Here is a 72,089-nt window from a genome sequence, read left to right on the forward strand (position 1 = left end):
TTTCTAATATCACAGTGCTGGATTCACAGCTACACTGCTAAGTACTGCTGTATAATGACCTCCATACAGTGGCTGCTTTCTATTACAGTGCTGGATTCACAGCTACACTGCTGTATAATGACCTCCATACAGTAGCTGCTTTCTAATATTACAGTGCTGGATTCACAGCTACACTACTGTATAATGACCTCCATACAGCTGCTGCTAATATTAGTGCTGGATTCACAGCTACACTGCTGTAGAATGACCTCCATTCCGCTGCTGCTTTCTAATATTAGTGCTGGATTCACACCTACACTGTATAATGACCTCCATACAGCTGTGGCTTTCTAATATCACAGTGCTGGACTCACAGCTACACTGCTCAGTACTGTTTAACGTTCTCCATGCTGCTGCCGATTATGTGCTAATAGAGACGGGAATATCTGGTGTATTTGTGTGCTCTGTATAGGAGATATCACAGTTGCAGCATTAGTAGTACATGCAGCATTAGATTTTTTTTTCCTTTTTCCCTCCTGAGGTTAGGAAAACTGCAGGCTGATGCAAATTTGGTTATGACAAACATGTAGGTTCCATTGTGAACCTAAAAATTTATAATTGGCACACTCCAGAATTGTGATGTGAAAGGGGAGGTATTTAATGTACATACAGTAGTCACAAACGTTTCGGTCTGCGAGGACCTTCATCAGTGTGCTACAAGGACAAAATAAATATACAGTGTGCATAAACATAAATCCAAATACATGTGCATATACATCAGAGACAAAATGGTCATCAATATTACTGAAGGCAATCGTATAAGAATACCTGCAACATATAGAGCTACATAAACATTGTAGGACCTTGTAGGGCTATGAGACTCATAAGGACAGGAATGCAATGTGCGCTTGATGGAAGTGTGTAGAGAGATATATAGTTACAGGGGTATATCAGGTCCATAAAGGGCCACATACCTAAATATATAGCTGAGGTGATGTAAACCATATAGTGGGCTCTAATAAAGTTAACTTGCATCTAGAGAAGAAACAGGGAATGATGCAATGAATTATCTGTACGATATACAATAAGTTAAGAGGGCCAGATATTGTACATACCGAATGGAGAGTGTTGAAGAGAACACTAAACGATGTGGCAGTCTGTGGATGTAAGGAAATATGATAGCTATAAGCAACGGTGCTTGTATCCCATGTACATCGTATGAAGTGCCCTGTGTAAAACATGCCCAGCCGTGGAAGGAATAGCGCGCAATGGACGTAGTGCAGCTACGCGGTGTCCACCGCAAGTAGACTGTGCATGGAGTGTCTGATGTATATAATTTTTGTTTCTATATTTTGTTCCTTATATTTTGTTTCTTTTGGATTTATGTTTATGCACACTGTATATTTATTTTGCCCCTGTTGCTCACTGATGAAGGTCCTTGCAGACCGAAACGTTTGTGACTACTGTATGTACATTAAATACCCCCCCCCTTTTGCATCACAATTCTGGAGTGTGCCAATTATAAATTACTTCACGTATTAAGGTTTGGGAACCTATATTTGTGCACCTCCCTTTCAGGTTGTGCTGAAACATTTTCTATACCATTGTGACCCTAGTCACTTGTAAGATCTATGGGCATACAATGATCTTTAGCCGTGGGACCTTGGTCACGGCAAAAGTTGCCCTGTAGCTCCGGCCATAGCGTACCTCACTAGCTCAGAGACAATTGAAAATTAGAGGTGGAACCTGTAGTACAGAAGTTGTAGAAGGGCCAGAGATGGTTAGTTCTTCATCTACACACAAACGTAGTTTACTCTGCAGTTTCCAACACTGGTGCTAAAGTAGGCAAAAGGATGATACAATGAGCGCACCATGGTCCCATAGTCCAGTATGTGTCCCACCTTATGGTCCTGGACACGAGGCCTAGAGATAATTTAGGACGTTTGAAAACCAAAGCACAAAGTCCTCTCCCCTAACCTGAATACTAGAACTATATTTTAATGGATGAAGGAGGTGCCGAGTGAGAAGGACCAGGCCCGGTAACAAGCCGCTGATAACGGTGGCATGTAATCTCAGAGGCTATTTCAGGAACATTTCTCTTGACAACAACGTTGCTGTTCCGGGATTCTAGTAGCTGAATTGTGACATCTTTAAAGATAGGCTCATCATTGAAATGGAAATTAATAGCGGAATGAACGGGTCTGGATAATTCACCTCCTCTACATGCTCTTTTCAGATTAACCAATGCTAATATCACTTATCTTCCTTTCCAGGAGCCTCTTCACCCGTCACTCTTATATCTTTCATGTTCCTTCAGTCATCAATTATTTTTGCATTAAGCTTAGCAGAGTGAAAATCAAATTATTCCACCTTAGTGTCTGAAATAAAAGTCAAAAAGAAGCCACAAGATACAAATAGAATGCCGCATCGACTATCATAGACCCGCAATATGCCGCAGCGGCCATCCTCGACCCGCAATATGCCGCAGCGGCCATCCTCCACCCGCAATATGCCGCAGCGGCCATCCTCCACCCGCAATATGCCGCAGCGGCCATCCTCCACCCGCAATATGCCGCAGCGGCCATCCTCGACCCGCAATATGCCGCAGCGGCCATCCTCGACCCGCAATATGCCGCAGCGGCCATCCTCGACCCGCAATATGCCGCAGCGGCCATCCTCGACCCGCAATATGCCGCAGCGGCCATCCTCGACCCGCAATATGCCGCAGCGGCCATCCTCGACCCGCAATATGCCGCAGCGGCCATCCTCGACCCGCAATATGCCGCAGCGGCCATCCTCCACCCGCAATATGCCGCAGCGGCCATCCTCCACCCGCAATATGCCGCAGCGGCCATCCTCCACCCGCAATATGCCGCAGCGGCCATCCTCCACCCGCAATATGCCGCAGCGGCCATCCTCCACCAGCACATGTGTATTCAATTTTGTGCTGAAAAGTCTAGAAATTTAAAGTGTAATATTACTGGGTGAGGCAGCATGATCGAATATAGAGAGCGTCCGTATAACATGATAAAATGTTCTATTTAGGAATTGTCCCGTGTGGGATACTGGTGATCCACCATAAATCCTTGTACTTAAATGTAATTTTGTGGCGGCCGGAAGTTGGGTGATGTAACATCCATAAAATGTTTTGTTTTTCATCTGTGCAGATACCATGTGTTTTTGAGGTTACAGATTTTTGTCATTTCTGCACCCAAAAAAATAGGATACTTGCATTTATTTTTTAAATACACAGAACAAAAACACTCACAAATAACTCATGGAAACTTTGCCTTTGTCTACCACTGTGTTAGAGGGAATCTGTCAGCAGGTTTTTGCTATGTAATCTGAGAGCAGCATGATGCACAGGCTGAGACACTGATTCCAGCGATGTGTCACTTACTAGGTTGTGCGCTGCAGTAAAATCAAAGTTTGATTAGCAGGATCACTACAGGACTAGGTGTCTCGTGCCTCCTAGTCCAACCACGCCCCAAGCTCTGATTAGTGACACACATTGCTGCCACTGGAGTGGGTGGGATTATATACCGCTCAGCATTTGAGCTCTGCTAGATCTTCAGCAGAAAAAACTGTGATTGGATCACAACTGCCAGTGAGGTGCAGCTTCAGCCAATTGCAGGACTGGATTGAGCAGCTGTTTTGGTAGGTTTTGGTCTGACATCCATTTTGCTGCTCCTTAGAAGCCAGACTCGGTACCTGTGAATCTTTGTGCTAATCTCTACATATAAAAAAAAAATGTGGATATTTTTTTTGTTCTTTTTTTAAACTTTGGCAGTACATTCAAAAATTGTTAATGCACATCGGAATCTGGCTATGAGACCTACGGTAATTATTCCACATTTAGGGCATTTTTTTTGTGGGTCATTTGAGAAGGGGGCACAAGTTCATAAAAAAAAAAAAAGTTGGTGTAAAATTAGACAAAAGGGCGTAAAGATGCACTGAGTCTATCATCCAGCCTGAGCCAGATATGAGCAGTTTTTGGAAGAAAAAACACATTTTTCTAATCCTGGAGAACAACTTTAATCCCTCTAGTGTGATAAACAAGCCCTCCTCTACTGCTACAACACAGTACCAGCAGTCATTTTGTGGTCACCTTTTATTTATTTCCATATACATCTTTCCATTCCTGATCTCTATTGTACATATGACTTATTCCCTTATGAAGCTGCAGCGTCGCCGCTCGTTATATATTAACACAACTCTTTATGTAACGAAGACTTGATACGACCATTTTATGGAGCAGCCGGCGACAATGTGCCACATCCTTGGATCTCTATGGCCAAATATTAGGAAATCTTCGGCTGTGAGTGGAGGAACAAACTTTGCATACATTTTTTTCCCTAACGAGTTATTCGCCTGGATGTTCTTGGAGTCTTCTGTGCTCAACACATCATTAACCTATTAATTACCATTTGAAGACGTTGACCGGTCTGTAGATTTTCTTAACCAAATATACATCAAATAAGCAGCAAATTGGACAGAATTCAGAGGTTTGCTGGAACCATACTGGTTAGTTCTTTTTTGGCTGCGATGCAATGTAGATTGCTATGAGGCAATAGATGGCCCCTCCGACTGTCAATGCCATAGTGGTTCTGTACAGCAGTTTGTCAGGAAATCCTCGCTTTAAGTGGACAGGAATCCCATCTGGTTTCTTATAGGATAGAATAAAAATATATAATTAAACAAACTTCAGGATAACAACAAAAAACAAAAAAAGAAACAGATGCAAAACCTCAGGCAACATAGCTGGCTGGAGTAAGAAGAACATCTTGCATTGTTCCCATACATTTTTTGGGGGTCTATCACCTTTTTAGGGACCATCATAGTAATTTTAAATAGTTATCGGGCTGCTCTCAGGGCAGGCGGCGGCCGCTAGATTGTGCAGATGCACAGCCTCCACTTTATTCCATAAGTTTTGGACAACTGGTTCTGGGTCCTTTGCTCCAATAGTGCGGTGGTCACACATGCACCCAGTATAGCACCTGGCTATCTCCATCAGCGCAAAAATTTCTGTCAATCCACTGACCTAGTAGCCATCCACCTATCTGTGGAAATGTTATATCTTACAACTAGAATATCCCCTTTAGGGCTCATACTCACTTGCGTGAAATACGGCCGAGTCTCGCAGGTTAAAACCCGGCTCTGCCGCCGGCACTCCAGAGCGGAGCGTGCGGCCGCACAGCAATACATGGAGCTGCACGCTCCGCTCCCAAGTGCCGGCAGCAGAGCCGGGTTTTAACATGCGAGACTCGGCCGTATTTCACGCAAGTGAGTTTGAGCCCTAAAGGTTGTGTACAACTGTTCCATCCACCAATGACCCAAAAGGTAGGTAAAACATTTCCCCATTTCTACCATTATTCCCTGCCCATTTGTGGACATAATTTCTTAATCTAAATATACCTTCTTAAGTACTTACCTGGAACAATTTTTGCAGCTCTGGTACTCTGTTTTTACCGCGATATTCAGAACCCGCTTCACTTGGAAATTTTGTTGGAGAGGCAAAAATGGGAGCAGGAGCCTCTGGGTATGTGAATGGTCTTAGCCCCTGTAAGGACAACAAAAAGGGAAAAAAAATAGAATTTTAATGAAGAAAAATATAAAAATGTTTAAAAAGGACGCAGTTATTTTGACTCCAAGAATAAAGGAGCTATATAGCTGAAATCAGAGTTTTCTCTGGTCCTGGCCATCACCCTCCTGTAGATCACTTTGATGGCACAACCATTGTATCCCAAGATCTCAGAGGGATAAATGTAATTACTAGCTCCCAGTTAAATGGTCGCTGTCATCTTTCATCTTCAGGAGTACACCGCTCCCCTGCCTCCCGATTTCATGTTCGCTGGGAAGGGGAGGAGGGAGAGGACGTTCCTGATCAACTGACATCTCAGCCCAGCAGTGTCGCCATGCCACAGGCCTGAAGTGTGCTCTCCTGATGGCGATATACACTACTCACAGAAAGTTAGGGATATTGGGCAACATTTCAGGATGACCCTAACATGCACTCTAACCTTTTCAAGTGAACTTACTGTGACGTCTCTAAACTTCTGAACGCACATGTCCAACTCTTCAATGTTTCAGTACTTTTTGCACAACTTGCCGTTTTCTAACAAGGAGCTTAATGGCGAAATTCAGAACAGGTGTTTGATCCATGAATTGTCCAATAAATTTCAGGGTTCAATTAGAATTGATATTAAACAGTTGTCCTCATCATGTTGTTCACATACTGACATCATGAGACCAAGACGACACCTAACAATTGATGAACAGTACGTCACCATTGCGAGGCTTCAAGAAAGATGTTCTCAGACAGAAGAGGCCACTGAACTTACAGTGTCAGAGTCATCAGCAGGGTGCAACAGAGATACAAACAGACTGGAAGAGTCACAGAGAGGCAGAGAAGTGGACGTCCTCTGCCACATCCCACACTGATGGCCGCTTCATTGTGAATAATGCCCTTCTGGACCGGATGACGAATGCCACACAGCTCCAGGGACATTAAAAGGAGGCGAGAAGCTCCCAGGTGTGGCCTGCATGCTACAAGGGTTCCTGACCACACCACCGGGCACAGGCGTCATTGTCGCTGGACGAGGAACCAGTGGGCGTCAGTGCTGTTCCCTGATGAAAGTCGGTTCACGCTGAGCAGAAAGGTTGATGGCTTTGGTTTCAATAAATTGTTTGAGATGAGGAAATCACCATTGCTGCTTCTACTTAAATGCCCAAAACAGTCTCCTACCTCCCGGCATCTGCGGCTCTTCTTTTGATTAGCATTCCTGGCAGGATGCCTCATGTTCACCATGTGGCAAATGATGACGTCACACCAGGCCGGCTAGTCAACAGAGGAGCCCAGGATGCCATAAAGTAAGAAGGGGCTGTCAGTGCTCCCGCCTGGTGGCAACAAATACAGATGGATCCTTTGCGCCAGATCCTATGAATCGATTTTCACCACCTCTATCACTTTCCTATGGAGCTAGAGACTGATATCGCCTTTTATGAGCGTGAGGCGCCACAAAAATATTTTAATAAAATATCCAGTAACAAAAACATTTTTTGTTGCCATGAAGGTCAGAATGATTTACAACAGCCAGGGATATGTTGGGTTTCATTCGTTTATCAGCCTATATTCCAGTGTCCGGCAGAAGGAATGGAGGAGAAAATAATGACTGTGGACCATAAGGAATAAATAAAAGGTTACCACGTAGAACTGTCTCTGTTCTCACACCCGCCTGTCACGTGTACTTATCAGTTGCCAGGACAGCAGGCGAGGTGGCCTATTTCTGGCCGAACACCTCTGGCTCCTGCGGGAAAAATCAGGGTCATTTGCTGTACACTTAACACACGAAGGTGTCTAATGATATGAAAAAGCTTCTCAAAGTCTCGCTGACCTTGAAAGCTGTTCCCCCACCGAAGAATGGAGAAGTGAGACTGACGGCTGCAGAATAGAGGTTTCCAGCTCCCGCAGAGCTCATCGCTGAACATGCTTTGTATCAGGAGCCACAAGAAGATTTCATCCTCCACATCAGACCTTATATTTGTACACTACAGCATCCAAATACTAAAAAAGGTAAATCCACGACAAAATGCATCTCTGCTCAGAAAACGGGTCATCACAGAACAGTACAACATGGTCCGGAAACATGGCCACGTGAATCAGGCCTAAGGCTACGTTCACATTTGCGGTCGGCGCTGCAGCGTCGGTCGCCGCATGCGTCATGCGCCCCTATATTTAACATGGGGGCGCATGGACATGCGTCGCACTTGCGTTTTGCTGCGTCCAAAATCAATGAAAAAAAGGACGCATGCGGCGCAAAACGCAGCGTTGTGCATGCGTTTTGCTGCGTTTTTGTTTGCGTTGCGGCGCCGACGCTGCGGCGCACAACGCAAATGTGAACGTAGCCTTAGACACCATTTACATGGATGTAGACTCAGTCAATGTACCACTGTTTGGACAGAACGTTTGTCCCCTGAATAGTGAGCTCTTTGTTACACACTTTGCAGGTTTTACTCTGCAGTGTGAACATGAGAATTCGCAAAGTTTAACAACGTGGACACTCTGCACACGAGTCAGCAACTATCAGGCCTGTGTTGAGTAAAGCTTATTGGATTAGTGATTAGGGAACGTGCTCAGATAAGGTGTTATTTGAGCATGCTTGGGTGTTCACTGGGTGACTTCAGTATGCTCAATTCATATATTTGAGTCCCCGAGCCTGCATGTGTTGCGGCTATCAAACATGCTCATATTTTTTGAGCACGCAGAAGATATTCATTTAACACCTGAGAATGCTCTGATAACACCTTATCCGAGCAAGTTCGCTCATCACTATTTGGATCCATTTTTTCCAATGAACGAATATCTCGGGATCTTTTACCCATTTGTCTCTAAATCACCACCCAAAAGGCAAAAAAAAAAAAAAAGTGGCAAAACCTCAGTACACCGTGAGTGGCTTATGAATCACTAAACGTTTTTCTTGAAAAAATCAAAACCAAAAGCGCTAATAGAAAGCGACCCAAGAAATTCTGTTTAAAGGGAACCTGTCACCCCCAAAATCGAAGGTGAGCTAAGCCCACCGGCATCAGGGGCTTATCTACAGCATTCTGTAATGCTGTAGATAAGCCCCCAATGTATCCTGAAAGATGAGAAAAAGAGGTTAGATTATACTCACCTGGGCGGGGGTTCGGTGGGCGTCGCAGTCCAGTCCAGGGCCTCCCATCTTCTTACGATGACGTCCTCTTCTTGTCTTCACGCTGCGGCTCCGGCGCAGGTGTACTTTGTCTGCCCTGTTGAGCGCAGAGCAAAGTACTGCAGTGCGCAGGTGCTGGGCCTCTCTGACCTTTCCCGGCGCCTGCGCACTGCAGTACTTTGCTCTGCCCTCAACAGGGCAGAGCAAAGTACGCCTGCACCAGAGCCGCAGCGTGAAGACAAGTAAAGGACGTCATTCTATGAAGATGGGAGGCCCCGGACCGCGACGCCCATCGGACCAGAACCGCAGCGGGACAGCCCCTGGGTGAGTATAATCTAACCTCTTTTTCTCATCTTTCAGGATACATCGGGGGCTTATCTACAGCATTACAGAATGCTGTAGATAAGCCCCTGATGCCGGTGGGCTTAGCTCACCTTCGATTTTGGGGGTGACAGGTTCCCTTTAAGAAGGACTTTTCTAGGCCCATTTGCTTCTTGACTCCGAGGATTTCTCCTTTCTTACAATAACATTGTAGAATTATTACATCTTTAAAGAGTTTTCCGGTTTCCACAGTTTTCCGAGACCCCTGTCCCCCCCAGGAGTGCTTTCCTCACCCTTTCATTAAGCACCGAGTCTCCTCCATTGCTCCAAGTGCCTGTTATTGTCTGCAGTGGAGTCATCATGTTGACACCACTGCAACCAGTAACTGTGGCTCTTGGCGCCTGTGGCTAGACTGCACGAGCCACTGAGCTCACGGATTGGCTGCAGTGCTGTTGACATGATATTAGCAGTTCAGTCACTAAGACTGAGCAGCGGTGGAGACTCAGCGCGGGAATCGGGGACGAGGAGTAAATCAGTTTTTTTAAACCCAACTACACCACAACCACCAACTTTTTGATTCATACAACTTTCGGAAGATGGAAAACCCTATCAATGGCAAGAAAGCACAAACCAGTTAGACAACTTCTTGAGCTAAAATGTCATAAACAGGCAAAAAGTTTCAGACATCTGTAGAGCTAAAGTTAAAAAGAAATGCCAACCTATTGCCTACCTACATTCTCCTCGTCCCCGCTAACAGACTGGAGTCGGAAACTAAAAAAACAACCCACCGCTCCTCCAATTTAAAGTCACTTTTGTCCAAGGGATGTGCCTGGTACTAGTGAGAAGTATACATCTTCCGCCAGCTTCTGACATATGATAGAGACTTGTCTAAAGTTGTGATTAATAGGGGGAGTTGGGTGCCAGGACTTTGACCAAGTGCTCTTTTGCTTTCCTTTATCTTTCCTCCGAATCAGATGACACAGACAAGACATTGCCTGCAATGTACGTGGGTCTTCGTAGCTAGATCCTCGCCAGTCACAACTTCTGAAACATCTCATGTCAGAAGATGAGCTAAATGATAGTAACGATAGTCAAATTCAAAAAGCCCAACACTTATAAATATTAGGTACCGTATATACTCGAGTACAAGCTGAGATTTTCAGCCCATTTTTTTAGGCTGAAAATGCCCCTCTCTGTTTATACTCAAGTCATTGTCGGCGGGGTGTGGGTCTGTCTCGAGTCATTGTCGGTGGGTCACGTGGTACCGCTCATTAAAGTACCGTATTTTCCGGCGCATAAGACGACTTTTTAACCCCTAAAAAGTCGGGGGTCGTCTTATACGCCGGGTACGGGTGCGCAGAGCGATCCTGGATGGTTCCCAGGGTCTGAAGGGGAGGAGACTCTCCTTCAGGCCCTGGGATCCATATTCATGTAAAAAATAAAGAATAAAAATAAAAAATATGGATATACTCACCCCTCCGACGGACCCTGGACCTCAGCGGTGCAAGCGTCTGCCTCCGTTCCTAAGAATGCAGTGAGTGGAGGACCTTCGATGACATCGCGGTCACATGAGCGGTCGCGTGACCGCGACGTCATCGCAGGTCCTTCTTTTACTGCATTCTTAGGAACGGACGCAGACGCTTGCACCGCTGAGGTCCAGGGTCCGTCGGAGGGGTGAGTATATCCATATTTTTTATTTTTATTCTTTATTTTTTACATGAATATGGATCCCAGGGCCTGAAGGAGAGTCTCCTCTCCTCCAGACCCTGGGAACCACACGCCGTATAAGATGACTGGGCGTATAAGATGACCCCGTCTTATACGGCGGGTATATCCCAAATTCCATATTTTATATGGAAAAGTTGGGGGTTGTCTTATACGCCCAGTCGTCTTATAAACCAGAAAATACGGTAATGAATATGGATGCATATTCATTACTTTAATGAGCGGTACGTGACCGCCGAACATAGGAAGAAGCTGCCAGCTCCCGGAGACCATCTGTCAGTGAGAAGCTGCCAGGGACCGCGCTGGGAGCAGGTGAGTATAACGGGGAGGGTGAGTGAGCATTGCGCTATATTCACCTGACCCCGTTCCACCGCCGGGCGCCGCTCCGTCTTCCGCGTCCTCTGCCTGTTCAGGTCAGAAAGGCTATGACGTGTTTAGTATGCGCCCTCTGCCTAAACAGTCAGAGAGCTGGAAGACAGAGCGGCGCGCAGCGGTGGAACGCGGACAGGTGAATATCGCAAGTGTCAGGGGCCTGAGCGACGAGAGGGGAGTATGTGTTTTTTTGTTTATTTTAATCGCAGCATATGGGGCACAATCTATGGAGCCTCTTATGGGGCACAATCTATGGAGCATCTTATGGGGCTTAATCTATGGAGCATCTTATGGGGCCCATCATGAACTGCATGGAGCATTATATGGGGCTCCTGATTCAATATGGATATTCAAAAACACTTAACCTACTGATGTCTCAATGAATTTTACTTTTATTGGTATCTATTTTTATTTTTGAAATTTACCAGTAGCTGCTGCAGTTCCCACCATAGGCTTATACTCGAGTCATTAAGTTTCCCAGTTTTTTGCGGCAAAATTAGGGGTCTCGGCTTGTACTCTGGTCGGCTTATATGGTAAGTGGACACTTGATCACTGGATCCCCATGATGCCAAAAGAGAAACCCAGATCTCATCACTTGTAAGACCAGGTTAGGCCGGTTTCACATTTGTGGTTGTGTCTGCAGCGTTTCTGATGCATACATCCGCATGCGTCTTGATTTCATACCTTTTACATTGTGGACGCAGGTTCATGCGTTTGCATGCGTTCGCTTACGCATGCGTCTTTTCGCATTGTGCGGCATGGCGCAGCTAACGCACCATGTTGCAATTTTTGAGGCAGCAAATTTCCGTCAAATATGAGCAGGCATGCGCATGCAGATGAGTGCGTGAAAAAAGCGCATTACAGTCTATGGGAACGTATGCGTACATGTCTTTGCGTACGCATGTGTTCGATGCGCTTGCGTACTTTGGACTGCGCATGTCCAGGAACTGATTTAGACACGCCCTCCTGGAAATATCGAATGCATGCGCACAAAAAAGTGCAAACGCTGGCAAAAAACACAGCTTTTTTCCCGTCATGCGTAAGCTGATGCGGGTAAAAAAACCGCTGCGTTAGCATGTGTTTGCGGACAAGACTCTGTGGACTCAACTGCCAATGTGACACTAGCCTTAGCAAGAGGTGAGAATAAAGCAGAGGTTGCTCTTACTGCCTGAACTCCACAGGAGGTCTGAGTGTGGTCACCAATTCATAGCAGTAGAAAAAAAATGCTTTTGGGTGAGGGAGGATGGGACCTTATTTCTCTAGTAAGCGAGGATCTCAGTGGTGGCATATGTTACGGCCATACCAATAATCTACAAGTAATCTACAAGTTTGGAATTCTTGCAAATGGGTTAGGCCTCATTTTACCTGAAGCAGCCATAGGACAAAAAGTAGATCTGGTCATACTGTTCTCAGTAGGGCACAGGTCCAATTTATTTATTTTTTATAATTTACAAGTATTTTTTGAGTTGACTTAAGACTTCCCTATGTTACGGTCAAAGTACGGGCTGCGACTTCAGGACTAGCCACAAGTCTCCTAATCTGAACACAATCGCCTCATGTATTCAGACCATGATACATGGATGGCTGGATTCGGCCCGAGAGCACTAAAAACTTCAATCGCTTTTTTTTTAATGACTAAAGGAGGGATCATATACAGTACATCAGATACCTGTGTGGGGAGTCACCTTGATTACACACAAAGCATCCATTATTGAGGAATACAGTAAGCATTATGGGGGCATAATATTAAAAAAAAAGTAATAAGAAACCCTCTGCAAGCAGATTGGATCCCTTATTACCCCCTGCATCACTACTGATAGTGTGTGCTGGCTTTGAATTACACTACCTCCTGTCTGTATCCTCATGATCGCTCTGAATTATTTCTAAATCACAGCTTTTGTTTCCTCCCTCTATGCATCTACTTAGACCTAATAGTGCCATACTCACTGTCTCTTGTTGATACCAGAATATTTGTCTAATGTATTTCCTATATTTATTATATTCAATCAATTGCACAATCTGCACCTCAAAAACAATCTACAGAATCTAGTTCTTTTCCCAACTAACAAAAACTCCTAATGTCACTTTAATTCTCGTCTGAACGGATTCAACTCGCTATTAATCAGTTTTTGTCTTAGAAAACTTTCCCTTTGCTGCCTATCCTGAATGCCATAGCCATACTTCTATCCAGCCCTTACACGCCTGCCTCCACTATGTGCCAGTCATTGCACAAAACTTCTTAAAAACTTATCACACGCATTCAAAAAGCCAAAGTGCAGCACCAACCTAAACCTTCTACCTCATTTCTAACGTTCAACCTGCGCTCTCAGTTCTGCTAACGATCCAAGCCTAACATCCTCCATAAAGTGAACCTCTCACTCTCGTCTCCAAGACTTCTTTCATGCGCCAGTTCTCTGGAATGCACTACCATAGGCAATCGGGTTAATTCCCAATGGCCACAGTCTTAAGTGAGCACTGAAAAAACAGAAATCTTAGTAGAGAGGCTTAATCACCTCACTAACTTTTCTCAGTTCCCCTTCCTATGTTTTGTCGTCCCTTTTTTTATCTGCTCCCATACTTTCAATGCATTCAGTAGCACCCTGTATCTATACAGGCAGAAATGATGGCTGATGATCGGTTCAAGCACCTTTATTATAAAGTTGACTGGTCCATATAATCTAAGGACGTTTTGTACCCCCCAATTTCCATGTAGACTCTAAGCTCTTGTCTTGTGAGCAGGGCACTTATTTCACCAGTTTGTGTTGTTGTTGATCATCTTCTGTCCATTACTGACCTGATCCTGCAACCTATTTACAGCCTCAGTGGTCGAGACTGTAGACAGCAGGGTCGGCACCAACATACAGCGAACCTAGATAAGTGTCAGGGCTCAAAATGCCCAAGAGGACCTCTCTGCCCAGGTTTCAGTTTCTCATATCGGCAGTATGTGTAGGGAGGGTGTGTGCACAGCTCAGGAGCAGAGTTATACAGTCGGCACTCCAGTCTAAGGGCTTTTCCACATGTGTTGTGGTTTTTTCCAACAGAAAAAAAATGTAGGGTTTTACAGTATCCACAAAGTAAATAAGATTTCTGTTTCTTTTCTCCAAATTCGCAGCTTGTCAGTTCTTTTAGTGTTTTTTGCATGTCAACCATTCAAATGTATGGGGAAAAAAAAACATGTAAACAAGCGTTTACTTCATGCAGCGTTTTTGCTGAAAATACTAAAGTGTGCATACAGCCTAACATTCGTAATCAGGGCTAGCTCTGATAAGGGCTGTGGAATTAGTGTTCATTTTGGTGGCGTCAGTATAAAACGGATTGACTCATAAAATATATAACACATTGGGTACAGTAGTAAAGTGCAGGGTGTGCTGTAAATGTTTTCATAGTAATTTGGGAAAGTTATTAACTGTCCTATAAAAGTCTGTTCTGTTCCTGATCTAAGGATCTCAGCTTTTAGCAGAGATGAATCTGTGCTGCACTTTATGCTCAGTAGCGACCAGTGCTGTGGAGTCAGAATTCAGGGAAATTGAGGAGTCAGAGTCTGAGTAGGTGTTTTGGATTACTGACTCCATAGCCTGGCTCTGATTGCAGCAGTGGCTGTCTATGCTCCACAGGAGATCGGTCACTTTAAAGTAACACAGCAGCATTGCAGTATTGTCCACTGAATAAATGATCACAGATTCAAAACCCCGAACAGTGCTGAAAGCCATAAAAGATGGCGATCGGTGAGTTTATTACCGCACTTGTACTACATTTACACAATTTCAAGCCATAAAAATAAAAACTTTCATGGGAATGAACCTGTCACCAGAAAAATCCGCTACTAACCTGCAGATATGGGATTATTCCGCATGCTAATAGCCTTACTAACCTGCCTGGCGCCTACACGAAGCCGAACATTGTGGGGAGAAAATTAAGTTTATTCTCCCCGGCAGCATTTGGTTTCAGTCACGAGCGCCGCACCGACTAAGTTGCTGATCGGAGTAAAGGGAGCGGTGGTTGTAACCGCGCCCCCGGCCCAGAGAATACAGAGCAGTGACAGAAACAGCGCCACCCCGTGACTGAACCCGGAACACTGCCGGGAGGAATAAAGTTCATTTTCTACCTGCAGCGCTCGGCTAAGTGCAAGCGCCAGGCAGGTTAGTAAGGCTATTACACTGCAACTTAACCCCATATCTGCAGGTTAAGTGTTTTTTTCTAGTGACAGGTTCCCTTTAAATGCATGCATTTAGGGGTAAAAAATTTTTTTTTGCAATTTGCACATCCCCTGACAACAGGGACAGACACGTCACCACGGGATCCACTAGATCTGCCCCCAGGGATGGGCTCAGTGCAGGATCTGTCACATAGAAGCTCGTTTCAATAAACTTTATTTATAAACCTCCAGAAGACACTTGCTGAATAACTAAACTGCCCGCCGTCATCTTGTGCAAGAGCGAACACGTTACTGACACCCCGCGGTATTTGCTGACAATCCCCGAGCAGCGTCCGGCAGTACCCGGTGAAGGTCAGGGCCATCTTCCCGCCTCCTCCCTGCTTCCCCTCACGCCCCGGCCTCTCCGCCTCCTCCTCACCTGAGGATTGTAGGCCTCCGTTGGAACAGACCCCACCAGCTTCTGGGTGAAGCCGTTAAACTTATAATACATGTTGGCGACCTCAGTCTGTCTCCGGACGCTGTTCTTTTCCGCCAGGAAGGACCTGACAGGGTGAATCGTCGCCGTTTGATGACGTAAGAGTCTCCCATGACACTGCCTGTTTTCATTTACAAACATAGCCATCTATTTACTTGTCATTTCAACACAAAAATATTTTATTAATCATTTATATTTCGTTTTCGCCTATTATTAGTAAATAATACGCTATTATTTGCGCTAATAAAATATTATCATGTTACAGGCAGGGCGCGGGCAGCCCTCCCGTGTCACCTTGTGTGAAGCCGCAGACAGCCGGGCACCTCCTGTGGCGTCACGTGACCTGCTCACTGGCTGCGCTCTGTAATAGGGGGGTTTGATCATGGAGGATTAATGCATTTATTCATTTGTTTTAATCGTTTTAATCTATTTTTTAATCATTATTTATTTATCTATCTATCCTTAACCCCATCATGACCAGACAACTTTTATTATTATTATTATTATTATTATTATTATTATTATTATTTTCTCTGCTTTTGTTTCATTCATTCTCTCCCTATTTTACAAGAGCCAGCATTTTGATATTATTTTTTTTTATTATATATATATATATTTATTTATTTTTTTAATTTTGCACATTTTTGACAAAGCCGTATGAGGGCTCTTTTTTTGTGCGACAAGAGTGGCACCATTTATTTTTATTTTATTCGCTTCGGCCCTTATTCACACGTCCATGTTTCACGTCCGTGATCTAACGGTGGATTTCATGGATAGAACACGTGCCCGTTATAGTCTATGGTGCTGTTCACATGTCCTTTTTTCCTTGTATCACAGTTCAAAAAAGGGCCAATGCAAGTCTATGGACCCGTGAAAAACAACTGATGGCATCCAAGTACCATCCATGTGCCATTCGTGGTTCACATTTCAAAGTACACAAGAAGGTTTATAATCTATTTATTTGTGAAAAACACTGATGGTTAAAACGGCACATGGAGCGTACACTGATGACACTCGGATCCAAAACACTAATGACATCGGTACCGTTATTTCACAGATGTGTTAAAAGATGGACGTGTGAATGAGGCCTATATAGAGCCATGAATTTCAGCAGCTCTTTTACAGACATCATCGCTGTCCCCTTGGGGCTCACAATCTACATTCCCTATCAGTATGTCTTTGGAGTGTGGGAGGAAACCGGAGAACCAGGAGGAAACCCACTCAAACATGAGGAGAACATACAAACTCCTTGTAGATGTTGTCCAAGGTGGGAATTTAATCCAGGACTAAAGCAACAGTGCTAACCACTGAGCCACCGTGCTTTTGTGAACCAGGCAGGGGGTGTTCCAAATGGGGAACTAATTGTGATTTAACAAAAAAAACAAAAAACAAACCCACCATTGTTTTTTTGAGTTTCATTTTCATAGAGTACATTATGCAATAAAAATCAGTACGATTACGGCGATACCGAGCTTGTACTTTGTTTTGATTTTTACTGTTTTTGCAGAATTAAAACATTTTTCTTAAAAAAAAACGATTTGTTTCACCATTTTCTGAACACCAGATCTTTTATATTTTTCCTCAGCCGGTGCTGTGTGAGGGCTTGAGATTTGAGGAGCGAGCTGCTGCATTTTTATCACTATTTTGGGACACGTCACTTCTTGTCTACTTTGTATTCATTTATTTTTTGCACCGTAAAGTAATAAAAAGTTGCAATTCTGGCATTGATTTTGCTTTTACATAGGCTGTTATGGATACACAGAAACCACTTGTGAGTCCTTTTTAATGTATGTACTTTTCTTTTTTATAATACATTTTTACATTTTAATATTTTTTTTTCTATTTTTAAACACTTTATTTTTATCTGACCTTACAGTACTCCGGCATTGCACTGTATTATTATCAACAGCAGAAAGTCTTGGACAAAGCTCAGCAGTTAGGACGACCCATCAACACCTGTCAGTCGAGTCACATTGTTGGCAAATCTATGGGGTTGACAATCCCTTTGTCTAACCACTTAGAGACCAAACTTGAAGCCCTATTTATGTCATTAATGTTCTTTATTATTATTATTTAGTTATATAGCACCATTAATTTAATGGTGCTGTACATGAGAAGGGGTTATTTTTAGCTCATTACATAATTCTTTAAAATGTTACACATCAGCCTTCAACTGCGCCAAAATATAATCTGCCAAAAACGTCACTTCACCACATGGACTGGTGTGAGATGCGCCAAAAAAAATTGCGACATTTGAAACAGTTGTATTTCGTCAACCAAACTATAAAGAACACAAATGGGCGCACGTTCAGCCTGATCTGCCTGATTCTCCCCTCTTCAGAAAAAAGCGTATAGCCGCCACTAAGGACCAGGGTGCTCACTCAGAAAAAACAGTTGCTAATAATAATGTTGAAAAAGAAGAAAAAGGAGCACTCACCGTCCGTGCAAAAGTCCGTTTATTGATGTGGCATTACAATAAAATAGCGGAGCATGGCAGGGAGAAGTTGTGGAATGAGACGACGGCCGTTTCGCGCTCCTGCGCTTCTACGGAGACCCGCAGGAGCGCGAAACGGCCGCCGTCTCATTCCACAACTTCTCCCTGCCATGCTCCGCTATTTTATTGTAATGCCACATCAATAAACGGACTTTTGCACGGACGGTGAGTGCTCCTTTTTCTTCTTTTTCAACATTGTTGTATTTCGTCAATCTGTCTAAATGCATCTGGACCCAAAAAGTTGTCGAAGACAAATCGAAAAAGACCCAGGGAGCGTGAGGCCCTGCTCTGTCTGTTATACTCCATACATAAAAGTAGCTGAGGTTTACTTTTCTTAACATGGAACAGCCTTTTGTATGAAATTACTGATATGTTTTCATTTGGGGCAGATTTGTTTTTGCAGAGTGCTCCTCTAAAGAAGTGTAAATCCAGAAGAATCCTGCATGGAAGACTTTTCTTCTTTATCAGCTGTAAGAAGCAGATTTTCCACGTGAGGACTGATCACGTCTTGTGAATTGTTGCACTATGGAAGAAGACACAATGGCACAGTGACTGGCACTCACCTGGTGATCTGAATCTTAATAGCACTTAGTCCAGGTGAGCAGTCGTAGTGCAGTAAGGACAGATTTTAAAGATGCAGCAAGGAGGTCCAGATGGAAAAAAGAAGCTGTTGTAGCAGAATGGCAACAGGAGTAACAGTAAAATCCACAAGGAGGAATCAGCAATGAAGAACTGGAACAGCAGAGCTCAATTGCAAAACACATTGTCAAAGTGGACTTAGCGATAGAGCAGAGCTGAGTTTGTTACTGAGTTCGGCTATGTTCACATTTGCGTTGCGTCGGGCGCAGGTTCGGCGACGCATAGCGGCGCATGCGTCATGCGCCCCTATATTTAACATGGGGGCGCATGGACATGCATTTTCTTGCGTTTTGTGATGCATGGGTCATTTTTGGCGCAAGCGTCAGGGCGCACAGGATGCTGCTTGATGCATTTTTTGTGCGCCGAAAATCATGCCAAAATTGGACGCATGCGTCACAAAAAGGTGCGTTTTGCATGCGTTGTGCGTTGCGTCGCCCAACGCAAATGTGAACGTAGCCTTCATTAAAGATCTGGAAATGGTATAGGAGATTTGACTTGGTGATATAGCAGAGCAGAGTTTGCCACAATAAAGAGCTAGCTTTGGTAAGGAGTTAAATCAGAGATATAGCAGAGCTGACTTTGCCACAGAGTCTTACGCAGTATCGTAGAGTTACCCTGCAAAGTAGCAGACATGGGTTTATCATAAAGTCCAAAGCAGAACTGCCCAGCCCAGCCATATGGCACAGTTGCATAACGATGTAGCAGAGCTGGGTTTCTCTGGAGGTTAATACAGAGTTGGTACAGGAAATCAATCCAATGTAGAACCATGGATGCCACCTTTATAAATACTGAGACAGCATGCCGCCTCCTGAGTCTTGCTTGATGGCAAGAGAGAGATGTCACTGAAGTGCATTGGGTTTCCATTGTAACCTGATGTGCAGAGGGCCCTGGTGGAAGCAGAGGATGAAGCTCTGGCACTGGATTCAGGAGAAGTCACAGTGCTTTCATGGCACGTTACAATTTTTCAACTATATTTGCATAGAGTAGTCCATGCTTCCATGGCCGTAGAAGTAGGACAACCCTTAGGCTATGTGCACTCTGCGTCTTTTTCTGGCAGATTCCTCCTGAAATCTATCTGTAAAGGTGCTGCGAAAAAAAAAAAATGAACATAATACACAGCAATGCCAAAACGACATTGCTGTGCTCATGCTCTGTCTTCTGTCATGCATTTTCATCGCTTTAGGGTTTGGGAGCCACAATATGATTAAAAGAAGTGACATGCTTATTCTTCTGATGGCTTCTTCTAGAAAGCCGCCATGAATCCATACTTTCAAATACAGATTAAAAGATGCTAGAGGCCGAGCCATTGCAAGAACGACGGCAAAACCGCTTCAGAAAAATGACCACCAGCGTATTCCTGAAGCTTCTTCGCCTGGGAAAACTCAGCAGGTGCGCTGACGTCTTAAATAAGCCACGTGTACACTCTGTTTCTTTGGAAAATAGAACTTTATGAGCACCAACTGTCATCTTCCATCGTAGTAATGGGGAAATCTGTATTCTCTGAAGAGTTGTGAATTTTCAGATTGAATGATCGGTACTATTGATTTATGAAAAGAAAAAACTCCTAAAACGACAGTTGCTCTTAAAGAATATGGCCAGAATGCTTAATATATAGTAAAACTAAAAATTTGTCTGGATAATGGGGGCAATCATTTTCAAGAGGTGGTCTTTTATAGAGGTATCACTATATATGTGGAAGGGGATCATGCGCTTGGGTAGCTGCTTAGAACATGAAGCCACAGGGTTTTTATCTTAGAAACAGAATAATGTTTATTTCCAGAACTAAAGCAAAACCATAAACCTAAAATCCTAAGCCTCGTCCAGGCAATAAACAATGCAGACCCTGGCTACTCAGACACAGCTGAGCTAGTCCCAGTTCGGTCACACAAAACAGCTATTGTCCATAACAAACAGTAATACTTACAGTTTGGTGCACACGGCCTCTGCATTGTTTTCTCAGAGAGAAATGTCTCTCTCCAGCTCCAACACAAATCCGCTCTGCTCAGCTTCCCCCCAGCTGAATGACCAATGCCAACATGGTCTGGTTCTAGTCATAGCTATCCATGTGCACCTAATCATGGCCTGCATTGCTAGGATTTAACCCCAGCCAACCTACTATTTCTGGAGCCTTCACCTTCGGGACTTACATCACAAAGGCTAGCCACCTCAGTGACACACATCTCCCTTCCAAGACTTTATCTAACGCTTTCCTACAATGGTGAGAACACAAACTGCTTATATATGCCCATGTCACCAATGCCTTTATTTTTGTAGCTGTGCGACTTTCTGATGGACTCTAGGGCAACTTTTGAGACCACCGTAATTTGCCAACTTGTCCATAACTGCTGAGCTGGAACATCTAGAGCCTAGATTCTAGGCTCTGCAGCTAGACTATTCCGAGACAAATAAAATACAATTACTGGGGTAGTCCTAATTTATAGAATTGATAGCTAGAGGTCCTTAAAAAAGAAAGATAATTTCAAATGGGAGTCGTCACCCCCGGCAGAGGGGTGATTTTGCCAGAGGAAACCACATCTCTGCAGATTGGACAAATATAGTAATACATGGCGGACATTTATTACAGAGTTCCTCTCTTTTCTAATAAAAAATGGATCCCTAAGCAAACGAGCCCTCCATATTGTATCCGATTGCCGCATTATGTTGCATGCACATGGATTGTTTCCATAGCACAGGGTCTTTATGTAACGGAGATGTGCAATGATTACCATGAGAATACTATCTAGTTGCAGAGAATACAGAATCTAAATAACCAATGGCTTTCTTTTTTCATTGCCAGCAATCAGTGATTATCTTTTCTGAATGACGAGTACATGCGGCAGTAGATAACCTTGTACATAACAACCCAATGACTAATATTCTACCTTTGATATCAGCCAGATTCCCGCAGTAAGAGGCAGATGTTCCCACTCATACAAGTCTTATTCATTGTACAATGTTTCAATCAAACACAACTCACCTTTTTTTTCTCTTCTAGGACAGTTTTCACATTATGACAAACCCAAATAAAAAATTAAATCATTCTCTCGTACCCGTACGTTTTTTTGAAAGTAGACACCTCGCACTTTACAGTCGTTGATGCTTACATGAAATATTGCATCGAAGTATAATGTGCTGCAAAAAAAAGGCATTAAAACGAATGTGGATAAAAGTGTGATCCAAGTAGAGCCTGAAATGCACAAAACCTGCTAACAATACAAGACCTTCATTATACCTTTGTTTTCGTGGAGCAGATACCATCACATAATACATTCACCAGAATAGAAGACACCTAAAATACCTGCAATGATGGAATACATTCGGGTCCCAATGGTCTGATTAGGTACTGCTGGTAATTAGATATGCATCTGCTTATATTCTAACACTTTAGTAAAAATTTACATACCTTGGTCCTATAAATGTGACAGCCCGAGAGTACATGTACTCCCTGATGGGTAAGGGGGGGTGATGACATAAAGAAAAGTTCCTGTTTTTACCCAGTATTAATTGAAAACTGTATATTGTGAAATGACAGTAGCAGGCTGTTACTGAGAGAGTAAGGCCATGTGCACACGTTCAGGATTTTTAGCGTTTTTTTCGCGTTTTTTCGCTATAAAAACGTGATAAAAACGCGAAAAAAACGCTTACATATGCCTCCTATTATTTACAAGGTATTCCACATTTTTTGTGCAAATGTTGCGATTTTTTCCGCGAAAAAATCGCATAGCGGAAAAAAAAGCAACATGTTCATTAAAAATGCGGAATTGCAGGGATTCCGCACACCTAGGAGTGCATTGATCTGCTTACTTCCCGCACGGGGCTGTGCACACCATGCGGGAAGTAAGCAGATTATGTGCGGTTGGTACCCAGGGTGGAGGAGAGGAGACTCTCCTCCACGGACTGGGCACCATATAATTGGTAAAAAAAAAAGAATTAAAATAAAAAATAGTCCTATACTCACCCTCGATGTCCCGCGCAGTGTTCCCGCCTCACCGCTGCACGCTGCCGTTCGGTTCCTGTAGCTGATGTGCGGCGAAGGACCTTGCCGATGACGTCACTGTCCTGTGATTGGTCGTGAGCGGTCATGTGACCGCTCACGTGACCGTGACGTCACGGAAGGTCCTGCGCGCACACACCAGCTATAGGAAGACGAACGGACGCCGCTGAGGAGATGTCTGGGTGAGTATAAGCATTTTTTTTATTTTTTTTATTATTTTTAAACATTCTATCTTTTACTATAGATGCTGCATAAGCTGCATCTATAGTAAAAAGTTGGTCACACTTGTCAAACAGTATGTTTGACAAGTGTGACCAACTTGTCAGTCAGTTTTCCAAGCGATGCTACAGATCGCTTGGAAAACTTTAGCATTCTGCAAGCTAATTACGCTTGCAGAATGCTAAAAAAACGCGAAAAAAACGGAAAAAAAACGCAAAAAAAAAAATGCGGATTTCTTGCAGAAAATTTCCGGTTTTCTTCAGGAAATTTCTGCAAGAAATCCGCAACGTGTGCACATGGCCTAAAGAGAGCACGTGTAAAATATATTTCTAAGGGTGATATTTTCAGTGTCTCCCCACTTAAACATGGCAAGTGGACAGAGCAGGAGACAGGTAAGCTCTGCCAGATATTAAAGCAAAACATTCTCCTTCAGTTGTACTACACCAGATCATACCTCTCTACTTCATATATGTTTTAGCTGCTGCTTCCCTTTACCTCTACCGCCCGTTCACATATTCTACTAAGTCTCCATACATGATCAGCCCCTCTCTCCTCCCCTCTCCCATGTACAACACTAAGGTCTCACTGACTTTTCTCAATCATTCCAAACCGTCCAATACCCCTGTGAGGAGCTGGCCACTTAACAAAAGCTAGAGGAAAAATGGATGTAGAGCGGAGTCCACAGCTCTAAGTGATTTTATTAGATATTTTCTTTCTGTATTTTATTAGTGATTTACTAGCTAGTCAGTTCTTTCCCGGGAATCAATGTTTCCAGTCAGCGACGGAAAGTAGAGGAAGGTGTGCAGGCTGGATCTTATGTATACCTATGGCCAGATAGGAGATTGCCAAAGATAAATGTAAAGCAATCATCCTATCAATCTCATCTGTATCTCAAGGTCTCAATCCATTGTGCTGCCAGTAACTAGGCTCATTGTGTGGATGGGGATTGTAGACCCAGGGAAGCCATAACCACAGGGAGTCTCAGATGCTACCCCAGGTGATGGGCTTATGGAATATGCTTCATTCTGTGAGCTAAAGGAAAATGTTTAAAGGAGGAGGGACAAAAAGATGCAACACATTTATTGAGGAGTTATTGGAGTGACTTTGAAGGGAGAGGATCCAAGCTGGTATGGATGGATGGTCTATGGAGTTTGGGAGATTGGTTGCTGGCTGGGCTGGAACCCCCTGATGTGGTTGAGGGATCTGTTTATTGTTGGTCCTGGATACATGGACATTGGTTGTGTTATTTGTCGTCTGGAGGAGCCTGGACTATTACTACAGACTATACTGGCAGGAGATATGAAATCTATGGGCTAACCAAAAGTTGGGAAACAGTGAGTATCACCTGGTACGGGGCAGTCGGACTATCTGCCCCGAGGAGGGTATCTTGTGGACTGAGGACATTATCTTTTGGCCATCTACCTGGAGTTGTTGTAAAACCATGGATGTATGGAATAAAAAATAGTTGCAATGTTAACCTGCTTAGGAGATTATTATAACCCATAACCTCAGATCTTCACAACCACTATACAGCCCACTAAATGCTCACACAAATCATTGGACCACCTGCCCTTTCTCTTTTTCTCCTTCTCCTAGTTGCTGGCAACGTCTCTCCTAACCCCAGACCTCCTTCCACTATTATACAATATAACTCTCATCCTGCTGCATATAGAAACCCTGCTAAATAATCAACATTCATTGCTCATCTTCTCCTGCCTTTTTTAATTGTGCTGTTTGGAACTTAGCGTGCAACAAACTCCCCTACATCCAAGATTTCTTCCTTTTTTACTCCCTTAACCTTCCGGCTCTTACTGAAACCTGGATCCAGCAGTCTGACACCACCGCCACTGCTGCTCTCTTGTATGGTGGGCTACAATTCTCACATACCCCTATACCTGAGAATAAACAAGGTGGAGTTGTTGGTCTTCTCCTTTCATCACAATGTGCTTTCCAGGACACCCCCCTGATTCCCTCACTTATGTTTCCTTCCTTTGAAGTGCACAATGTCAGACTCTTCAAACCACTTTCCCTGCGAGTGGCGGTTGTGTGTTTTCCTCAAGCTCCTCCTCTCGATTTCTGGATCACTTTGCCACCTCGCTTCCATATTTCCTATCCTGTCATATTACCACTGTCATCATGCTTCATGGGGGATTTTAATATCCCCACTGATGAGCCGCTCTCCCCATCTGCTTCTCATCTTTTGTCTCTAACTTCCTTCTTTGGCCTTTCACAGTTTTCCAACTCTCCTACACACAAAGACGGGAATAATCTGGACCTGGGCTTCTCCCGCTCTGCTCACTGCTTGACTTTACTAACTGTCCTCTCCTACTCTCTGACCACAACCTTCTTTCCTTCTCTGTCAAAAACTGTCTCCACACCCAGGATGCTCCCACTTACGGAAATCTACACGCCATCAATATCCAGTAGCTTATAAACAACATACTGTCATTCTAGTTCCCATCTTCTCCCTCCCTGGTCCAGACCTATCATTGTCACATTATAACAATACATTGCAGATTCCCGAAGATGAAGCAGCACCTGATAAACGCAGAGCGACCTAGCACAGACTACAGCAGCCCTGGCAGACGCTGGACACACGTTTTCTCCAGCGCGGCTCAAGGTGTGCTGAGCGTCTTTGGAGAAAATCACTTTCAGCAGAAGACTTCATCCACTATAAGTTCATGCTCAAAACTTACAACTCTGCGCTCCATCTGGCTAAACAAGTCTACTTCACCACCCTTATCACATCACTAGCCAGCAATCAAAAACAACTATTTGAAGCCTTTCACTCCCACCTGAGCCCTAAAATGCATGCCCCTGTCACCAAAGTAAGTGCTGATCTGGCCACTTATGTCCTACAAAAAATCATCCATCAAGACCTTTTGCACAATCCCCTCAGAGCTTTGATTTACCACCGACACCTCAAGTTCACTTTCCATCTTTGATCCTGTTACAGAACAAAAAAGTGACCAGGCTTCTCGCTTCTTCTAGAGAGATCTATGTTAGCTCTCTGACCGAGCACTCTGCCCATCTACATGTGATGGTTATAATTACAGCAAGATCCTACCTACCTATAAATGCAGACTTTGCTGAGAGTGGTGTCCATCTTCACCCAGGAATTCAGACTTCAGCCTGAGTGGGCTGACCCCCACTAGTACAAGAACTGCTACCATTTTGTTTTGTTTTGCCGTCTAGCCCAGAGGACAGTGTTTATTTTTGTGCTTAAATCCTCGGTTTATGCTGTACAATATAAACCAAGTGCACCCTTAAAGGCACAGTGCTCCATTGACTACCTCCGTGTACAGCCGAGTGAGACAATCTACCACAGGTGGTATTAGAAGTGCGGGCAGCATTTCCAGTGAACACGATTGACGGCCACAAGCCAACGGACAATCAGAGGCAAGATGGAGGACCTGCTCAAACATCTACTACAAGCACAGCAGCAACAGCAGCTACAACATCAGCAGCAATAGATGGTGCAACAAGAGACAAGTAAGCTGCTTATACAGCAGATGCAGCACCAGCATCACCAGCAGCAGATTGACTTGCTTACAGAGGCAGTTCATGGAAGGTCGGCAGCCCCTCCCTCAATTCCAGGTGACGACATGTACGTCCGGAAGATGGTAAGACGAGCCATGCAAAAAATAACCCCGGGTGATGATGTGGAGGCATTTTTGACTGTGTTCGAGTGGGTAGCGTAACGTGAGAAGCTACAGCCAGAGCAGTGGGCGGAGGTGCTGGCCCCATATTTGAATGGTGAGCCCCAGAAGGCCTATTTTGATTTGGCATTACAAGATGCGCAGGAGTATGCCAAGTTAAAGACTGAAATTTTGGCATGCACAGGAGTGACTATGTCGGTCAGAGCACAGCGGGTTCACCACTGGGCTTATTATGGAGACAAACCGCCTCAGTTCCAAATGTTTGACTTACTGCATCTGGTACAAAAATGGCTGCAGCTGGAATCCTCCACTCCAGCCCAGAAGGTCGAGCGCGTTGTCATGGACAGGTTCGTGCACCTTCTTCCTAGGCCGGTGCAGACCTGGGTTGCCCAGGGAGATCCTCAAAATGTAGAAGAACTGGTGGGCCTAGTGGAACAGTTTCAGGTGGTTGAGAGGTCCCTCAGAAAGCCAGGGGGTGGTGCATCCTCATTTTGGGGTACTCAGCAAGAACCTGAGCCCCAAAAGAGGGGTAGTAAAGCCACCAATAGGGGGAGTCCTAGATCCCAAGGGGTCACTGAGGGGTTGTCAAAGGCTATGGGTAAAGACTTGCTTTGCTGGAGATGTCATGGTCCAGGACATATAGCCAGCCGTTGTCCCTTGTCCTCTGAAGAGATGGACTGTAGCCTAGGGATGCGCTACTCCTACTATGCCTACCCCACCTGCAGTGTGGACTGTCAGGCCAGTGAGGAGCCGCAGGCATGTCCCGTGTCAATATATAGAGTGCTGGTGACAGGATTCTTAGACCCAGGGAGTTTTGTGACTGACCATGGTAAGGGCCACACTTACCTATCAGTTAATCCCGAGGAAACACATGGGTGTACGCTGTATCCATGGGGAGGCCAAGGACTATTCTATCGCCAGAGTGTCGGATATAAAAAGCCGGGATACGGAGTCCCATGAGATCGAGGTGGTCGAAGGTTTGCTGCACCCCTTGATAATCGGGAGGAACCTCAGCCTTTTCTGGGACTTGTGGGGAAAGGCGGAGGTATCAAAGGACAAAAACAGGAACCAGCCCAACCCTGTCGAAACCCCATCACAGTCGGAGATGGATGAGTTTGCCTTGTGTGTCCTGGCTGGTGACGAGGATAAGATGGTTAGCAGTGAGACTGAAATTCCTGAACTGGGGGTTTCTGATGGGAATTTTGGGACTACTCAAATGCAGGACTTGACTTTGAAAAAGGTACAGGAAAATGTGACTGTGATAAATGGGACTGTCCAAAAACCAGGGTCTGACACCAGGTTCCCGTACTTTGCGGTCAGTGGGGAGTTGCTATATCGGGTCACTAAACAGAGAGGGGAAGTATCAGAGCAGCTATTAGTCCCAAGACCCTATAGACATAGGGTACTAGATCTGGCCTATGCTCATGTCTTGGGGGGGCACCTAGATGTAGATAAGACCAAAAAACGAGTCCTTCAGAGGTTTTACTGACCTGGGTGTCACAGGGACATTGTTAATTTCTGCCGCTCCTGCCATACCTGTCAGCTAAATACCACAGGACTCCACTTCCATAGACACCCCTAGTTCCATTACCCATAATCGAAGTCCCGTTTGACCGGTTTGCCATGTACCTTGTCAGGCCCTTTGTTAAGTCCGCCAGTTGTCATCAATACGTCCTTGTGGTAATGGACTACGCTACGCAGTACCCAGAAGCGGTACCCCTGAGAAACTCTTCCGACTATAGCACGAGAGCTAGTCCAAATTTTATCCCAGATGGGCCTGGCAAAGGAGATCCTGACAGACCAGGGGACACCGTTTATGTCCAAAGTAATGAGGGAGTTGTGCAAGGCACTCCAGATTACCCAACTTAGGATGTCGGTGTACCATCCGCAGACAGACGGCCTGGTGGAGAGGTTCAATAAGACCCTGAAGTCCATGCTGAAGAAGGTTGTGGAGAAGGATGGCCGAGATTTGGATTGCCTCCTGCCATATCTACTGTTTGCCATCAGGGAAGTCCACCAGGCCTCTACGGGTTTGTCACCATTTGAGCTGTTATACAGACGACACCCCCAGGGACTTCTAGATGTTGCAAAAGAGACTTGGGAACCAGAAGTTACACCGCACTGGATTGTCATCCAGCATGTGGTCCAAAGCAGGACTGGATCGCAAGGGTGATGCCAATTGTGAAGTAAAGCCTCCTTCAAGCACAAGAAGCCCAGGCGAGGGTCTACAACCAAGCCGCAAGGCTAAGACAGTTTAGCCAAGGAGGAGGTCACAGTGGCAGAGACACTATCGCCGGCCCAGAAACAACAGTGCTGTGAACTGTTTCAGCGGAACTGAGACCTGTTTTCGGAGTTACCAGGATGCATGCAGGTGGTAGAGCATGAAATCCTGATGGAAACACATGTGAGGGTGAACCAAAGGCCATATCGGATTCTTGAAGATTGACGTGAGGTGATCTCCCTGGAGGTGAAGAGTGGGTGTCATCGAGGAGTCAAAGAGCGGCTGGTCCAGTCCTATTGTCCTGGTGCTGAAGCCAAATGGAGAGTGGCGCTTCTGTAATGATTACAGAAAGCTCAATGAAGTTTCCAAGTTCGACGCGTAACCGATGCCCCGGGTCGATAAGCTTATTGAGAAGCTAGGGTCAGCCAGGTTCATCACCATCTAACGAAGGGGTACTGGAAAATTCTCCTGTCTCCGAGTGCCAAGGAGAAGATGGCCTTTTCTACACCTGAATGGTGCTCTCAATATACCCGGATGCCGTTTGGACTACAAGGAGCCCCAGACACCTTCTCAGCCACCTTCCAGAGAGCTATGGACCGGATACTAGTCTCTTACTAGAAGTATGTTGCCGCTTATTTGGACGACATTGTGATTTTCATTCTGGATTGGGGAAGTCACCTGCAGGCAGTCAAAGCCGTACTCGATGCACTAAGGAAACCGTGGTTTACCATAAACCCAAAGAAGTGCACCCTCGGGAAAGAGGAGGCGAAGTACTTGGGCTATATCATTAGAAAAGGCGAGATAAAGCTGCAAGTAGACAAAGTAAAGGCAATCCAGAAGTGGCCACAGCCGGTCTCCAAAAAGCAGGTCAGGGCGTTCCTCGGAATTTTGGGATATTATCGGCGATTTATCCCGAACTTCGCCGTGATAGCTGCCCCCCCTGACTGATCTTCTTAAGGGCACAAAGTTGACAATGGTCAAATGGTCATCTGAAGCGGAGATGACATGCCAGGAGTTGAAGCCAGTCCTGTACAGACAGCCAGACTTCACTAAGGAGTTTGTGCTCCAGACGGACGCCTCCGAAGTCGATTTAGGAGCTGTGCTGTCCCAGGAAATAGATGATGATGAACACCCAGCCCTATACCTGAGTAGGAAACTCTCCTGTGAGAAGAACTATACCATCTTGGAGGAAAGAATGCTTAGCCATCAAGTGATACAGGAAAGATATATATCTTGGTACCGTGTTAGCAAAGCAAAGGTATCAACCACTGAGGACTCTCAATTCTAAATAGTTTTTTAGCCATCAAGTGAGCATTCGACACCCTGAGATACTACCTTTAAGGCAGAAGGTTCAGGCTAATATCTGATCATGCACCCCTGAGATGGATGAGGGAAGAGAAAGAAAAGAATGCCCTGGTAACAGGGTGGTTTATGGCGTTCCAGGACTTCACTTTCCATGTGGAGCACAGGCAAGGGAGGTTGCATGGGAACGCAGATGGCCTGTCCAGAGTTCCCTGCTTAGCCAATGAAGGTGCCAAAACCCCCGCCTTTGGGCGGGGGGGAATATGTGACAGAGTCACTGGTGAAGTGATGGAGGGGAGATACATGTCACTGCGCATGATGGTGTTAGTGATGTAAAACCAGAGTAGTTTGCTCCAGCACACCACATGTTGAAAGTATAGGAGAGTTATGTTATGGACTGGTTTTAGTGGACCTCCATAGAGTGGGTGGGAGGAGGTCCACCATATCTCCACATGCAGAGTCCTGTGTGATATCAAGATTATGTGATCAGTCACATGATGCAGAGTCATATGATCTGACCTTAAATAGCTGAACTCCAGGGTTAGTCTGTGCTGTCGAGGGCCTGGAGAGGAAGACTTCAGGAGAGTGTTTAGGCACATAGTGCTTGTGCAAGGACATTGTTAACCCTGGAGGAGTAAGATGCACACTGGTACACTTTCCTTCTACTATTTTTGCTGCAGATTTGCCATCTTAAAATTCAGATAGGATATCTGCAAAAAGTGGACGTTCCCTTAAACACCTTTACCTGCTTATAAATAAATTAAAAAAAGACTCGAGCGCTACAAATAATCACATAATACTTTATTACCAGCCCAATTACATTAATAAAGCTTAATGCGCACATTAGGAAAAGTACTGGCATAACGAAACAATATCCCCTGCGACAAATAAAGGTGAGCGTTGCTCGTCACTTGACTTCCACTAAATAATGCAACATTTCTCCTCGGCACATATCCATATTTATGAAATCATCATTTTTAAGCCTGACAGCTAAAATCGCTCAATTAAAATAACATTTATTCCGCACTACCATCCATGAAGCAGGAATTAATCAGATGAGAAGTCGGAGCTTTTCACGTTCGTTGGACTACATATTCAGCAATAGAATTTCTTCACTTTGATTTCTTTTTGGTTTCCCGCTATTAGGAATGACTGGAGTCACAGCGGTCTTCCTGGACGAATCGTCAACTCAACAATAACAACTTTGTTGTTTGAGGAACAGACTTCTCCAGAGAGATGAAAGCCTCCATCATCTGCCAGGGTCTGGGATAGACTGACAAGTGGCATTTTCAGTAAAGGTTATCACTTGTAGCTCATTAGGCAGCCATTGTTGAGCTGCACAGAAGCCCTTTAACCATGCGTGGCACTAACACAGAGGTCAGTCACTCGCTGATGTCTTTCTTGTTCCCATATAGAACTATCCATCGAAACATCAATAGTGAAAATTAATTTCCCTGCTAGTATTTTCATTAGTGAGCATCAAATATTGAGAAACTAAGTCAATATATTCATTTATTTACTGTAAAATGTGGATCGCCACATTCATGTATAATCTGCTAGGTTTTCCTTCAATGACTGTCCCAGCACTATCACCTCCTCTTCTTTATGGAGCATACAGTCACCCATCTTTACAGAGATATTGCCATTCTTCTGATCCTACGGCACGTCAATAGTACATATCATATCATAACTTTATGATTGGTGTGAAGGGTAAAATTAAGGGGTTATTCCCATCATAGCAAGTTATCACCTATCTACCGGATTGGGGCGTTTAAGAGATCTGTCATGCTGCTGCAGTGCAGTATAGCGCAACCTCCACAGGGGGAGCTAGAGAGGGAAGTGAGACTGCACACACAGAGCAGCAGCACAGACACCACCAAATGGGGAGAGAGTGGTCAGACAAGCTGGGTCAAAAAACCGTTAGAAGCAGAAGTACCAATAGTAGCAGCAGTATATGTGGTCAAGAACAAGCCAGGGGGCTCAGCAATAGTCAGAAGTAGGGTTGAGCGAAACGGATCGGTCATTTTCATAAGTCGCCGACTTTTGGAAAAGTCGGCGTCTCATGAAACCCGACCCGATCCCAGCGTGGGGTCGGCCATGCGGTACGCGATCTTGGCGCCAAAGTCGCGTTTTGAATGACGCCTTCCCCGCCATTTTTTCAGCCAATTAATTGTGGGTAGCGTGATGACATAGGTTCCGGCCCAGTTTCTGCGGCGTCATAGAGCCATATTACCGTTTGGGCTGCAGTGATTTCCGGAGTCAAATACAATATATGCACGGAGGAGAGAGAGAGAGAGAGAGAGAGAGAGAGAGAGAGAGAGAGAGAGAGAGAGGGGGAGGGAGGGAGAGAGAGAGAGAGAGAGAGAGAGAGGGAGGGAGGGAGGGAGGGAGAGAGAGAGAGAGAGAGAGAGAGAGAGAGAGAGATATGAATGCACATTGACTTGTATTGGGTTTCGTGTTCCGGGACCGGAACCCCACTTTACAGTAGAATCGGCCGATTTCACACGATCCGACTTTTGAGAAGGTCTGGTTTCACAAAACCCAACTCGATCCTAAAAAAGCAAAAGTCGCTCAACCCTAGTCAGAAGTGTATAAGACAAAGACAGAAGGCAGAAGCGAGTCCGAATACAAGCCAAGTAAAAAACCAGAGAATCAAGCCAACAAATAGGGAAACACTGGGAAAAGGACAGACAGAGGGAGCCAATAGACACGGGGCAAGTCAGGGATCACAGCAGGACAGATCAAGAGCTACCAGAGTCAGGTTCACACGCCGAAGGCAGAACTATAGGTGACACTGCCAGCAGGATGCATCGGCGCTAAATAACAAACCTGAACCCAGAATGAGGCAGAGCAAAGTTAACCCTTGAAATGATCCGCCCGGAAAAAGGGCAGACAGGATTAAACCCTGGAATGGATCATGACAAGATCCTCATCCATTAAAGAGGTGTTCTGAAATCCATATTCATTTTCAGCCTAAATCCCTATATATTTAACACTATAATATAATCTATTTTCTAATAAACATTAGATAAAAATTCCCTATCCTTCCCTAACTACACTAATTGCTTTTCTTTTTTTTTCCTACTTCCTTTTTGATGATGCTTTGTTCGAGAATCTCAGTGCATGCTGGGATACTCAAGCACAGCGTCACCAGGGGGAAGACGCTGTGGTCACTGCCACAGCCTCTTCCCCTTCTCTGAAACCAAGTGTCATCAATGACCTTCATGTAAGGGGCTGGGCAGTCCCTGTGTGATTTACACTGTGTGATGTACACAATGACAGTGCGCTCTCTGTCCGGCCAAGATTTGCAGTAACGAGCCGGCAACAGAGCGCACTGTCAGCACGCAGAGACCAGTGATGTCACTTGCAGGGGTGGTGCTGATTTCTTCAGAAATGGTATTTATGACATAAATGCTATCCCATTCCACATTACTGAGAACATGCATTGAATTCATTAGGTAGTGTGTGCCTCATAATGAATGTACTCCAATGAGCCCTTCAATGCCAGTTTTGATGAATCGATCCCTTTGTGTGTACTGGAATTGATGCGGATTTTCTCATGAAATATGAATAAATCTGTGAAGTAAAAAATCTACAACAAAAAAAACGCTACAGTTGTCCATTTCTTAAGGGAGTTTATTTATTTTTCACCTTCAGCTTTTTCCATGGGGAAATCGAGAACCAAATCTGTAGCAAGAAATCAAGAACAAAATCTGCTGTGAATTTTCCTGTGGATTCTGGCAGAATTCCATAACTTATCCGAACTGTTTTTGCACTACATACTTTGCTTTGTGTCCTGGATTAATTGCCATGTCTGCTCCGTGCATGAACAACATCAGAACCCTGGGTGTTAAGAGGAAGCTCCATCACTGTCAGATCAATGAATTATCTCCTTCTCAATCTGCAGTTTGTATAGAACAGATGTGAAACCGTAAAGCAAGGTAAGCTCGTTCTATGGTTACATTCATAGTTCCAAGAATCTGCAGTTTTTCCTTGTTCTCCAGCTCCATTCTTAAGTGAAAATCTCTGAAGCAAGGCGGAAAGCATCTGTACCCATTACTTCTACATGAATCTGCAGCATGCCACCGGCTGCCAAGAAGTGAAAAATGAATTGCTAAGAGCGTCATGATTTAGTTTATACTACGAGATAAGATGTGAGCCGAGTATTTTACTTTTGACTGTTTTTTAATGTAAAGCTAATTTAAAGGGCTTTTCCACTTTCAATTTTTCATGACCTATAAAATAATAATCACACCTGTTTGTTATTCGCTCTTCTGGATCCAGTGCCGCTTCTTTGCCATCGCTTTGGCCTTTGTTGATAAACTGAAGCAGTGACACTGGGTTTACTGCGCACATCACCACTGCAGCCAATCACTGAGCTTAGCAGTTTAGAGGTCTACATTGGTATCACCGGCGTTGACCCTAGTGATTGGCCGCAGTGTTCCCATGTATTGTAGATATGACTTCACCAATGCATCCTATTAACAATGAGTCGAGCAGTGATGGAGAGGCAGCACTGGACCTGGGGAGGGTGAATAGCAGATTTGCAGTTCTACTATTTTATAGGTCTGCAAACCTATGGCCAAACCCTTTAAAGAGTAGTTGTTAATATAAAAAAAAAACATGACAGCCAGCCCTTCAAAGTTTAGATGAAGGTAGAAATAGTGCATGGGAACCTATATATTTTATGTTTTTTTTCTCTTCTACAATGTTGAAAATTTTGGAAAATGCACAATTTTGTAACCGACCCTTGCACTTGTGATGTCAGAGCCGTACTGATGCCGCCGTTTGCTGTTCCATCTCACAGCAAAATTTTCACATAGGATGAGACACAGAAACTGCAGCATAATATAATCCTCCTCATCATCATGTAATAATTATAGGGGATAACTCAGGAGACTCTTTGCATGGAACAAGACAACTATAGGACACAGTTTTATAAGTGGTAAAGTCTATATTATCACACGGTGATTCAAACAGGTGCAGAGAGAAACTCAAGTCCACAACACTTGGAGTAAATATTAAACGCAGCTTAGCAGTCTATAGGAAACTTCAGAGGAAAATGCAATCAAGCAGAAAGTCTATGAAGCACAGCTATTCTTGAGGATACTTGACACGAATAAATCCTTGTCTTAGTCCAAACACAGATAGATATGCTTATAAGGCAGTTCAAATAATATCTTAGCACAACCAGGGAGGCCTGGTTAATAGTCTCAGGTTTTTGCAGAGCAGCAACAGCTTACATGTCCAGCAAATGCAGATTGAAGTAAACACGAGCAGCAGATGAAGGAGGATTACTGGAAACTGGTGTATGCAGCAGGAACTCAGAGCAGAGTGGCAGGATCACCACACAGGTTCACAGGAGCAGGTATATAGCCAGGGAGTCATCAGAGTCAGGAGCTGGATGCAAGGCAGAATACTCTAGCACAGACTGAAGGCTGGGGTGGAGTTTTATAGCAGGAAGACACAGTGCACATGAGACCAAAGACGCCATCTTGGAAAAGAGCAGTAATGCACAAAAGGTAATAAAAAATGTGCAGAGTCCTGACACATCATCTCTTACAGTATTGAAGTCTCATCAGTTCCCCAACAAAAATTGTGCACTGGACAACGCCTTATTAACAGCTCCATGCCCCATTATAAAATATTGAGACGCATACTTACCTCCAGGATCGGTGCCTTTCCTCCGATCACAGCGCTTTGTTCACCAGCACAACCCCTCCATATTCCCCCAAAACAGGGTTCTGAATCCCAAAAGCCGAGCTTGGTAAAGCACCATCTTTAATGGAACGGAGGTGCACATGTTCAATGTCTTCTCCAGAAGGACAAAGCCTATTCTTGTGATTAGGGTTGAGCGAAACGGGTCGATCATTTTCAAAAGTCGCCGACTTTTGGCTAAGTCGGCGTCTCATGAAACCCGATCCGACCCCTGTGCTTGTCGGCCATGCGGTACGCGACTTTCGCGCCAAAGTCGCGTTTCAATGACGCGAAAAGCGCCATTTCTCAGCCAATGAAGGTGAACGCAGAGTGTGGGCAGCGTGATGACATAGATCCTGGTCCCCACCATCTTAGAGAAGGGCATTGCAGTGATTGGCTTGCTGTCTGCGGCGTCACAGGGGCTATAAAGGGGCGTTCCCGCCGACCGCCATCTTACTGCTGCTGATCTGAGCTTAGGGACAGGTTGCTGCCGCTTCATCAGAAGCAGGGAGAGCGTTAGGCAGGGTCCACTAACCACCAAACCGCTTGTGCTGCAGCGATTTCCACTGTCCAACACCACCTTCGGTGTGCAGGGACTGTGGAAGCTATTTTTTTTTTTTTTTCCCCTCAGCGCTGTAGCTCATTGGGCTGCCCTAGAAGGCTCCGTGATAGCTGTATTGCTGTGTGTACGCCACTGTGGAAACCAACTGCTTTTTTCAAAGCACATATCCTCTTGTTCCTTCCTTTCTGCACAGCTATCTTTTCTGTTTTTCCACACTTTTTATTTAATTTGTGCATCAGTCCACTCCTATTGCTGCCTGCCATACCTGGCTTACATTACTGCAGGGAGATAGTAATTGTAGGACAGTTTTTTTTTTTTTTTTGTTTTTTTTTTTTGTGGGAGATTAAGATTGGCATTTCTGCTACAGTGCCATCCCTGTGTGTGCCATCTCTCACTGAGTGGGCCATAGAAAGCCTATTTATTTTTTCCGTGATTTGTGTTCTAAAATCTACCTCAACACAAAAACACTACATCAATCAGTGGGAGAAAAATATTGGCCTCAGTCAGGGCTTGTGTGCCACTGCTGTGTGTGCTATCTCTCATTCAGTGGGCTATAGCAAGCCTATTTTTTTTTTTTTTTTTTTAATATTATTTGGTTTCTAAAGTCTCCCTGAAAAAAAAAAAAAACCATAAAAAAACAGTGGGAGAGTAATATTGCCCTTTCAGCTTGTGTGCCAGTCTTGACTCCTGGGTGTGCCACCTCTCTCCCTCTCATTCAGTGGGCCATAGAAAGCCTATTTATTTATTTTTTTAAATATTATTGGGTTTCTAAAGTCTCCCTGAAAAAACAAAAAATACATAAAAAAACAGTGGGAGAGTAATATTGCCCTTTCAGCTTGTGTGCCAGTCTTGACTCCTGGGTGTGCCACCTCTCTCCCTTTCATTCAGTGGGCCATAGAAAGCCTATTTATTTTTTCCGTGATTTGTGTTCTAAAATCTACCTCAACACAAAAACACTACATCAATCAGTGGGAGAAAAATATTGGCCTCAGTCAGGGCTTGTGTGCCACTGCTGTGTGTGCTATCTCTCATTCAGTGGGCTATAGCAAGCCTATTTTTTTTTTTTTTTTTTAATATTATTTGGTTTCTAAAGTCTCCCTGAAAAAAAAAAAAAACCATAAAAAAACAGTGGGAGAGTAATATTGCCCTTTCAGCTTGTGTGCCAGTCTTGACTCCTGGGTGTGCCACCTCTCTCCCTCTCATTCAGTGGGCCATAGAAAGCCTATTTATTTTTTTTTTAAAATATTATTGGGTTTCTAAAGTCTCCCTGAAAAAACAAAAAATACATAAAAAAACAGTGGGAGAGTAATATTGCCCTTTCAGCTTGTGTGCCAGTCTTGACTCCTGGGTGTGCCACCTCTCTCCCTTTCATTCAGTGGGCCATAGAAAGCCTATTTATTTTTTCCGTGATTTGTGTTCTAAAATCTACCTCAACACAAAAACACTACATCAATCAGTGGGAGAAAAATATTGGCCTCAGTCAGGGCTTGTGTGCCACTGCTGTGTGTGCTATCTCTCATTCAGTGGGCTATAGCAAGCCTTTTTTTTTTTTTTTTTTTTTTTTTTAATATTATTTGGTTTCTAAAGTCTCCCTGAAAAAAAAAAAAAACCATAAAAAAACAGTGGGAGAGTAATATTGCCCTTTCAGCTTGTGTGCCAGTCTTGACTCCTGGGTGTGCCACCTCTCTCCCTTTCATTCAGTGGGCCATAGAAAGCCTATTTATTTTTTCCGTGATTTGTGTTCTAAAATCTACCTCAACACAAAAACACTACATCAATCAGTGGGAGAAAAATATTGGCCTCAGTCAGGGCTTGTGTGCCACTGCTGTGTGTGCTATCTCTCATTCAGTGGGCTATAGCAAGCCTTTTTTTTTTTTTTTTTAATATTATTTGGTTTCTAAAGTCTCCCTGAAAAAAAAAAAAAACCATAAAAAAACAGTGGGAGAGTAATATTGCCCTTTCAGCTTGTGTGCCAGTCTTGACTCCTGGGTGTGCCACCTCTCTCCCTTTCATTCAGTGGGCCATAGAAAGCCTATTTATTTTTTCCGTGATTTGTGTTCTAAAATCTACCTCAACACAAAAACACTACATCAATCAGTGGGAGAAAAATATTGGCCTCAGTCAGGGCTTGTGTGCCACTGCTGTGTGTGCTATCTCTCATTCAGTGGGCTATAGCAAGCCTATTTTTTTTTTTTTTTTTTTTTTTAATATTATTTGGTTTCTAAAGTCTCCCTGAAAAAAAAAAAAAAACATAAAAAAACAGTGGGAGAGTAATATTGCCCTTTCAGCTTGTGTGCCAGTCTTGACTCCTGGGTGTGCCACCTCTCTCCCTTTCATTCAGTGGGCCATAGAAAGCCTATTTATTTTTTGGTTTTTTTAATATTATTTGGTTTCTAAAGTCTCCCTGAAAATAAAAAAAAAAAATACATAAAAAAACAGTGGGAGAGTAATATTGCCATTTCAGCTTGTGTGCCAGTCTTGACTCCTGGGTGTGCCACCTCTCTCCCTCTCATTCAGTGGGCCATAGAAAGCCTTGTTTTTTTGTTTTTTTTTTAATATTATTTGGTTTCTAAAGTCTCCCTGAAAATAAAAAAAAAAAACATAAAAAAACAGTGGGAGAGTAATATTGCCATTTCAGCTTGTGTGCCAGTCTTGACTCCTGGGTGTGCCACCTCTCTCTCTAATTGTGGGCCATAGAAAGCCTATTTATTTTTTGTTTTTTTTAATATTATTTGGTTTCTAAAGTCTCCCTGAAAATAAAAAAAAAAAATACATAAAAAAACAGTGGGAGAGTAATATTGCCCTTTCAGCTTGTGTGCCAGTCTTGACTCCTGGGTGTGCCACCTCTCTCCCTTTCATTCAGTGGGCCATAGAAAGCCTATTTATTTTTTGGTTTTTTTAATATTATTTGGTTTCTAAAGTCTCCCTGAAAATAAAAAAAAAAAATACATAAAAAAACAGTGGGAGAGTAATATTGCCATTTCAGCTTGTGTGCCAGTCTTGACTCCTGGGTGTGCCACCTCTGTCCCTCTCATTCAGTGGGCCATAGAAAGCCTTGTTTTTTTTTTTTTTTTTAAATATTATTTGGTTTCTAAAGTCTCCCTGAAAATAAAAAAAAAAAATACATAAAAAAACAGTGGGAGAGTAATATTGCCATTTCAGCTTGTGTGCCAGTCTTGACTCCTGGGTGTGCCACCTCTCTCTCTAATTGTGGGCCATAGAAAGCCTTTTTATTTTTTTCCTTCATTTGTGTTTTAAAATCAACCTCAACACAAAAACACTACATCAATCAGTGGGAGAAAAATATTGGCCTCAGTCAGGGCTTGTGTGCCACTCCTGTGCGTGCCATCTCTCATTCAGTGGGCCATAGAAAGCCTTGTTTTTTTGTTTTTTTTTTAAATATTATTTGGTTTCTAAAGTCTCACAGAGAAAAAAAAAAAAATAAATTAGGTGGGAGATTAATATTGACATTAGTGCTTGAGTGACAGTCCTGCGTGTGTGTCATCTCTGTGATTTGGTGTCACAGAAAACAGAGTGTGTAACATTGTGCCTGATTTTCCTTGTGGTCTCACCAACCTGTTAAGGGATATTGAAATCATACTGAAGTTATAGCTCACCGTGTAAGTTGTTTGACAGCAACAAATAAAGTTAGTTTGGTTACGATTTTTAAACAATGAGGAAGTCTGGTGCAAGAGGTCGTCGTGGGCGTTCATTGTCAGCTGGTAATGATGGTAGTGGTAGTGGAGCATCAGGTGGTCGTGGGGATAAAAATATTCCACCTAAGTCTGGAGCTGTGGAGCCAGTTTCGTCGTCAGGCTACACAAGGCCTCGAACGCTCTCTTTTCTGGGAGTAGGAAAACCGCTTTTAAAGGCTGAGCAGCAACAGCAAGTTTTGGCTTACATTGCAGACTCAGCCTCTAGCTCTTTTGCCTCCTCTTCCGAAACTGGTAAATGTAAAAGCAGCGCGTCGCTTGTGGATGTTCACGGTCAGGGACAAGTCGCTTCCTTGTCCTCCTCAGCAAAAACTACAACAAGAGAGAAGGATGCAGCAGGCGACACAACGGGTCACTCCATGGAGCTCTTTACACATACCGTCCCTGGCTTAGAAAGTGAAACATTTAACAGGCCATGCCCATTACAAGTAGATTCTGACATGGAGTGCACTGATGCACAGCCACAGCCAGAGTACTATGCTGCTCCTTTGACTCAGACCACCACATTGCCCTCTCAGGGTACAGATCCACAATCAGACCCTGATGAGACTATGTTGCCCCGCCACGAACGCTATACCACCGACCGACACAGTGACACAGACGAAGTTGCACACGAGCTCGAAGAGGAGGTAATAGATGACCCAGTTATTGACCCCGATTGGCAGCCATTGGGGGAACAGGGTGCAGGCGGCAGTAGTTCAGAAGCGGAGGTGGAGGAGGGGCCGCAGCAGGCATCAACATCGCAACAGGTTCCATCTGCCGGGCCCGTATCTGGCCCAAAACGCGTGTCAAAGCCAAAACCTGTTGGAGGACAGCGTGGCCATCCGGTTAAAGCTCAGTCTGCAATCCCTGAAAAGGGATCCGAGTCTAGGAAGAGTGCAGTCTGGCATTTTTTTAAACAACATCCAACTGATCAGCGCAAAGTCATCTGTCAAAAATGTTCAACTAGCTTAAGCAGAGGTCAGAATCTGAAAAGTCTAAATACTAGTTGCATGCATAGACACTTAACCACCATGCATTTTCAAGCCTGGACTAACTACCAAACGTCCCTTAAGGTTGTAGCACCCTCGGCCAATGAAGCTAGTCAGCAACGCAACATCCCTTCCGTCACTGTAAGGCCACCATTTTCCGCACCACCGGCAGTATCTGTGCAGGTTTCTTTGCCAGCCAAAAGCAGTCAGGGTCAGGGAATCACCAGTTTAGTAGGAGGAAATATTGCATCTAGGGCACCGGCGGAAACAATACCGTCTCCAACCGTCTCTCAGTCTGCCATGTACACCGGCACACCCGAAAGTTCCACGATCTCCTGCTCTCCAGTCCAGCTCACCCTACATGAGACTCTGGTTAGAAAAAGGAAGTACTTATCCTCGCATCCGCGTACACAGGGTTTTAACGCCCACATAGCTAGACTAATCTCGTTAGAGATGATGCCCTACCGTTTAGTTGAAAGCGAAGCTTTTAAAGCCCTGATGGAGTACGCTGAACCACGATACGAGCTACCTAGTCGACACTTTTTTTCCAGAAAAGCCATCCCAGCCCTGCACCAGCATGTTAAACAGCGCATCGTCCATGCACTTAGGCAATCTGTGAGTACAAAGGTGCACCTGACTACAGATGCATGGACCAGTAGGCATGGCCAGGGACGTTATGTGTCCATCACGGCACACTGGGTGAATGTGGTGGATGCAGGGTCCACAGGCGACATCAATTTAGGGACAGTTGTGCCTAGCCCACGGTCTAGGAAACAGTTGGCTGTAGGCGTTCGCACCCCCTCCTCCTCCTCCTCGTCCTCCTGCAGAAGCTACAGCTCTTCCACAGAACGCAGTCGGCCAACCACTCCATCGGCAGATGACACTGTTGCACACCAGTTGTCCCATTATGGGCCAGCTACTGCCAAGCGTCAGCAGGCTGTATTGGCTATGAAGTGTTTGGGCGACAACAGACACACCGCGGAAGTTCTGTCCGAGTTCTTGCAACAAGAAACGCAGTCGTGGCTGGGCACAGTAGATCTTGAGGCAGGCAAGGTAGTGAGTGATAACGGAAGGAATTTCATGGCTGCCATCTCCCTTTCCCAACTGAAACACATTCCTTGCCTGGCTCACACCTTAAACCTGGTGGTGCAGTGCTTATTGAAAACTTATCCTGGGTTCTCCGACCTGCTCCTCAAAGTGCGTGCACTTTGCTCACATATCCGACGTTCGCCTGTACACGCCAGCCGTATGCAGACCTATCAGCGGTCTTTGAACCTTCCCCAGCATCGCCTAATCATAGACGTTGCAACAAGGTGGAACTCAACACTGCACATGCTTCAGAGACTGTGCGAACAGAGGCGTGCTGTTATTTATTTGTGGGAGGATACACGGGCAGGCAGTAGGATGGCAGACATGGAGTTGTCAGGTGTGCAGTGGTCGAAGATACAAGACATGTGTCAAGTCCTTCAGTGTTTTGAGGAATGCACACGGCTGGTTAGTGCAGACAACGCCGTAATAAGCATGAGCATCCCCCTAATGCGTCTGCTGATGCAAAGTTTGACGCACATAAAGGAGCAGGCGTCTGCACCAGAGGAAGAGGGAAGCCTTGATGACAGTCAGCCATTGTCTGGTCAGGGCAGTGTACAGGACGAGGTAGCGGGCGAAGAGGAGGTGGAGGACGAGGAGGATGATGGGGATGAGTATATTTTTAATGCGGAAACTTTCACGGGGGCACAGGAAATTGGTTGCGTGTCACGGCCGGGTTCTGGTTTTTTGAGGGACACAAGTGACGTAGATTTGCCTGCAACTGCCCCTCAACCAATCACAACCGGAGATTTGACAACTGGAACTTTGGCCCACATGGCGGATTATGCCTTACGTATCCTAAAAAGGGACACACGCATTACGAAAATGATGAACGATGACGATTACTGGTTGGCCTGCCTCCTTGATCCACGCTATAAAGGCAAATTGCAAAATATTATGCCACATGAGAACTTGGAACTAATATTAGCAACCAAACAATCAACTCTTGTTGACCGTTTGCTTCAGGCATTCCCAGCACACAGCGCACGTGATCGTTCTCACACAAGCTCCAGGGGGCAGCAGACTAGGAGTGTTAGGGGTGCACACATCAGAAGTGGCGTTGGACAGAGGGGTTTTCTGACCAGGTTGTGGAGTGATTTTGCTATGACCGCAGACAGGACAGGTACTGCTGCATCAATTGAAAGTGACAGGAGACAACATTTGTCCAGTATGGTTACTAACTATTTTTCATCCCTTATCGATGTTCTCCCTCAACCGTCATTCCCATTTGATTACTGGGCCTCCAAATTAGACACCTGGCCAGAATTGGCAGAATATGCATTGCAGGAGCTTGCTTGCCCGGCAGCAAGTGTCCTATCAGAAAGAGTATTCAGTGCTGCAGGTTCAATATTAACCGAAAAAAGGACTCGTCTGGCTACCCAAAATGTTGACGATCTAACATTCATTAAAATGAACCACAACTGGATTTCGAAATCTTTTGCCCCACCTTGCCCGGCCGACACCTAGCTTTCCTATGAAAAGCTCTTGCCTGTGAATTACTTTTCTAATGTCTAATTTGCTGCAGCTGATTGTACAGCATACGACATGTTTACACCTCCCTAAATGGCAAAACTCCCCACACGGGGCCGTGGTATCGCGACTTGGCGCAAGCACCCGTGAGACTGCTGTTTGTCTGAAGAGGTGGGTGTGCTCGCTTTTGGTTGACGGCATTGCTACTGGGTCCCTCATAGTACAATGTAGTGTCTCTGGCGGTGGTGGTGCGCACCCAACGTCAGACACACCGTTGTAACATGAGGGGCCCTGGGGCGGTCCCGCCGGCCTCAAGAGAGTTCCCCCCTACCCCAGCTCAAAATGTGCTCTACCACGTGCAAAATTATGTCGCACAGCTCCACCAATCTTTAGTCTATTCGCTGACATCATTCAATGTCTGGCACTGACAATACAAATTTGTAGACATCTATGATGCAACTTAAAGTAGTCTGTGTCTGTGTCCTATATTGGCACCATTAAATAGTTACTGCCAAATTACAATGTCAGAAACTCAGTAGATGAGCCCACCCCTGTACCTAAGTATGCCACCTTTTTTTTTTGTTTTGGTTGTTTTGCGAGACATTAACATCTATTTATATTTTGGGAGTACTGGGACAGACACTCCTTGCACTACTCCTCCACTCACCACCAAGCTGCCTGTGTATCCATGTAACCGCTGTAAAACTGCCATGAGCCTATTGTTTGTTATTTTAGGCCTTTGATAGCCTGTCTGCGGTCCCTACTTTAAATACTCCTCCACTGACCACCAAGCTGCCTGCCCGTGTATCCATGTAACCGCTGTGAAACTGCCATGAGCCTATTGTTTGTTATGTTAGGCCTTTGATAGCCTGTCTGCGGTCCCTACTTTAAATACTCCTCCACTGACCAGACCACTGCTGCCCGTGTACCCCTGGAACCAATTATAAAGTGCCTACAGCCAGCCCATTTTCTTATGTTAGGCCTTTGAAGCCTGTCTGCGGTCCCTACTTTAAATACTCCTCCACTCACCACCACCAAGCTGCCTGCCCGTGTATCCATGTAACCGCTGTGAAACTGCCATGAGCCTATTGTTTGTTATTTTAGGCCTTTGATAGCCTGTGTGCGGTCCCTACTTTAAATACTCCTCCACTCACCACCAAGCTGCCTGCCCGTGTATCCATGTAACCGCTGTGAAACTGCCATGAGCCTATTGTTTGTTATTTTAGGCCTTTGATAGCCTGTGTGCGGTCCCTACTTTAAATACTCCTCCACTGACCAGACCACTGCTGCCCGTGTACCCCTGGAACCAATTATAAAGTGCCTACAGCCAGCCCATTTTCTTATGTTAGGCCTTTGAAGCCTGTCTGCGGTCCCTACTTTAAATACTCCTCCACTGACCAGACCACTGCTGCCCGTGTACCCCTGGAACCAATTATAAAGTGCCTACAGCCAGCCCATTTTCTTATGTTAGGCCTTTGAAGCCTGTCTGCGGTCCCTACTTTAAATACTCCTCCACTCACCACCACCAAGCTGCCTGCCCGTGTATCCATGTAACCGCTGTGAAACTGCCATGAGCCTATTGTTTGTTATTTTAGGCCTTTGATAGCCTGTCTGCGGTCCCTACTTTAAATACTCCTCCACTCACCACCAAGCTGCCTGCCCGTGTATCCATGTAACCGCTGTGAAACTGCCATCATGAGCCTATTGTTTGTTATGTTAGGCCTTTGATAGCCTGTCTGCGGTCCCTACTTTAAATACTCCTCCACTGACCAGACCACTGCTGCCCGTGTACCCCTGGAACCAATTATAAAGTGCCTACAGCCAGCCCATTTTCTTATGTTAGGCCTTTGAAGCCTGTCTGCGGTCCCTACTTTAAATACTCCTCCACTCACCACCACCAAGCTGCCTGCCCGTGTATCCATGTAACCGCTGTGAAACTGCCATGAGCCTATTGTTTGTTATTTTAGGCCTTTGATAGCCTGTGTGCGGTCCCTACTTTAAATACTCCTCCACTCACCACCAAGCTGCCTGCCCGTGTATCCATGTAACCGCTGTGAAACTGCCATGAGCCTATTGTTTGTTATTTTAGGCCTTTGATAGCCTGTGTGCGGTCCCTACTTTAAATACTCCTCCACTCACCACCAAGCTGCCTGCCCGTGTATCCATGTAACCGCTGTGAAACTGCCATGAGCCTATTGTTTGTTATGTTAGGCCTTTGATAGCCTGTCTGCGGTCCCTACTTTAAATACTCCTCCACTGACCAGACCACTGCTGCCCGTGTACCCCTGGAACCAATTATAAAGTGCCTACAGCCAGCCCATTTTCTTATGTTAGGCCTTTGATAGCCTGTCTGCGGCCCCTACTTGCAATACTCCTCCACTGACCACAATGCTGCCTGGAGTGCCTGCCTGTGTATCCATGTAACCGATGTAAAACTGCCATGACTGCCTACTGTTTGTTATTTTAGGCCTTTGATAGCCTGTCTGCAGCCCCTACTTGCAATACTCCTCCACTGACCACACCAATGCTGCCCGTGTACCCCTGGAACCTATTTAAAAGTTCATAGAGCCTAGTTATATATTTTATTTACTATTAATAAGGCCATGATGGACTACGCTGTACCACGCTACAAGCTAACCAGTCGACACTTCTTTTGCGAGAAAAGCCATCCCAACCCTCCACCAGCATGTAGAAGACCGCATTGTCCATGCACTCTGGCAATCTGTGAGTACAAAGGTGCACCTGACAACAGACGCATGGACCTGTAGGCATGGCCACGGAAGATTACGTGTCCATTACGGCGCAATGGGTTAATGTGGTGGATGCATGGTCCACAGGGGACAGCCTACTAAGTCTGTCTGCAGTCCCTAATTCAAATTGTGCTCCACTGTCTAAATCGGAACTTCCACCTTCTGGCTTTCGGCCTATAGTATCAGAAATTAAACTGCATTTGGCCTTCAACTTTGGTTAGGGCCTACTAACGGCTTCTGCCCCTCCCTGGTGTTGCCCTCAACTAAATAAAGCTGAGCTTCAACCTTCTGCTCCAAATTACCATTTTGAAAAATGCAATAGGCTTTTCAGGCCTACTAAAGGAGTCTGTCTGTGTGCCCCTCCCTGGTGTTGTCCTCAACTAAATAAAGCTGAGCTTCAACCTTCCGGCTCTCATTATGTGGTTTTAAAAAAAAAAAAGGTGGTTAGGGCCTACTAACGGCTTCTGCCCCTCCCTGGTGTTGTCCTCAACTAAATAAAGCTGAGCTTCAACCTTCCGGCTCTCATTATGTGGTTTTAAAAAAAAAAAAGGTGGTTAGGGCCTACTAACGGCTTCTGCCCCTCCCTGGTGTTGTCCTCAACTAAATAAAGCTGAGCTTCAACCTTCCGGCTCTCATTATGTGGTTTTAAAAAAAAAAAAGGTGGTTAGGGCCTACTAACGGCTTCTGCCCCTCCCTGGTGTTGTCCTCAACTAAATAAAGCTGAGCTTCAACCTTCCGGCTCTCATTATGTGGTTTTAAAAAAAAAAATGGTGGTTAGGGCCTACTAACGGCTTCTGCCCCTCCCTGGTGTTGTCCTCAACTAAATAAAGCTGAGCTTCAACCTTCCGGCTCTCATTATGTGGTTTTAAAAAAAAAAATGGTGGTTAGGGCCTACTAACGGCTTCTGCCCCTCCCTGGTGTTGTCCTCAACTAAATAAAGCTGAGCTTCAACCTTCCGGCTCTCATTATGTGGTTTTAAAAAAAAAAAAGGTGGTTAGGGCCTACTAACGGCTTCTGCCCCTCCCTGGTGTTGTCCTCAACTAAATAAAGCTGAGCTTCAACCTTCCGGCTCTCATTATGTGGTTTTAAAAAAAAAAAAGGTGGTTAGGGCCTACTAACGGCTTCTGCCCCTCCCTGGTGTTGTCCTCAACTAAATAAAGCTGAGCTTCAACCTTCCGGCTCTCATTATGTGGTTTTAAAAAAAAAAAGGTGGTTAGGGCCTACTAACGGCTTCTGCCCCTCCCTGGTGTTGTCCTCAACTAAATAAAGCTGAGCTTCAACCTTCCGGCTCTCATTATGTGGTTTTAAAAAAAAAAATGGTGGTTAGGGCCTACTAACGGCTTCTGCCCCTCCCTGGTGTTGTCCTCAACTAAATAAAGCTGAGCTTCAACCTTCCGGCTCTCATTAAGTGGTTTTAAAAAAAAAATGGTGGTTAGGGCCTACTAACGGCTTCTGCCCCTCCCTGGTGTTGCCCTCAACTAAATAAAGCTGAGCTTCAACCTTCTGCTCCAAATTACCATTTTAAAAAATGCAATAGGCTTTTCCGGCCTACTAAAGGTGTCTGCCCCTCCCTGGTGTTGTCCTCAACTGAACAAAGCTGAGCTTCCACATTCTGGCTTTCGCCCTATACTATCAGATATTAAACTGCATTTGGCCTACTAGTGTGGTTAGGCCCTTGAAACAGTGTCTGCTGCTCTTGGGTTTGCTACTCCACTGAACAAAGCAATGCCGCCTGTTTAGTCCTGTTACCAATTTTGAACTGCATGTAGCCTACTTTATTCTTTGGCCCTATATCTGTTTCCTCCTCATCCTGCCCATTGCCCAGCCACTGCTAAATGAGTCTGCTGGTACATTGACCGAGACCACTACATTCCCCTTGTACTCTACACAGCCAGAATCTGTCCCTGCTGAAAGTAAGGTTCCCCTTCCCGCATGTTATACCACCTTACACAGGGACAAAGAGGAAGGTGCAGATGAAAGTGCAGGTTCCTTCATCAGGTGGGGGGGCATACTCGTTGGCGACGTCACTGGCACAGGGCCCCTCAGAGTACGCAAAAGTGTCGCTGCTGGTGGGAGGCGCCCCCGCCATGCAAACACACCGCCGTACTTTGAGGGGCCCTGTGCCAGTGGCAATGCGAACGAGTGGGCCCCCCCCCTGCTTGCTCAGGATCACAGCACTTGCAACTTTTAAATAATTACCTTTCCCTGCAACACCGCCGTGACGTAGTCCGCATTTCCTGGGCCCACGAAAAACTTGAGCCGGCCCTACTCCCCCCACAACTTTTGCCAAATGACCCCCAATTCCCTATGCCCAACTATTATTATAAAGTTAATTAAGATTGACAAGCTTCAGAAACAAGAATGGATGTTTTTGGCATTAAAATGGGCACTGTAGGTGTTTTCCTGGCCTCCACTCACTGCCGACTATGCTTCCCCATTGACTTGCATTGGGTTTCGTGTTTCGGTCGATCCCCGACTTTTAGCGATAATCGGCCGACTGCACTCGACTCGACTCTGGACAAAATCGGGTTTCCCAAAACCCTACTCGATCTTAAAAAAATGAAAGTCGCTCAACCCTACTTGTGATCTCTTGAAGTCGCAGCAGTCGGACCTCAAGCAATTGGTAAGTCATTCACGATCCACAGGATAACTTTAAATTCTGGGAACACCACTTTTAGGGAGCTAAAAATTCATACAGAAAGCAGGGAGAGCTGGATGCACATATGCAGGACTCTCTCCTTTTAATGGGTAACAAAAATTTCCAAATTTCAAATACTTTTTTTGGAATAAACTGTCCCCTAAATGATCATGAGGAATAACACTATTTCTGGCCATGATATGACTAATATTCTACATTTCATCAGTTTTCCCCTCTGAGGGCTCTTACTCTTAATTTGATATTGACTGAGCTGGTAACTGGAGACTAGCTGCTGTAATCTCTGCCATACACAGCACAGCACACATTGAGAGATTCCTGCTCTTCATTCCTTAATTAGCCCACAGTAAGGAGCTGCAAAGGTATGGCGTATAATATACAGCAGTACTGAGCAGTGTAGATGTCAATCCAGCTCTGGGAGGAAGTAAAAGACTTGTTAGAAAGCTCAGCACGATCTTTCTGTCTCTCCTTCCAGTATATCCGTTTTTTGTATGTCTTATAGCCTATTTTTATTTTAAATGAATACTATTAAAGTTAAGTGATTTTATCTCTTGGAGCTGGATTCCCTTTTTTCCACATGTGCAGGGAGTACAATATACAGCAGTGCTGAGCAGTGTAGATGTCAATCCAGCTCTGGGAGGAAGTAAAAGACTTGTTAGAAAGCTCAGCATGATCTTTCTGTCTCTCTCCCTTTGCTTCTTACTCCTCCTTCACCCTCATCTCTCCATAAAGTATAATGGACTGTGTAACATGATATACCACAGTGAGCTGGCAGTCCGTCTTCTACTGAGCAAGATGGATTTGATCTCTCCTTTAGAGTGGATGACAACAGCAGGAGGCAGGGGATAAGGAAGAAGTGTCTCATAACTGAAGAAAGAAGCATATTTTTCTGATAACATATATTACAAAGTTTCTTATTTTTGCCTATACTTTTGAGTGATTCAAAGTTTCTGAAAAGTATATTTCCCTCTTAACACTTGTAAGACTACAGAAAACTCTAAGTCTGGTGCAGACGCTAGTATATCTAATATAATCAATAAAATATGCTAATCTAAGACGACACACATGACTAACAGATACATATGCATTTTTATCTGAATGATGCTTGAAACAGTTAAGGCATAGTCATTAAAGTTCCTGGTGGTACACGGTAGTGAAAGTTTACATGAGCAGCTCTCAGTTTGCTCCTGGAAACCTTGACCTTGGGGGACCTGTAGGAAATGGGGGCATGGTGTCATTTCCCGATGCATCATCCATTACAATTGGTCCTGCCACTGCGAAAACAGTCACAGTGTGGACAACTAAAGTTACATATCTAAAAAGCCTCCTTAGTAGGACCTATGTTTCCCCCTCTACCAGGTATTAGAGGTTACGCTGCGATCTCTCCACGCACTTTATTCCACCATTCAGTAGGATCTTCCGTCTGTAGACGCTGAGATGGGTTTGTCAGCCTCGTCCGCTCTCCCTGCTGTATTCTCCCCGTATTAGTGAAGTCGGTGTTGCTAAGGTAAAACTTTCCATCAGTAATGGACACACATATTATTTCCCATCACTTTAGCACAGATGTCTGTTCTGAGCCTTCATCATAAATCCTCCCGTGCAGGTTTGTTCTTACATAATAGAGAACAAATGAGTGGGTGGATGTAGAACATGAAATTGCAGCGTGTCCTCTTGTTTTGTTTATGGAGCAATCGCTCTGAAAAGGTTTAAATTTCATGTTTGCCCTTTATACAAATTATTCTTCCTGTAGTGAAGAAGACACCACTGGAAAACTGATTACAATGGCCGCACTGCCGAAGAAAGTGGTAATCGGACCGCTCTGCGGAGATGGGGACTGCACGGGAGGTCGGCGATTATTAAACCTTATCACTAAATATATATATATGTATACTTATAGAAAAATAATAGTGATGTAACATGATAAAATGTTATTTATTTCTTCTATCTTATCAGTCTTCTATCTATCATGTAATATGGAATCTAATATTCTATATAATAGTCTATCATATATCTAAGTATTCTATCCATCCATCCATCCATCTATTATCTATCTATCTATCTATTAAATTATCATCTATCTATCTCTCTATCTATCCATCCTTCCATCCATCTATCAATCTATCATCTATCTATTTATCTGTTTTGGCTGCCATGATTGTTGGTACAATAAAGATATGTATATAAGAGCTATGGATGTGTAATAGAATAACCAGTACCTAACTGGTTAAGTGTTGCTTATAAGAGACAGACTACATTTCAGAATTTTTGTGAATGTAAGAAAATACCGTAAAAGAAGTCACATTTCAGACTCCTTCTAACATCCAAAGGCAAAGATACTGCAAAAATTGTCTTCAGCCCCGGAGGATTTGGCAGAGCCTTCTATAACCAGCGTATGATGCTACATCCTCCCTGGGGATATCAGCTGACGACACATTGGTCTATGGCAGAGGTTGGGCATTTGGGACAAGCCCTTTTATTGGAATCTGTCACTCCAAAACGCTAATTAAACCCCTTGTACTTTTAAGTCCTGTAGTGTAGGATCACCGGTGGCTCCTGCCTGCGGCTGCCGCTCGTTACTGTGCCACGAGCCAGCGATGAGAGCCAGGAATGACACTATGAGTGCGGCTGGGCTCCCGCAGTGTCGGTGCAGAGGTGCATGACCGCAGATCCAGTGCAGGCAGCGCTCACATTAGTGCTTTCAATCAAGATATGACAAAGTGGTCAGTATACAAATTGAGGGGGTATGAAGATGCACTGAGCCCTACCATACCAATGGTGCTCCGAAGACCCTCAGTGGCAGGCAAAATAAATGCATTTTCTTCTGGCAACCAAGCCGTTATAATCTATGCTACAGGTATGCGTTATATAGGGGTGTAACTGGGCCCCAAACGGTAGTCATGTGAGTGGGCCGCTATTTCCAAGTTACAGAAAATTGAGCTTGGTGAGTGTGCATGTGCGACCGATTCTGCACCATCCCTTCTGACGCACTTGGTGCAGCACCGTTCCCTTTAACCCTTACAATGAGGAAACAACCAGCTTTTACATGTCCCTTTTATGCCTGGCCAAACTGGGGAACAGGGAGTAACAGGTTATGCATTCTCCATCGCCTTCCATACAATACACCGGCTCCTTCCCCAAAGTTATAGTTAGCATTTTGTTCCCGGCAACATGTACAGCAAAGGAATAAGGACACGCTTAGAATGCCTGCATATTACTGGGTGTAGGGTCATACGGGTCCAGGTGTGTCGCTATGACCCTCTTACCCTGTTTCTTTCCTTACTCTAGTCCCAGGGGCCGCTTGTAAAGTTATTGCTCCCCGTATCAGTACCCACAGAAGGGCGCTACCTTTTCCCAAAGATCCCTTCTCGCTGGACAGTACGATTTCTGGACTTGGAAGACTTTTCCTTGCAGAGGGTTCCCACTTTCCTGTGATGTCCTGCCGCCTCTGTAAGAATTCGCTCTTCATGCTGAGCCTTGTCTGTTCAACCACTGGTCCACCTGTGCTCTCCCTTTCACCTGCTCTCCAACACTCACCCCCAACACCATCTATGTCCATAAAGATTTCCCACTAGGAATCCGTCTCCCTTCAGGGGCCAGCCTTGCAGTTAACCCTGCAGGAACCTGACACAGACCACGGCCATAGGGATAAATACTTTTTATAATAAATGAGAATATAAAACATTTTTAACTTGAACTTCAATTATATCTTCATGGGGCGGACATAATAGCTTCTTTGAGAAGGAGATGACAATTAGAGGTATCAATCTCAATAATGTCCACACTGCCTCATAAATCAAATAGAATGGGGGTTGTCTTTAACATGACCTTAGCATCTGATCAGTTGTCCGTCTTCTTTTCTGCCTTTCTCCCTTATAACATTTATGTTGCTTTAAGGGTGGACATACCAACGGTGCAATCTGTGCAGTCGCACAGGGGCCCAAGAGGTACGAGGGCCACATCAGCCTCCAACGCATTATGATGGAGCTACTGGACTCCAAGGGTCCGATACATTGTTCTTGTACAGGGGCCTCGTCTGTCTGCGTTGCTTTATTTATTTTCCCAGTAAGAATGTAATGATGAATTTCTTTTTGATGGAAAACTAGTTTGAGGAATAAAGGTATCAGTTCTGCGCACGTGCCGAGATCTGAGCAGGTAATGTGGACATTTCAAACGTACAGAACAGAAAATTGCAGTCAGAAATGGCCTAAAAATACTGCGCTGTGGACAGGAGAGGAGGTCACATCGGGCCGCGTGTGGGCGCTTCCAGAACAGTGCGGGGACTAAGGAAAGAATACAACGGAATCTGATCCATCTCATGAATGAAACGTCTCACGAGGATATTTTTGGGTAATAATTCTTAGAAAAATATTAGTTTTCCTTAAAGGGGTTTCTAATAAAAGCTTATCTATTGCATAACGAGAAGATCTGAAAATTTATGAGAAAGGTTGGTATTCGCTTCCTTGTCATTTTCAACATCTCTGCTTTCTGGGAACATTCTTATTTACATTTAGAGCCTGAGAAAATACAAAAAGGGAATCTGTCAGCAGGATAGCGCACCCCAAACTATTTATATATTCAGTATTAAATCAGTTTTAATGAGGGTGAAGAGCTATGGTAGATCTGAAGCCTCTGTCACTCCAGCTCTATGCCCCTCCTGCGTGACTGATGGCTCCTTTGCCTGAAGTCACACCACATGAAAGCTATCAGCCAAGAAGTATGAGTTGGCGCTGGGCAAGGAATAGAGCTGGAGTGACAGTGACTTCAAATCTATCCTAGCTCTTCAGCCTCAATCAATTCATACTCTGATTTCTCAGTAGTGGAGGAACAGACTGGCCATGTAAAGGTATTACTTGACTTGTCTTTAGAAAAGCTACATGTGCATATGAATAGTTTGGGGGGTGATTTCCTGCTGACAGATTCTATCAGTAAGCTCAATGCCCCCTTATCGCATATATGGAGAAGTCTTTGAATTGTAAATCCATTGACACCTTTATATCTTTTATCTGTTACTGCATTCCCAAGTAACCTGCATTTCAATACATATGCAAATGAGGTGTTAAGGGCTCTGGGCATGACAAAGCACTTCCCAAGGCTTCGGGAGTCCTCAGACTAGACACTTGCTCTAACTTACCTGGTTTCCTTTGTAACCTTACTGTTACTACTTTCCACTTTGTGTCATTAATGTGCATTATATGTCCTGATTTGAGGTTGATTGGACTTTAAAATATCAGCGACGAATATTTTGCAGATGAGACTCTAGAACTGTCGACGTAACACTGCCGGTCCATTATATCCGCGTACAACGGAGCTTCCTAGCACAGGGATTATTATCAAAAGCGCATTCTGATAACATTTAGTCTGTGACCGGTCCCCTGGATGATCCATGATATTTAGAAACCTGGAGATACAAGCAGCAAAGGATCCTAAAGTGCGACGTGTGAATAATTGATTCTTTCTTTAGAAGCGGCGTGCGTACTGTTGGCGAGCCGGGCAGACAGGATGCTTCCCTGACATAACAATGGGACATTCTCCATTTAATTCTCTCTGATTTGGCAGCAGAGAACGAGCTCATTATTCATCCAGCCCTTCTGTCGGATTTTTAAACAAACCCATATGCTTATTTTCAGTTATCATCTAAATGCGCTCACCCCCCTCCACCCAAACCCTGGAGAGTATAGAAGAGAGTTACAAGACGAGATTGAATAAATGAGTCAATCTTTTATGACATGGACCCCGGAAGGAAAGGACGATCATTTCTTCTATGTCTGTGCCCATGTATGTTTACTTGTGTACCTGCGCAATAATTGGGCAACAACTAAATGGAAAAAATGAAGCGAAAATCCCCATCTTTCCCCAAGATACTGTTCTCCACCTAAGCAAAAATCACCGAGTCCGACTGCTGGAACCCATCTGATTGCCTTGTGCCCCCCATTCAAGTTTTTTTTGCGCAGCTCCACCCCATGAACCTGAACTTTGACCGGAACATCAGGATCGCTGGGGTTTCCTATGGTCAGATCCTCACTGATCGGCCATTGAGCGCATGTCCTAGCCATATGCCATCACTTGCTAAAGGTATGTTCTCACCAAACAGCCTTGATGATCTGCTAGATACCAATGGCACCCGATGGATCCTCATTGACTTACAAAAAGGGTCTTTGCCTCGATTCCACCATTGTTTCTGTCTTTTTTATTTCGAAAAATAACCCTGTATCACTGGCGGACACGGACAGAAGAAGGCTCATGTGCAAGACCAATATATGGGCCCCCTGCAGGCCAATAGCTCGTCATAATGCACAATTCCACCTGCTTTGGAGGCAGTAGTGGACCCCTTACTTCTTGGACCAATGATACGGCTGCCCCTGCCCAGTATGCAGTCATGGAGATGGCCATTTTTTTCCTGGTCACAGGTCCTCTTTAAGCACATGCAATTTACGCTTTCCTTTTCTGTCACATAATACAGCACTGTTTATATATTTATTGTATTTATCCCCATTTTTATATGCATCCATACCTATGTTTTCATTACTATCCTCCAATATGGACATTAATATGAAAAATCTATTTACGTTCCACCAATGTCCCCTGTTGATGTTGTTCCATCGTCCACTGTGGCTTTGTTTTTATTATGTAGTCATTAAAAAAGGTTTATGAAGTTTCTCATTTTGATGGCTATGATGTAATTTTTTTTTTTAAGTTCCCATATAAGAATAGAATTTGCAATTGTTTGCCCAAAAGTGTTACGAGTAGCGGGATGGAGTCATGATCACGTGATGTGCGTTACATCAGGGATTATTTATAGGTGACATTTGTAAGCTGCGTTTGCACCTGTTACTTTATTATACTGTTCAGGTGCAATGTTCTTATCATTATATTTTTTTCACATATTAAGTGTTATTGTTGTTTTTGTTGTCCAGTGTAGTTTCTTTAGAGAGTGGTGTACAAGTGTTGTAGAATAAAGTGGCAGGATGGCAACTACCTGTATACTCCACTGCATGAGCCCTGGGCTGGATGATATGTGTGACAGCTCTGTTGTCCAGTGTCCCGGGACTAGGGTCTCCTTCCCTGTCCCTAATGCTATGGCCGGCCTATCGCTCTCTCTTCCCCGCATTACTTCTGATGGTGAAGACGCCAGGGCCATGTATCTTTCCTTAGCTCTTGAATCCACCCTCAGTTTGTACCCTTCCCCCATCCATGGAAGAGGGGAGTAGTAGTGTACCGTAATACACCAACCAGACTAACACGGTAATACTAACAGGGATAATGAAAAATACCAAACATACAAGGATACTCACACATATAACAGAGGAATGCACCTGGGAGTGGAGGATGGGGTTAAACAAAAGTAGGAGAAGAAAGGGAATTATCACACACTAAAAACCTAGCAACAGTCACACATAAATCCACCAAACACCTTCTTAAATAGCAACCAACAACAACCTTCAGCCATGCAGCATAAGCTAGCTCTGACAATGAGTGCTAGCAAGGGCCCAGATTATATAGGAGATGGGAGTGGCTAACAGTGCACAGCTGAGAGCTTTAAAGCTCCAGGAGCTCTCAACAAAGCAGATTAACCCCTGCACTTCTAAAATAAATTTACATTGTTTAATATGAAGGTGAAATGCTTATAATCAGTGCAGGAGTAGGAGAAATCAGACGCTGCGGTCTTATGGATCCTCTGTGTCGCGGTAAACCCATGACAATATTTGTGATGTGCATCAGGCTTCTGTGGTAACCTGATGCACAGGTGAGGACGCTCTTCACTGTAACCAGACCAGGTGAGTAACAAAAAGAAATCACAAAGAGGAAACAAAGTTCTGTTTTTCTTGTGCTCTGTCCTGTAGTAAGTCTCATTAGAAATAAATATGAAGGAGCCATAAGATATCAAATGAAAATGTCACATCCAGCCCACTAGACTAGCATTTCTTAAATAGTAGCCTTTTATTACAGTCTTTACCTTGATATTTGTCCGTGTCGGTATGTTTTCCGCCACCTGTTTATCATAGCAGTTGCTCCTTACAATGATTGCCTGATTAGGAAGCTGCGGCTGTAAAGGAGAGACTGACAGATTGCATTTACCACGTATAACAGCAGACGGCATTGATTATAACGTTACTAATGGTTAAGTGTGAATGGCAGGCCAGATTCCAGCATCCGTCATTGTTAATAGGAGCTGTGTCCAAGGCCGTGTCAATATGGAAGGAGCAGATGATGGAAGGAGCAGATGATGGAAACAGCCTCAGCTTCTCTCATGTCAGCGTAAGATGTTATATTAGCAGGAATTGACTTTCAGTGTCCAGGGTTCTTCTTGACTATTCGTACAACATGGCTGCAATTTATAGAAACATTAAAGATTTTTTGGCAAAACTTTGAACACTTAAAGGGGTTTCCAGGCTTACAATATTGGTGACCTATCCTTATCAGATTGTGGACGGACTCCGGCTCCTTATTTATTGGTAGCTGTCAGCTGGGGCTCCCAAGGAAAAGAGAAGAATTATGTTGTTTGGGTAGGGTCACTTAACCCTTTTCTCCACATTCTGATCAGAATTTGAGCAGCTTGGCATGAGTTTTTTGGGACGTAGAGAGAGAAAAAAAAAGTACTTCCATCTTTTCCATTCCGTCAGTCAATGAAATTTGGACTCGGCCCGATTTCTGTCATGGACCTATAGACCTGCATTGCCGATTTTGATCCAACACTTGGATCAAAACCGGACAGATCTCCGATTTTTTTTTCTTCCACGGACCGCTCAACAGCATCATAGAATATCAGTGCTATGACTTCGATTTGTGTAGACCACCGATAACTCTTGTTAGAGAAAATTGGTTGTCTACACGAGTCCTTAGGCTGAGGTCAGATCGGTGGTGGTCAGACACCCGGTAGCCTTATCAATCCATTGTTTTCAGCTCTGGTGCCAGCTGAATAAAAACAGTCAAACTCAGCCCACTCCAAAATCTTATATAAAGCCTTCGTAGAAAAGTAGATCCCATAATAATGTCTATGGATGTAGAATAAAAGATCGTAAAAGCTTCTGTGAAGGTAGTCCAATACTTTTTGTCCATACAGTGTACGTTCAGATTAGGCTTTATTCATAGGTCAGTATTTGATCAATATTTTGCATCAGTGTTTTTATGCCAAAGCCAGGAGTGAAACTTACCTAGAAAAACTATAATTGAAACATTGATTTGTTTTTACATTGTTTTGGAGACACTCTTGGTTTGGGCATACAAATACTGAAGAAATAGTGATTAAAAAAAGCTGATGTGTGAATGCTCACATTTGGGATTGCAGGAAAGAAATCCACAGAGTATTACATTAGCAGCAAAATGGATGAGATTTTTTTCAAATCTGCACATAAGAATCTGTCGAGGTCTGGCCCTATTTTTGGCCATGCAGCTCACTACATCAATGTGTGAACGCAGCCTAACAGCTACAATCCTGCCACATTAGTTGGGAGCCCCACGCTAAACTAACAGCTACTAATAAATCAGGAACATACAAAAATAAAAATCACTCCAGGGTGGGACCGGAGTACATTAACACAAAATGTACATTTAAAAAAAAAAAAAATCGCAATTGATTAATCATCCGCACTCATCTGGAAAACCAAAACACCCGCTCACAATGGTGGTCTTTTGAGTGATCATTGGGGGTCTGGGTCCAAATCTCTACCGATATGTAGGAAATTAAAATGTCTCTCATATGGAGACTTATGGACTTTGCAATGATCCCTTGGAAATAGGTGACACTAGAGACCTCTGTGAATTTAGAAGTAGGCATAGGCATGTCATCAGTATGTGTGCTTCCTATAGGTCAACTGAAGAAGGCTAACTGAGTTCCCCTGTAATCACTATTAGAGACCCCACATAACCACACAAGCCAAATGCCCATAAACAATGGCAGCCAAGTTGCCCACCATAAAGAATGCTAGAGGAGTTCCCACCTATAGACAACACCAGCATAGCGTTCCCCGAGGACATCGTCCCCACATCATCAATGTTCCCACCAGTAACGGCACCAGCCATATGCCCCACCATACACAACTCCGGCAGAGCAGCCTCCATACACAAGGCCAGTAAAGTGCCCTCGCCAGCCGAATGCTCCCCATAGAAATGCCGGTTGAGTGAGTCCCTCCCAAAAAATGCCAATATTGTGTCCTGAGTGCCTAGTGCGGGAACCGGTGCACAGTATACAGCTCCAGATATAGGAATAGAGCAGCAAACTGAATCTTGTCCCCGGGGGAAGAAAATCCGAGCTACCGCCCTGCATTACACTTCTTCATATTGAATTAGAAGGCAAACAGTGTGTAATCCCGGGTATAACAGATGCAGATGCTCACTTAGATAACTCAATCCAAAAATTAAGAAAACCATTGCCGAGCCTTTCTAATCAGGCTTAGCACGGCTGTCGCCAGTCTGCAAGGTTAAATCTCCCCAGGCACACGCAAACACGCATAAAAATGTCATGAGCAAGTGAGACCTTGTATGAGACGACTTTACACCCAGGTAGCTATTACGATGGAAAAAACTCATATATTCCTCATTACAGCATCACGTGGCCACGATTTAGATGTATTTATAACACCTCCTATATATATATATAAAAGAGAAAGCGAGCTATCAAAAGTTTCCAAGAGCAGCGCCCCTCGCCCCTTGCTAACGACCATACATGAAATGCATTTTACGAGCGTAGCTGGCACCGCGAGAGAGCGACCACCGTGAACTTCACAGGCTGGAAAACTCACAGAGACTAATGCGCTTGGCATGAAACCAAGATGGAAATTCAGGCATAATGGTCTGATCATTCACCGTGATTAGTGCGGGTACACCGGGATCTCACTTCTATTTTTTGGTGCGTATATACGACAGGAGCAAAAGACAGAAAGGTCCCCAGGATTCGGTGTTACTCATGCTATTTACTGAAGACTTGATTATATCCTTGGAGTAATTTGGAAAGTGCTGCGCCAGTCAGAAGGAGGGGATATAGCGTAATAATAGAGGACTTAGATTGCCTCACACGAGTTTCTCGCATTGCACTCGCAAGTGTGACCCCGGCCTATCGATCTATTCCAAAAATGCACCTATAACATTGCCCGTGCCCCCTTGATTTGGGATATGTACCAGCAAAAACTAGTAACGTTACAATTAAAAAAACAGGGCAAATAATACCACCATATAGTGCCCAAAATAACACCTGTAACAAAATTTTCAGAAAATATCACCATAGAGTGCAAAACTACTATTTTGCATTGCAGGAATAATACAGTATCAGCAGACGCAGCATTAGTTGGGCAAGAGGCTTAGACGCCCAGACGTACGTCCTCAAAATATGTGATTCATAGATCTCCCATTAACTATTAGTCATAGTTCTTCTCTCAGTAATGTCATTTAGAGTGCCTCCATAACAATTCCAGCCACAATGCCTCCATAACTGCACTAGGGTCCACGCAATGTCAGCCACACTCCCGCCCCCCACAAATCATGGGTCATTGTTATTGTATCAGTTTAGTAAATGTTCAAAAAGGCAGATTCGCCTTATTTATTTCGGGCACCTGTATCTAGCAGCAAAAGTTAGGATCCTATTAAATTATTACGACGACACATATTCACACATATTTGTTTCATCACATAAAAATAGTCAATGAATGTATAATAATAAATAGGTTTATTTTTGTTTGTGTTTTTTTTTTTTGTTTTGTTATTTCTTTTTTTCACACGAGACTATGAATTCTTCTTGTTATCTTCATTTAACGGGGCACTCTGAGTTTGGTGCAACATAAGATTAGAACATTTTCATGTCCTAAATTCAAATCCATTTTATCTACAACATAAATATATATTTGTACCCTTTAAATACATATAAAATTATTTTTTTTTCTTTTTTCTTCTTTGTGTCTTCTTCTGCTAGAAATAAATACAAACGATAGTATACCGTATTTTGCGTATTATAAGACGCATCGGATTATAAGACCCCCCCTCCAAATTTTAAGGAGAAAAATAGAAAAAAAACCCTATTTTTTTTAAAATAAAATCGTGGTGCCTCTTATTGTATAATCCATGCATCTTATTGCTTACCGGGGGTGGTGGCTGCGGTGAAGCGGGGTCCCAGGGTCGCTGCTGGAGGAGGCAAGAATGAAGCGTTGCTGCAGGCAGCAGGCTGGGATGAGGGGGTGTTCAGATGTGCGCTGTTGTGGGTGTTCGGTGGTGCGGAGGCTCTGCCAACATTTTGTGAAAGCCCAGAGCCTCCGCACTTAAATGGTTTACTATGCGGTGGTGTCCGGGAAAATGGCTGCCGGGGGTGGCGCATGTCATGTGCAGATGGAGATCTCGGCACCAAGATCTCGGGAGATGAGATCTCAGCGCCGAGAACTCCATCTGCGCATGCGCCGCCCCCGGAAGCCATTTTCCCAGAGTCCTCCTAACAGTAACCCATGTAACTGTGGGGGCTCTGGGCTTTCACAAAATGTCACCAGAGCCCCCGCACCATCAGACACCTGCAGCGGTGCACATCCGAACATCCGAACCCCCTCATCCAAGCCTGCGGCATGCAGCAACGCTCCACTCTTGCCTCCTCCAGCAGCGACTCTGGAACCCTGCTCTACCACCGCCGCCGGTAAGGTATATCCGCATTATAAGACGCACCCCCGTTTTCCCCTCAAATTTTTGAGAAAAAAGTGCATCTTATAATCTGAAAAATACAGTAAGTCTATACTACCAGCCTGTAAAGAATCCTTTTTTCTCGCTTTTTTCCCTGATGAACTTTGACACATCAGAGGTCCATCATGTGTCTATTTGGCTCCAAGATTTGAACTTTTTTCACTATAAGGCCGGCGTCACACTGGCATATTGCATCGGATGCGATATGCTAATGACACTTGGTTCCTGCTCGCAGCAGAGCAGGAGCCGAGTGTCATGCGTCTGTGCTCCGATTCTCTCGCACAGGGAAGATCAGAGCACAGCTGCGGAGGAGGCGGAGAAATGAATTTCTCCATCTCCTCCATTGCTGGGGTCCGCTTATAACGCACATCACTCGGATGATATCCAAGTGATGTGCGCTGTCTCACTCGCACCCATAGGCTTATATGGGTGCGAGTGAGCCGAGAGTTTTCCTCGGTCCGAGACAATCGCAGCATGCTGCGATTGTCTCGGACCGAGGAAAACGGCCGACAAAAAGTCGGCTGGTGGGAGCTGCCCCATAGCTGAATATTGGTCCGAGTACAATGCGATTTTTTATCGCATTGCACTCGGCCGTTTAAAACGCCAGTGTGACGCCGGCCTTAATGTGACTGCATTGTGGTGTGAGCTCTGCTTTTCTTGCCCTGATGAAGAAGTCTGTGGTACTTCGAAACGCGTCGACTAACTAAAGAATAACCACATGAACTTTCTGTCTGGATTTGGATTGATTATGGAATACCAGCAGTGCAGATTATCCACAAATCCTCCTTATCTGTGTTTTCCCGGTCTGATGACCCGTTGGACCTGCAGCAGCTGGATGTAGAAGTGATTGAAATTCTCTATATACATAACTAAATCAGGTTAGTATAACCTTATTTAAGCAGCTTTATCTCCCACGGATAAAACCCTATTGCGCTGTCTTTTTCCTCCTAGCTTTTTCTGTAATGCAGTGATTGACTGTAATAACTTTACGTTGTGTTTATGGTGGGTGCATTGCACAACCTGAAGACTAAGGATTTTTAGCGCAACCTACTGAAATATCCTACATAGAAATATATATTTTCAGGCAGTATGCCCACACTGCTACCAACTACAGTATCCTTGCCGAGTCATCCGACAAAACCAGCTCTGCTATCGCTGAGCTCTGCTCCAGTCTACGTTTGACTCCTGACTAATATACTTCTGCTAGTTCACACATTTGAATTTTCTTTACCAACTAGATGGTGGCCCGATTCTAACGCATCGGGTATTCTAGAATATGCATGTCCACGTAGTATATTGCCCAGTTACGTAGTATATTGCCCAGTCACGTAGTATTTAGTATATTGCCCAGCGACGTAGTATATTGGCCAGCGACGTAGTATATTGCCCAGTGACGTAGTATATTGCCCAGTCACGTAGTATTTAGTATATTGCCCAGTGACATAGTATATTGGCCAGCGACGTAGTATATTGCCCAGTGACGTAGTATATTGCCCAGTCACGTAGTATATTGCCCAGTTACGTAGTATATTGCCCAGCCACGTAGTATATTGCCCAGTCACGTAGTATATTGCCCAGTCACGTAGTATATTGCCCAGCAACGTAGTATATTGCCCAGTCACGTAGTATATTGCCCAGTTACGTAGTATATTGCACAGCGACATAGTATAGAGCACAGAGCCACGTAGTATATTGCCCAGGGACGTAGTATATTGCCCAGTTACGTAGTATATTGCCCAGTGACGTAGTATACAGCACAGAGCCACATAGTATATTGCCCAGGGACGTAGTATATTGCCCAGGGACGTAGTATATTGCCCAGTTACGTAGTATATTGCCCAGTGACGTAGTATACAGCACAGAGCCACATAGTATATTGCCCAGGGACGTAGTATATTGCCCAGTTACGTAGTATATTGCCCAGTGACGTAGTATACAGCACAGAGCCACGTAGTATATTGCACAGCGAAGTAGTATAGAGCACAGAGCCACGTAGTATATTAGCCAGTCACGTAGTATATTGCCCTGCCACGTTTGTCACAGGTTAAAAACTAAAAAATAAACATATACTCACCTTTCCGAGGACCCCTTGTAGTCCATGGCAGGTTCCAGTCCCAGGGTCGGTCTGAGCGCAGGTCCTGTGATGACGTCACGGTCACATGACCATGACGTCATGGCAGGTCCTGCTGCCATACCATCTTTGCCACCGCAAGCTGCAACGGAAGATGGCGGGCTGTTGTGAATTAGACTTTTTTTGGCTCCCTCTTGTGGTTACTAGCGATATGACTCTGGGATTTCCTTCCCTCAGTTTGCACCCAGCTGGGTCGTTACTTCAGGGGTGTTGCTATATGAACCTCCTGGAACCTTAGTCCAGTGCCTGGCATCGGTGTTATCAGACACATTCTGTTTGCTCCTGTTTGCTGGTCCTGGTTCGTGCTAAATTAAGCTAAGTCTTGCTTCTTTGTTTTTTGGGTTATTTGTTTGCTATCATTTTTGTCCAGCTTGTACTAAATGTGATTCCTGTCCTTGCTGGAAGCTCTAGGGGGCTGGTGTTCTCCCCCCGGACCGTTAGACGGTTCGGGGGTTCTTGAATTTCCAGTGTGGATATTTTTGATAGGATTTTTTGCTGACCATATAAGTTATCTTTCTATATTCTGCTATTAGTTAGTGGGCCTCTCTTTGCTAAATACCTAGCTCATTCTTATGTTTGTCTTTTCCTCTTACCTCACCGTTATTATTTGTGGGGGGCTTCTATCCAACTTTTGGGGTATTTCCTCTGGAGGCAAGAAAGGTCTTTCTTTTCCCTTCTAGGGGTAGTTAGCTCTCCGGCTGGCGCGAGACGTCTAGGATCAACGTAGGAACGTTCCCCGGCTGCTGGTAGTTGTGGTGCTAGGATTAGTTATATGGTCAACCCAGTTACCACTGCCCTATGAGCTGGTTTTCTATATTTACAGACTTAGCATTATTCCTGAGACCCTCTGCCATTGGGGTCATAACAGTATGCCAGGCCAACATTGAATGTTTAAAGCATTGCAGAAGTGGGATAATAAGAAAGGAAATTCTGAGTTTTTTTTTTTTTTCTTTCCTTCTCTTCCTCCCCTTTACCTTTGAGTGGCTTGTGCTTGCTGCAGACATGAATGTCCAGACCTTGATTACAAGTGTTGACCAGCTGGCAGCTCGTGTGCAGGGTATACAAGATTTTGTTACCAGTAGTCCTATGTCTGAACCTAAAATACCTATTCCGGAATTGTTTTCTGGAGACCGATTTAGGTTTAGGAATTTCAAGAATAATTGTAAATTGTTTCTTTCTCTGAGACCCCGTTCATCTGGAGATTCAGCTCAGCAAGTTAAAATTGTTATTTCTTTTTTGCGGGGCGACCCTCAGGATTGGGCTTTCTCGCTAGCGCCAGGAGATCCGGCATTGGCGAATATTGATGCGTTTTTTCTGGCGCTCGGATTGCTTTACGAGGAACCCAATCTTGAAATTCAGGCAGAAAAAGCCTTGCTGGCTATTTCTCAGGGTCAGTATGAAGCTGAAGTGTATTGCCAAAAATTTCGGAAATGGTCCGTGCTTACTCAGTGGAATGAGTGTGCTCTGGCCGCAAATTTCAGAAATGGCCTTTCTGAAGCCATTAAGAATGTGATGGTGGGTTTCCCCATTCCTACAAGTCTGAATGATTCTATGGCGCTTGCTATTCAAATTGACCGGCGTTTGCGGGAGCGCAAAACCGCTAATCCTCTGGTGGTGTTGTCTGAACAAACACCTGATTTAATGCAATGTGATAGAATTCAGACTAGAAATGAACGGAAAAATCATAGACGTCAGAATGGGTTGTGTTTTTACTGTGGTGATTCTACACATGTTATATCAGCATGCTCTAAACGCCTAACAAGGGTTGTTAGTCCTGTCGCCATTGGTAATTTGCAACCTAAATTTATTTTGTCTGTGACTTTAATTTGCTCTTTGTCTTCTTACCCTGTTATGGCGTTTGTGGATTCAGGTGCTGCCCTGAGTCTTATGGATCTGTCATTTGCCAAGCGCTGTGGTTTTGTTCTTGAACCGTTAGTAAATCCTATTCCTCTTAGAGGTATTGATGCTACGCCATTGGCGGAAAATAAACCGCAGTTTTGGACGCAGGTGACCATGTGCATGACTCCTGAACATCGGGAGGTGATTCGTTTTCTTGTTCTGCATAAAATACATGATTTGGTCGTTTTGGGTCTGCCATGGTTACAGACCCACAATCCAGTCTTGGATTGGAAGGCAATGTCTGTGTCAAGTTGGGGCTGTCAGGGAATTCATGCTGATTCCCCGCCGGTGTCTATTGCTTCCTCTACTCCTTCGGAAGTTCCTGAGTATTTGTCTGATTATCAGGATGTATTCAGTGAGTCCAGATCCAGTGCTCTGCCTCCTCATAGGGACTGTGACTGCGCCATAGATTTGATTCCAGGTAGTAAATTTCCTAAGGGAAGATTATTTAATCTGTCAGTACCTGAGCATGCCGCAATGCGTTCATATATCAAGGAGTCTCTGGAGAAGGGGCATATCCGTCCATCCTCTTCCCCTCTTGGTGCGGGATTCTTTTTTGTGGCCAAGAAGGACGGATCTTTGAGACCTTGTATTGACTATCGGCTACTGAATAAAATCACTGTAAAATTTCAGTATCCTTTGCCTCTCTTGTCGGACTTGTTTGCCCGGATTAAGGGTGCCAAGTGGTTCACCAAGATAGATCTTCGTGGTGCGTACAACCTTGTGCGCATTAAGCAAGGTGATGAATGGAAGACTGCATTTAATACGCCCGAAGGTCATTTTGAGTACTTGGTGATGCCTTTTGGGCTTTCTAATGCTCCCTCAGTATTTCAGTCCTTTATGCATGATATTTTCCGGAAGTATCTGGATAAATTTATGATTGTTTATCTGGACGATTGTTATGACCCCAATGGCGAGGGTCTCAGAGGTACGTGGAAGTCTGCAGAATACAAAAATCCAGCTCATAGGGCAGTGGTAACTGGGTTGACCATATATCTACTCCTAACGCCAACACTAGAAGTAGCCGGGGATCATTCCTACGTTGATTCTAGATGACACGCTCCAGCCGGAGAATCTAGCTACCCCTAGTAGAGGAAAACAAAAGACCTTTCTTGCCTCCAGAGAAGGGGACCCCAAAGCTGGATAGAAGCCCCCCACAAATAATAACGGTGAGGTAAGAGGAAATGACAAACACAGAAATGAACCAGGTTTAGCACAGAGAGGCCCGCTTACTGATAGCAGAATAAAGAAAGGTAACTTATATGGTCAACAAAAACCCTATCAAAATCCACACTGGAAATTCAAGAACCCCCGAACCGTCTAACGGTCCGGGGGGAGAACACCAGCCCCCTAGAGCTTCCAGCAAAGGTCAGGATATAGATTTGGAACAAGCTGGACAAAAATACAAAACCAAAACAAATAGCAAAAAGCAAAAGGCAGACTTAGCTGATATAACTGGAACCAGGATCAGTAGACAAGAGCACAGCAGACTAGCTCTGATAACTACGTTGCCAGGCATTGAACTGAAGGTCTAGGGAGCTTATATAGCAACACCCCTAACTAACGACCCAGGTGCGGATAAAAGGAATGACAGAAAAACCAGAGTCAAAAAACTAGTAACCACTAGAGGGAGCAAAAAGCAAATTCACAACAGTACCCCCCCCTTAGTGAGGGGTCACCGAACCCTCACCACGACCACCAGGGCGATCAGGATGAGCGGCATGAAAGGCACGAACTAAATCGGCCGCATGAACATCAGAGGCGACCACCCAGGAATTATCCTCCTGACCATAGCCCTTCCACTTGACCAGGTACTGAAGCCTCCGCCTGGAGAGGCGAGAATCCAAGATCTTCTCCACCACGTACTCCAACTCGCCCTCAACCAACACCGGAGCAGGAGGCTCAGCAGAAGGAACTACAGGCACAATGTACCGCCGCAACAAGGACCTATGAAATACATTGTGAATAGCAAACGACACAGGAAGATCCAGACGAAAAGATACAGGATTAAGGATTTCCAATATCTTGTAAGGCCCAATAAAACGAGGTTTAAATTTGGGAGAGGAGACCTTCATAGGAACAAAGCGGGAAGAAAGCCATACCAAATCCCCAACGCGTAGTCGGGGACCCACACCGCGGCGGCGGTTGGCAAAGCGCTGAGCCCTCTCCTGTGACAACTTCAAGTTGTCCACCACATGATTCCAGATCCGCTGCAACCTATCTACCACAGAATCCACCCCAGGACAGTCAGAAGGCTCCACATGACCCGAAGAAAAGCGAGGATGGAAACCAGAGTTGCAGAAAAAAGGCGAAACCAAGGTGGCGGAACTAGCCCGATTATTAAGGGCAAACTCAGCCAACGGCAAGAATGTCACCCAATCGTCCTGATCAGCAGAGACAAAACACCTCAAATAAGCCTCCAAAGTCTGATTGGTTCGCTCCGTCTGTCCATTAGTCTGAGGATGGAAAGCAGACGAAAACGACAAATCAATGCCCATCCTACTACAAAAGGATCGCCAGAACCTAGAAACGAACTGGGATCCTCTGTCTGACACAATATTCTCAGGGATGCCGTGCAAACGAACCACGTTCTGGAAAAACACAGGAACCAGATCGGAAGAGGAAGGCAGCTTAGGCAAAGGAACCAAATGGACCATCTTGGAGAAGCGATCACATATCACCCAGATAACGGACATGCCCTGAGATAGCGGAAGATCAGAAATGAAATCCATGGAGATATGTGTCCAAGGTCTCTTCGGGACAGGCAAGGGCAAGAGCAAACCGCTGGCACGAGAACAGCAAGGCTTAGCTCGAGCACAAGTCCCACAGGACTGCACAAATGACCGCACATCCCTTGACAAGGAAGGCCACCAAAAGGACCTGGCCACCAGATCTCTGGTGCCAAAAATTCCCGGGTGACCTGCCAACACCGAGGAATGAACCTCGGAAATGACTCTGCTGGTCCATTTATCCGGGACAAACAGTCTGTCAGGTGGACAAGACTCAGGCCTATCAGCCTGAAATCTCTGCAACACACGTCGCAGATCCGGAGAAATAGCTGACAAGATAACTCCATCTTTAAGAATACCAACAGGATCAGCGACTCCAGGAGCATCAGGCACAAAGCTCCTAGAAAGAGCATCGGCCTTCACATTCTTTGAACCTGGTAAATACGAGACAACAAAATCAAAGCGGGAGAAAAACAATGACCAGCGGGCCTGTCTCGGATTAAGGCGTTTAGCAGACTCGAGATACATCAGATTTTTGTGATCAGTCAAGACCACCACACGATGCTTAGCACCCTCGAGCCAATGACGCCACTCCTCAAATGCCCATTTCATGGCCAACAACTCCCGATTGCCCACATCATAATTTCGCTCGGCAGGCGAAAACTTCCTGGAGAAAAAGGCACAAGGTTTCATAACAGAGCAACCAGGGCCTCTCTGCGACAAAACGGCCCCTGCTCCAATCTCTGAAGCATCCACCTCAACCTGAAAGGGAAGTGAGACATCGGGCTGGCACAAAACAGGCGCCGAAGTAAACCGGCGCTTCAACTCCTGGAAAGCCTCCACGGCAGCAGGAGCCCAGTTAGCTACATCGGAGCCCTTCTTGGTCATATCCGTCAACGGTTTCACAATGCTAGAAAAATTAGCGATAAAACGACGGTAGAAGTTAGCGAAACCCAAGAACTTCTGAAGACTCTTAACCGACGAGGGCTGAGTCCAATCAAGAATAGCTCGGACCTTGACTGGGTCCATCTCCACAGCAGAAGGGGAAAAAATGAACCCCAAAAAGGGAACCTTCTGTACACCAAAGAGACACTTTGAGCCCTTGACAAACAAAGAATTTTCACGCAAAATTTTAAAGACCAACCTGACCTGCTCCACATGCGAATCCCAATCATCAGAAAAAACCAAAATATCATCCAGATAAACAATCAAAAATTTATCCAGATACTTCCGGAAAATGTCATGCATAAAGGACTGAAAAACTGAAGGCGCATTGGAGAGCCCAAAAGGCATCACCAAGTACTCAAAATGACCTTCGGGCGTATTGAATGCGGTTTTCCATTCATCACCTTGCTTAATGCGCACAAGGTTGTACGCACCACGAAGGTCTATCTTGGTGAACCACTTGGCACCTTTAATCCGGGCAAACAAGTCAGACAACAGCGGTAAAGGATACTGAAATTTGACAGTGATCTTATTTAAAAGCCGATAATCAATACAAGGTCTCAAAGATCCGTCCTTTTTTGCCACAAAAAAGAATCCCGCACCAAGGGGGGAAGAAGACGGACGAATATGTCCTTTCTCCAGAGACTCCCTGATATATGAACGCATAGCGGTATGTTCAGGTACCGACAGATTAAACAGTCTTCCCTTAGGAAACTTACTGCCTGGGATCAAATCTATAGCACAGTCACAGTCCCTATGAGGAGGCAGTGCACTGGACTCAGACTCACTGAAGACATCCTGATAATCAGACAAATACTCCGGAACTTCCGAAGGCGTAGAAGAAGCAATAGACACAGGCAGGGAATCCCCATGAATACCACGACAGCCCCAACTTGAGACTGACATAGCCTTCCAGTCCAGGACTGGATTATGGGTCTGTAACCATGGCAGCCCTAAAACAACCAAATCATGCATTTTATGTAAAACCAGGAAACGTATCACCTCGCGGTGTTCAGGAGTCATGCACATGATAACCTGTGTCCAATACTGCGGTTTATTTGCTGCCAATGGCGTAGCATCAATACCCCTAAGAGGAATAGGATTTTCTAATGGTTCAAGAGTAAAACCACAGCGCTTAGCAAATGAGAGATCCATGAGACTCAGGGCAGCACCTGAATCTACAAACGCCATGACAGGATAAGATGACAGTGAGCAAATCAAAGTTACAGACAGAATAAATTTAGGTTGCAAATTACCAACGGTGACAGGACTAACAACCTTAGCTATACGTTTCGAGCATGCTGAGATAACATGTATAGAATCACCACAGTAGTAGCACAAGCCATTCCGGCGTCTATGAATTTTCCGCTCATTTCTAGTCAGGATTCTATCACATTGCATTAAATCAGGTGTCTGTTCAGACAACACCATGAGGGAATTTGCGGTTTTTCTATCACATTGCACCGAATTAGGTGTCTGTTCAGACAACACCATGAGGGAATTTGCGGTTTTGCGCTCCCGCAACCGCCGGTCAATTTGAATAGCCAGTGCCATAGTATCATTGAGACCTGTGGGAATGGGAAAACCCACCATAACATTCTTAATGGCTTCAGATAGGCCATTTCTAAAATTAGCGGCCAGTGCACACTCGTTCCAATGTGTCAGCACGGACCATTTCCGAAATTTTTGGCAATACACTTCAGCCTCGTCCTGCCCCTGAGACATAGCCAGCAAGGCCTTTTCTGCCTGAATCTCAAGATTGGGTTCCTCATAAAGTAAACCGAGCGCCAGAAAAAACGCATCAATATCAGCCAATGCCGGATCTCCTGGCGCCAGCGAAAAAGCCCAATCCTGAGGGTCGCCCCGTAAGAACGAAATAACTATTTTTACTTGCTGAGCAGAGTCTCCAGATGAACAGGGTCTCAGGGACAAAAACAATTTACAATTATTCACAAAATTCCTAAACTTAAACCTGTCTCCGGAAAACAGTTCAGGAATCGGTATTTTAGGTTCTGACCTAGGATTTCTGATAACATAGTCTTGTATGCCCTGCACACGAGTAGCCAGCTGGTCCACACTTGTAATCAAGGTCTGGACATTCATGTCTGCAGCAAGCATAGCCACTCTGAGGTAAAGGGGAAGAAGAAAGAAAAAAAAAACAAAACTCAGAATCTTCTTTCTTATAATCCCTCTTCTGCAACGCATTAAACATTTAATACTGGCCTGGCAAACTGTTATGACCCCAATGGCGAGGGTCTCAGAGGTACGTGGAAGTCTGCAGAATACAAAAATCCAGCTCATAGGGCAGTGGTAACTGGGTTGACCATATATCTACTCCTAACGCCAACACTAGAAGTAGCCGGGGATCATTCCTACGTTGATTCTAGATGACACGCTCCAGCCGGAGAATCTAGCTACCCCTAGTAGAGGAAAACAAAAGACCTTTCTTGCCTCCAGAGAAGGGGACCCCAAAGCTGGATAGAAGCCCCCCACAAATAATAACGGTGAGGTAAGAGGAAATGACAAACACAGAAATGAACCAGGTTTAGCACAGAGAGGCCCGCTTACTGATAGCAGAATAAA

At 44.7% G+C, this 72,089-nt stretch overlaps 1 protein-coding gene across 1 annotated transcript; it reads right to left on the reverse strand.

The window, feature by feature from the left end:
• Nucleotides 1–4,072: 4,072 nt before the first annotated feature.
• Nucleotides 4,073–15,816, reverse strand: COX7A2L (cytochrome c oxidase subunit 7A2 like). Its single transcript, XM_077282373.1, has 3 exons — nucleotides 15,662–15,816; nucleotides 5,411–5,539; nucleotides 4,073–4,645 (listed from the first exon to the last, which is right to left on the reverse strand). The coding sequence occupies exons 1-3, from the start codon at nucleotides 15,731–15,733 to the stop codon at nucleotides 4,505–4,507; spliced, it is 342 nt and encodes a 113-aa protein (XP_077138488.1). The 5' UTR covers nucleotides 15,734–15,816; the 3' UTR covers nucleotides 4,073–4,504.
• Between the last annotated feature and the right edge of the window lie 56,273 nt (nucleotides 15,817–72,089).

This window comes from Ranitomeya variabilis, chromosome 2, assembly GCF_051348905.1.
Source record: "Ranitomeya variabilis isolate aRanVar5 chromosome 2, aRanVar5.hap1, whole genome shotgun sequence".
NCBI classification, from domain to species: domain Eukaryota; kingdom Metazoa; phylum Chordata; class Amphibia; order Anura; family Dendrobatidae; genus Ranitomeya; species Ranitomeya variabilis.

Bases quoted from the DNA above. Each gene is read 5' to 3' on its own strand.
- COX7A2L (XM_077282373.1), bottom strand. From the start codon at position 15,733: ATGTATTATAAGTTTAACGGCTTCACCCAGAAGCTGGTGGGGTCTGTT. The intron at 5,540-15,661 runs GTGAGGAGGAGG...TTGTCCTTACAG, and splicing joins CGGAGGCCTACAATCCTCAG to GGGCTAAGACCATTCACATA. The intron at 4,646-5,410 runs GTAAGTACTTAA...CTATCCTATAAG, and splicing joins AGCTGCAAAAATTGTTCCAG to AAACCAGATGGGATTCCTGT.